Genomic DNA, 71,798 nt, shown 5'->3' with positions numbered 1-71,798 from the left:
GATGCAAACGGAGATCGGCGATCTCCGAGCAGAGCAAACACGTCAAGGCATAGAGCAAACTCGTCAAGGGACTGTTATGGATCAAATGCATGGATGATGCAACGACTGATGTTGCAATTTCCTCCACCGCAGTGAGGTTGCGTGATTCCCCTCTCTATCTTGGATTAAACATTGTGTATAATGTTTGGTTCAAGTGTGGTTTTTTTTATTATTTGTTCTTAGTATTTTCCGCATTTTATTATTTTTGTTTAAGTAATTATTTGTGTGGTATTTTGTGTGTTACAGATAGAGGACATTCCTGTCAGATAAGTGATGAGGCTTGGAGCGATTGGATGAAAGACACACTCTTCTACTTGCTCTTCTGGAAACCCCCCACAATTGATGTTGTTGATCTGAATAATCAGACGCGATTCTCTGTCACTGGACTACACAAGAATTCGTTGTATCCGAAGCAAAGAGGAAGCTACATCACACTGAGAGGTATTTTGGAAACCTGTATGCTATACCAAACATGGTGAGAACTACAAAAAGGCAAAACACTTGTCATCATGAGAGTTTTTCAAGTATGTCTCTGTCTCTCTGAGTTTGCTTAATAGATGTTGGAATTTCATAACACACATGTACACACTGAGGCAAAATTTTTGTTTTAACCCTAAGCCTTTCCAGCCAACCCGCCATTATTACCCTTCGTTCACCCAATTCGAGCCATATTTCCTTTTGTTTGTTGTTCAACCACTGTAAATAACCGTAAGCCCAAACATTGTCGTACCTTGCTTGGATAAGTGTTGTTGACTCCGGATCTGTGGAAAATCCTAAGTTTGGGGTTTCTTCATTTTTGTTGGGACACCGATGAGGACTAGATAAGTGCAGAAAAAAATAGAAAATTATGAAACTTCAAAAGAAAAAAAAAAGAGAAATGAAAAAAATTATGAGAAGTATAATGAAGCACTTATCTAAAAGTATTGAGGTTGGCAAAAAGCGTGCTCAAAAGAGCGCATAAAAAGAAGAGAAAAATAAGAGTCAATGAATCCTAACAAGAACGGTGTCTAAAAGAAAAACCTCTTGATTGAAAGATTGAACACATTTACTAGGGTAGCAACACAGACTCTGAGCCTAAACCTCTAGTTTTTCCCTTTTTATTTTGTTAGTTTTTCCCACCTTGCACCTTAGCCCCATTACAACCTAAAAAACCCTTGAATAGTGTGTGTAGTGTGTTTTTGTTATGAAGGTATCTGTTATTTAAACCTAAGAGTTGATTTTGCATCCTCTATTTTTGAGTGAAAACACTTTGACCCCGAGAGATTTGGTGAGAGTGTGAAAAGCTACAGATCAGAAGGTACGTCAATGTGAAAGTGTAGCGGAACGTCGGAAGTCAGGGAAAATAAAACGGGGAACAAAAAGTGAAGAGGGGATCGCGAAAGATCATAGTAGCATTGTGGATGCAAATTTGAGGGTGATTGTCCTGATGTCTCGAGCATCACTTGAGGACAAGCAATGAGATAAGTTTGGGGTTGTGATCGGTCTCCAATTCTACTTGTTTTCTGACACTCATTCGGCACAATTTTATGAAGTCGGTAACACATTATTCTACCTGTTATGCTATTTTGTTTAGTAAATTAGATGTTTGCATTTCTATTTCAGTTTTTATGATCATCTTTGGTTTGCGTCATTATACTCCTTTTTATGTCTCCTTGTGGTATTTTTACTGGTTTCAGGTGTAAGCAAGAATATCGAAGGACTCACCAAGGGAATCGGACGTTCTGGGCTCATAGGGAAAAGAAATTTGACGGTACAGTAGCCCTGGCACAGCCACCCGTGATGTCCAACACGGCCCGTGTCAGGAGAAGATGAGCCATGGGCAAAAATAGGGAGCTGACACGGGTGCCCGTGTCAGCCACCTTGGAAGGGGCGTGTTGGAGCAGAACCAGCCAAGCCAACACGGTCGATTGTGTTGCCTGATACGGCCAGTGTTGGCTTGGACACCTCATTTTCTAATTTTTGTTGTATTTTGGCACACCTGATCCCGGAGGGTATTTTGGATATTTTCTATATCAAGTATTTGATCAGGAACTATTTGACTTTTACACGAAGACAGATTTGGTACGATTAAGATTGAAGCGATCAAGAGCTGCGAAGAACGGAGGTCCTTCAAGAGCGGATGCGATTGAAGATCAACGGGATTCCCTTATTCTTGTAATATCTAAATTTTATATTGTATCTTATTTGAGTAATATGAGTGGCTAAACCCCCCAATGCCAGGGGGTGTCCCTGAATTGGTCGTGTAATGACTCTGAATTGATAATTTCCTTAATACATGATGTTTGTTTGTCAATTTCACTGTGCAATGTTTGTAATGCTTTCTTTATCAGAAAAATAAGGATTGTTATATGGTTAACAATTTGCGGGATTGCAATTGTTAAGGTTTTTGTACAGTGAAATTATAGTAGATATCACCTGGGGCTAGGGATATCCTATGGTTACCGGTTATATCTTGTTAATTTGTACGGCTTGGTTTCATTATAAATTAGAATGAATGACCAAAGGTTTCCCTCTGAGGTCTTAGGAGGAAACAATTTTAAGATTTGGTAATTGCATATTTTGAACTGTTTAAGGAGATATACATTCAAGGTCATTACAGGAGATATTCATACACCATCTTTGGCATATTATTATAAACTGTGAAAAAGATTTATTCCACTTTATTTTCTCATTCCCTTATACAGTGACTTTTTACAAAACCATAATTACTTGTTTTATTCAATTGAGTCACAATTTAAACTTGTATTGTTGCGCAGTCCTCAAGATCGATCTTTGGGAAACATCCTTATTATTACTACATTGGCAAAATAGTACACTTGCTATTTTCTCGATCAACAAAAAATACACCAATTATCCGATTCACTAATGTGGAGATGCACCAGAGTGACCGGATAAAACTGCAGTTCGACATGCAACAACAGATTCCAGAACCTCCGACGTGTTTGGGAGATTGGCATAAAAAAGAGTCGATGCCCAATGATTATTCCGACTAAAGAGACTTCGCAAAAAAGATGTGTCGTCATTGGAGGAATCGACGACAACACTTCTTAAACGAACCTGTCATACATGGTGATAGACCAACTCAACAATATATGACATGGTTTAGGTCCGTAACAACGCAACAATTTGTGTATGAGCCACAGTATTTGATTGATCCACACCGACTAGCTTCATCATCATACGCATAACAACAAGTCCCTGTCCAACACCAATGTCAAACCACCTAAACCCAACAACCAACCTCACACCATCACCCTACCACATACACCCAACAACCAAACACCAAACTTCGCAACCCACTCATGCCACTCACCCAACAACCAAACACCCAACCTCGCAATCCATTCATGTACTCACCTAACCACAAAACAAAGAATCAAACCCTACCCACCAACAACCATACGCATCAACCACAACCGTATATAACCCAGATGATTCATATGAGTCACTTCATCGTAGCCCCCACCAATGACCACCCAAACATCCAATCACCAAAATACTCAACCATTGTTTAACTATAGTACACCCAATGAACCATTGTTTTGTTTCCAAAATGATTCAATGTCCCAATTCGGGCAACTATACCGTCCACAATTCACCCAACCACATCGATCCAACTACGACAACATGGGCACCGAACTATATTACATAAGCGCCGTTGGCTAGAGCCCCCCGACTAATGGGAACAAATGATGACACATCTATCAAATATCGCTGGAACTTCCACCGGACCTTCACACCAGCCATCATTGTATCAGGTCAGCACACAAAGACCCCAAATACCTCAGAAAAATCGTGGGAGACCTCGAAGACAAACTAACACACCTGGATGTGGAATAGGGGGACGTTTCGATCGGGTCGGTCATTAAACTTTTGTCAATCCCATGTAACTTTTATTATATCATAAATACATTTTTTTATAATATTCTATTTCATTATTTATTAAATAAAAATTAAAAATTAAAAAAGTCTATATTAAGGTGTATGCGTCAGATGAATTGGTGCATCCACAAATGCACATGCATAAGTGCCATGGTTGCTGGCACCTCCATGCATTGCTTTTAAAGCATGCGCTAACACCAGTGACGCCTCCTCTTGGTTTTAAATGGATGCGATAGTTCATCGGTCACATTTGTTTTGAAAGGTGGTTATTCCGGTAGTTTTTTTAAAATATTGATTATTTTAGAAATTATTTAAAAGAAAAATAGTTATTTAAAAAAAAATCTTATTATTATTAAAATATGGCACATTATTATTAAAAGTAGTTCCCGTACACTTTCATTCACCCAACTCATCCATGTTTTTTTAGATGTATATTGTAAAGAATGTGTGGTTTGGGCCTAACTCAATCCTACAAAACCGGCTGGTAGAGTGGGTGACCCGATAGTGGAAACCATAGTAGGTGGTCCACCGGATCTTAAACGAGACTCTGATACCATGTTAAGAATGTGTGGTTTTTGCTTAACTCAATCCTACAAAATCGGTTGGTAGAGCGAGGACTGCCCCCACTTATCAATACATGTTCATGTCATATATTGTCCGATATGAGACTTTTAACCTATATATAGTTTAACTAATCTAGAATTTATAACATTAGTAACAATCTAAGAAATCAGTATATTCTGAGATAAGGGTTTAAAAAAATTATTCATTTCCTCGACTAACATGTCAATTTCATAGCTTGCGCATGTCAATCAAAGCTTTTCTAAATTGAAAGATAAGTGAAGAGTTGTTTACGACAAAAAGTTCTAGACATAACATAGTTATTTTTAAATAATAATTTAGTATTAAAAGAATATAGTTCTTCCCTTTATATGTAATACTTTTAAAATATATAATATTATTTCTTATAAAAAATTAATTTTAAAATATGTATTAATAGAAACATATTTACAAGAAAAAATGGATTCAGATATTCAAAATTGAATATATATATATATATATATATATATATATATATATATATATATATATATATATATATATATATATATATATATATATATATATATATATATATATATATATATATATATATTATATATATATATATATATATATATATATATATATATATATATATATATAATTCTTTATGCTCTAATGAGAGAATCAAGTAAGTAGTGTAAAATATTATTAAGAATTAACATTAATGAATACTAATAATTTTTCAAGTGTATAGAAAAAACAATGATTAAGAAATTATATATAACTAATTATATTTATTTTTTATAAGTTATTATCTATACAAGTGTCATTTTTGTGATGTATATCCCCACATTTAAAAACAAATACAAAACATAATATTTTAGTTGATGAACAATTAATAGATTTTTTAAAAAAAATTCTCAAGTATTTAATGTATTGGAAAAAGTTCAAATAGATGATTATTTTTAATAAGACATAATTATTATACATATTCTATTAAACATTACTTTTAATTTTTATAGGGATTAATTACTATACATGTCAGCATAAAAAGATTTACACGGTCGATTCATCACCATCACCAATTTGTATTATTTTATAGATTTTTAAAATAAAAGTCAAATTTATTTTAATATTCAACATATAGGATTAAGTGACAGTATAAAATTCATTTACATTGTCAGTATATTTTAATTAAATTCATTTTTATATTACTCTATTCATACAGTATTAACCATTTGCATTTTAAAAAATTCATCAAAAATAAAAGATATTTTATGATAGTTAGTTGTTTGCTGTGAACCAATTTTTATTTATTTAAAACAAAAATATTGGTTTTTTTTAAAGATGGATGAAAAAGTGAATTTAACTCTCTTCTCTTACCACACATGAAAGTATTCTAAGCAAAGGAGAATTTGAAAACATAAAATGAAATTAAAATTGAAGCACATGGTCCTCTACTACTATGTTCTGAATGTAGGTAAGAAATCAATTAAAAATATTAAAAATGTATAGAAAAAGCAATGATTAAGAAATGGTTTATAACTAATTATATTCACTGTTTATGAATTATATTTATTTTTTATAAGTTATTGTCTATATAAGTGTCATTTTTGTGGTCTGTATCCCCCAATTTAAAAACAAATACAAAACATAACATGTTAAGATTTAAAGTTTAAGAACAATTAATAGATTTTTAAAAACGTAAATATAATTAAAATAATATGTTTATTTATATATTAATATTTATTTATATAATTAAAGTAATATTGTTAGTTGATATTTATAAAATTAAATTATTGCATAAATATTTTTATAAATAATATTAAAACAAAATTAATATTTATATACGGGAAAATATACGATTGATTCAAATATTCGTATATATGAAAAAATTATATTTATGGTCTAAATATAAATAAAAATGTGTTTTTCTTTTAAAAATAATAAACTTTTTTCGTTAAATAATTTTGTATTTCTATTTTTTTCCTTATTATATTTTAGAATAAAATACGCTTAACACACTAATACCCGTTCAAACGCACATCTATCTAAATAATAATTCGTCGAACGAACGCACTCATTATTACATTTTTTTTATAATTAAACACAATAAAAGTTAATATTTTAAAAATAATATATAAATCCAAACACTGACAAAATATATTTATTTATGTTACTAATACTTATTTTTATAATTAAAATAATATTTACAAATAATGTGTTATTAGTTGATATTTATAAAATTAAATGGCTGCATAAATATTTTTATAAATAATATCAAAATAAAATTAATATTTATATACCAGAAAATATTCTGTTGATCCAAATACTTATATATATATATATATATATATATATATATATATAAAAATTATATTTATGGTCTAAATATAAATAAAAATATGTTATTTTAGAAATAATAAATTTTATTGATTAAATAATTTTATCTTTATATTTTTTCATTCTTATTATGTTTTAGAAACAACGATAAATAACACACCAGTATTTGTGTGAATGCACGAGTATCTAGATTAGAATCCGTGCGAAAGCACGAGTTATTATATTTTTTTGTATAATTTTAAAAAATAAAAATAAATATTTTTAAAATAATGTACGGATCCAAACACAAGCAAAACATATTTATTTATGTTATTAATATTTATTTCTAAATATAATATTGATTTTATCATTTCACTTATACATGTTATTAATATAAATTATTTTTAAATTAACGAGTGAATCTTAAGTTTTTTAAATGGGAACAATTTTTTTTATCCATATATTTTTATAAATAATAACTAAAAAATATAATATTATATACAAAAAAATATAGAGTTCATCCAAATATTTTTTATATGAAAAAATTATACTTTTAGTACGTATATAAATCACAATATGTCTTTTTTTAAAAATATTATAGGAGAGAAAATACTAATGTTATAAACGGGAACAATTTTACTATTGATTTTTATAAATATTGTCAAAACAAAAATAATATTTTAATTTAAATATTTTTATAAATTAGAACAACTTTATTATTGATTAAAATATATTTATAAATAATGTCAAAATAAAAATAATATTTATATACAGGAAAAAACATATTGTTGATTAAAATATTTTTATATACGGAAACAAATACTATTGTTATAAACGAGATCAACTTTACTATTTATTCAAATATTGAATAATATAAATTTATCGACCATTGTATTATCTCTTATAACATAATTATTTTATTTGTTAAAAAGTATTAAATGATTAATTTATCTAATTTATATTGTAAAAGTTTTTTTAATTATATTATTATTGATATTGTTGTTTATCTATCCCGATCCAAAACATTTCATGTGTGTAGGCACGAGTTTATTACTTGTTTGATATAAAAAAAAATCAAGTGGGGATACTCACATGCAATTGATGATATGGAATAATAATTAGTTTCACGTGCAAAATTAATCAAAATTAGCTCAATTTTAAAATAAGATTTAATTGTGTATAAATTTTAATTTAGAAGATACAATAAAATAAAAAATTAGAAAATTTGATTGTATTTAAATATTAAATGACAATGGTTGATACAAATATATTTATATAAGGGAAAAACATATTGGTGATACAAATATTTTTAAAAAAATATATATATTTTTTGATATAAATATTTTTATAAAAAGAAAAAATATATTATTGATACAAATATTTTTATAAATGAGAAAAATGTATTGTTGATACAATTATTTTTATAAACGAAAAAATGTATTATTGATAAAATTATTTTTATAAACGAGAAAGAGTCTACGATTGGTACAACTATTTTATAAACTCAAAAAGTGTATCGTTGATACAAATATTTTTGTAAATGGGAAAAATTATATTGTTGTTACTAATATTCTTTTAAATGAGAAAAAAATATAAACGAAAAAAAATGTATTGTTTGTTACCAATATTTTTATAAACAAGAAAAATATTATTGATACAAATATTTTTATAAACGAAAATAAATGTATTTTTTATACAAATATTTTTATAAAAAAATTATATTGTTAATACAATTGTTTTTATAAAAAAAAATATTGTTGATACAGATTTTTTTTATTAACGAAGAAAAAAAATATATGATTGATACAATTATTTTTATAAATCGTAAAAAATGTATCAACAGGATATTTTTATATGATTGATACAATTATTTTTATAAATCGTAAAATATCCTGTTGATACAATTATTTTTATAAATGAAAATAAATTTATTATTTGTAATAAATATTTTTATAAACGAAAAAAAACTACTGTTAATACAAATATTTTTATAAATAAGAAAAAGTTTATATACATATATTTTTATAAATAAATAAAAAATATTGTTGATCTACATTTTAAATGCGTAATTATGTTGACTTATATTTTTAAGTTTTAAATATGTACATCATTATTTTTCATTATTTTTAATGGTTTATGCATATTTTTTATTTATATTCATGATTGTGTGAATGACTATGATATATAATACAATTTTACGGGATGTTCAGTACATCAATCAAAGGAAACTCTGTGCATAAATTTTAAAAAATATATTGTTGACCAATTAAATATTAAACAAAAATTGTTGATACAAATATATTTATATATGGGAAAAATATATTGTTAATACAAATATTTTTATAAAAAAAATATATATTTTTTATTCAAATATTTGTATTAAAAAAATTGTTGATACAAATATTTTTATAAATGAGAAAATATATTGTTGATACAATTATTTTTATAAATGAAAAAATTGTATTCTTGATAAAATTATTTTTGTAAACGAGAAAGAGTCTACAAATGATACAACTAATTTTATAAACGCCAAAAGTGTATCTTTCATACAAATATTTTATAAACAGGAAAAATTGTATTGTTGTTATTAATATTTTTTTAAATGATTTTTTTTGATACAAATGTTTTTATAAACGAAAAAAGTATATTGTATACAATTATTTTTATAATTTTATCAAATAGAAAAAGTGTATTATCGATACAGTTTTTTTATTAATGAAAAAAAGTCTACGATTGATACAATTATTTTTATAAATTGAAATAAATGTTGTGGTTGTTATTGTTGAATTGTAATTCTTTGTGTCGGAACATGTTGCTCGACATTAATAAGGAAGTGCCGAACCACCTAGTGTGTTAAGTTGTATTAGTGTGTCGAAGTGTCGAAGCATGTTACTTCACACAAGATTTCGACTTACGCCTATTTTAGTAGTGTTGGCTATTTTTGGCTTTTTATAGTTTTGGGTTTTGGCTTGAGGTCTAAGTTAACCTAAATCTATAAATAGAGTGAGTAACCCTTATTTTTTTGTAATGAAGTGAATAGAGTATTCATAACATTGTAATTCATAATATTTTGCAGTTGCAAAGTGAATAAGAAGTCTTCCACAGTTTGTGGGCAGAGAGAAACTCTACAAAAATTTACTATTCTTCTCCTTCATCGTTCTTTACACTTTTTATTTCTCCATTGTTCTTTTCTTTTCATTATTATTGTGTGAGTGATAACAATCTTGTTCGTCAAGATTTATTGAAATTCTCCATAGATTTTGGTGGATTTCCAACATCTGGTATCAAGAGCTCCGGTTAATCGATTTGTGGGAAGAAAATCACCATGGAAATGAATCATCCAAACAGGCATTTTCTAACAAATCTTCTGATTCTCAAGAACAACAATTATGAGAATTGGTGCAAGCAGATAAATGTTGTGTTCTGTTATCAAGATCTTTGAGTTTTTGTGAAGGAAGGAGTAGCAACGCTTGCAGAAGCCGCGACAGATCAAGAAAAGGATGCACATAAAGAATTTAAGAAGATAGATTATAAAGCTCTTTTTATAATCCATCAATGTGTTGATGCGGATAACTTTGAAAAGGCTAGTGATGCAGAGTCAGCGAAAGAAGCATGAGAAATTTTAGAGAAATCGTTTAAAGGCGTGGAGAAGGTGAAAAGGTGAGGTTACAAACTCACAAAAGAACATATGAATTGCTTCAGATGGAAGACAATGAAAGCATAACTGATTTCTTCATCGAGGTTACGAAACTGGTGAGTCAGATGAAGGTATTTGGAGAAGTGTTGACATCAAGATCTGTTGTTAGAAAGATCTTGAGGTCGTTGGCTCAAAGTTTGACCACGTGGTAGTAGCCATAGAAGAGTCGAAAGATTTGTCAAAATTGACAAAAGAAGAGCTTCAATGGACGCTTGAATCTCATGAACAAAGAATGGCTAAAAGAGCCGCAGGAAAGTCGAAGAGTGATATGGCTTTGCAGGCTCAATCAGCAAAAGAAAGAAAAGGCAAAGGAAGCTGGAATGGCAACAAAGGCAAAGGAGGCTACAACAATTTGACTAGTCGAAATCAGCAAGAAGGAAATTGGTTGAATCAGAGAAAACCCTAGAACCAAGGCAACCAAAGAGGTGGTGTTGCAGGTAGAGGAAGAGGTGATGGTCAAAAGCCACACAAGAGTCACATTCAGTGTTACAATTGTCAGAAGTATGGTCATTATTCTAGTGATTATCCAGAAAAGCAGAAGAATCAAGAGACTCGTGTAAAGCTGGTGAACCGTGAAGAAGAAGAAACATTGTTGGTGGTTACAACAAGAGATGGAGAGAGATTCAAGGATCAATACTACTTGGACTCAGGATGCTCATCATGAAGGAGAATGCCATCCAAGGCGCAGCGGAATTTAAAAATTTCTCCATTTAGTGATCATTACGAATGGGCATGATCAGTGATAGAATTTTTACCTCTTGTGGAGATTCAAACCTTTGGTGCAGATCTCTTGTAACGATCAAAACATTGGATATAAATCCACGGAGCGATCACGAACGTTGAACGATGACAATGTCTCTACTCAGTCCACACGAACGGGTTCCTTCAATCTCAGTGCTAGCTGGTACGAATGAAGGCTTTGAGTGAGAGAGAGAGAGAGAGGGAAACGAAATTCCAAGTCTTCACTTGAGTTCACGTTTTTTTTGTAACAATGCTTCTACCCAAGGGTTCTATTTATAGAACCACATGTGTGGGATTCAAGCTAAAAAGCCCACTTGAGTGTATTTTGGCCCATATCTTATAATATGCCCAAAATCACTTAAGCGTGTGGTACCTTACCATATTTCGTATTCCACTTAAGTGCATCGTACCTTACGGTGTTCCTTAGTTACTCTATTTCTCATCAATCTGTCCTTTGTGTGTGACCCTGTAGGTTTTCGCGACGTTGGTAATTATATTAAATCACGCATTTAACATAATAAACAGTGAGCGGTATCTAGCAACACATCACTGCTATCCAAGACACGAAAATGTCATGTGATCTGACAAAACCTCCTGTGATAATAATTATGTGTATAATTACCCCTTTACCCTTATGTATATATTGAACACAAGGTATAGACCGTGTCATCCTTGTCCAGTTCAATATTGAGCCCATAGACATTTATCCTGTTACGCAGGATGGGCAAATTCCATCTAGGTCACTCATGTCCCTCAGCATGTTTCGTGGAGTACCCATCAACTGTCTTTATGGTTATCCAATTACGGACAACGTTGGATCAACAATAAAACACTCGACTCTACATCTAGGATCCATAGTGGTTTCAGGTCGAAGAGTGGTATACACCATTATCACCATGAGAATAACTTATGACACTTTGCATAACTTTCTATATAGTATTCTCATAGCGGGTCAATCCGGTATAAATATCACTCTTAATATTCATACATATGTTTAAGACTTGTAACTCTTTATCCATGATCCATGAGATGTGATCATCAGTCTACAAACATAATAGTCTTAATGCTTTAATGTTATCCCACTTCACAATAAAGCTTGACTACGGATACTTTAAGAATAGTGTCCTTATGTTTAATGTGATCTCATGATTAAGTCATACTTGATACATTAAACGGACTAGTTATTCTAGGGACTTTATTAATCAAACATAATAAAGAAAAAGCCTTTTATTAATTAATAAATAATTCGATACAAGTACCAAAAGTATTGGCCTCTAGGGCTTACACCAACAATCTTCCACTAGCACTAGAGCCAATCAGGCATACCCCTAATGCCCATTGATATAGTATGGCCATCACGCTTCTGCTGCGCAAGAGGCTTTGTCAGTGGGTCAGCAATATTGTCAAGTGTAGATACTCTACATATTTTCACATCTCCTCTATCTATTATCTCTCGAATGAGGTGATAATGCCTAAGTATATGTTTGGATCATTGGTGAGATCTAGGCTCCTTAGCTTGTGCGATAGCACCGTTGTTATCACAATAGAGACCAATGGGATCCACAATGCTAGGGACTATGCCAAGTTCACTAATGAACTTTTTGATCCAAACAACTTCCTTTGTTGCACTTGAGGCAGTAATATACTCGGACTCTGTTGTAGAATCAACAACTGTATCTTGCTTTGAACTTTTCTAGCTCACAGCGCCACCATTTAAGCAAAACACATAACCATTGGAACCATTCATATTAAAGCGTCTCAGCACTTTGTCTATGTACCCTGACTTAGGCCAAGCATTTTGTGATCTATCTCTATAGATTCTGATTCCTAATTTATAGGTTGCTTCACCTAGGTCCTTCATAGAAAAGCTCCCCAACCAAGACTTTACTTGTTGTAGGGTAGGGATATCGTTTCCAATGAGTAATATGTCATCTACATATAATACCAAGAACACGATCATGCTCCCACTAACCTTCTTGTAGACACAAGGCTCATCTTCGTTCTTGATGAATCCATATTGTTTTACTGTTTCATCAAAACGAAGATTCCATGAGTAGGTCACAGGCTCATCTTGATCCATGAGTAATACATCACCTTCATCTGTTATGAGATATCCATATCTCTCAGGTAGGTGACTTATCCTGCTTGACCTACGTTGGTCTTGTTCTACTTGAGCAGGTTGCTCTTTACACAACTATTTGTGTTTCCTGCTCTAATTCCTCCATAGGTGTATCGATGCTTTGTGATTCTTGAATTTCTTCAAGCTCTACTTTCCTCCCACTGGTTCCTTTGGAAATAAAATCCTTTTATAGGAAAACTTCAGTTCGAGCGACAAACACTTTGCCCTCAGAAGGATTGTAGAAATAATACCCTCTTATTTCTTTAGGATACCCCACAAATAAGCATTTGTCAGATTTGGGCTCAAGTTTAGTTGAAATTTGTCGTTTCACATAAACTTCACAACCCCAAATATTCATGTAAGACATATGTGGTTTCTTACCACTCCATATCTCATATGGTGTCTTCTCAACCTTTTTGGGTGGAACACGGTTAAGTGTGTAAGCTGCTGTCAATAGTGCATGTCCCCAAAAGGAGTTTGGAAGATCGGTGTGACTCATCATGGATCGGACCATGTCTAATAGGGTTCGATTTCTTCTCTCAGATACACCATTCCATTGGGGTGTTCCAAGAGGAGTAAGTTGGGATAGGATCCCACACTCTTTCAGATGGTCATCAAACTCTAGGCTTAAATACTCACCACCTCGATCTGATCGAAGAGTTTTAATATTCTTACCTAGTTGGTTTTGTACCTCATTCTTGAATTCCTTGAACTTTTCAAAGGACTCTGATTTGTGTTTCATTAAATACACATAACCATATCTACTGAAATCATCAGTAAATGTGATGAAGTATTGAAAACCTCCTCTGGCTGGTATGTTCAGTGGTCCACATACATCAGTATGTATGAGGGCCAAAAGATCATTCACTCTTTCACCTTTTCCTGTGAATGGAGACTTTGTCATCTTTCCAATTAAAAAAGATCTGCATGTCTCATATGATTCATAATCAAAAGAGTCCAACAGTCCATCTTTATGGAGTTTGAAAATGCGTTTCTCATTTATGTGGCCTAATCGACAATGCCAAAGGTAAGTTGGATTTAACTTATTAGGTTTCATCCTTTTAGTATTAATGTTATAAATAGGCATTTCAAGATCAAGGACATATAGTCCATTGTTCATTTGTGCAGTAGCATAAAATATGTCATTCAAATAAATTGAACAACAATTGTTCTTTATTATAAATGAAAAACCAAACTTGTCCAAACAAGAAACGAAATTAATATTCCTGCTAATTGCAGGTACATAATAACAGTTCTCTAACTGAATTATTAAACCACTAGGTAAAGTCAATACATAAGTTCCTACGGCTAAGGCAGCAACCTTTGCTCCATTGCCAACTCATAGGTCGACTTCACCTTTTGTCAAATCTCTACTCCTTTTTAGTCCCTGCACATTTGTACAAATGTGAGAACCGCATCCAGTATCTAATACCCATGATGCAGAAGTAGATAAATTAATTTCAATAACAAAAATACCTGAAGTTGAAGTCTCTACTCCATTCTTCTTATCTTCCAGGTACTTTGGGCAGTTTCTCTTCCAGTGTCCGGTCTTACCGCAATGGAAGCAAGTGCCTTCTTTTGCTATGCCTCCACTAGGCTTTAAAGCAGCAACGGTGGGTTTGGGTTTGGCAACTTCCTTGCCTTTCCCTTTATCACCCTGCTTAGTGGGCCTTTTGTTCTGTCTTTTTCCATTTCCGATCATCAGAATGGACTTCCCTTTTGACTTCAGATTCTGCTCGGCAGTTCTTAACATGGCGAGCAGTTCAGGAAGCGATTTGTCCATATCATTCATATTGAAATTTAGGACAAATTGACTGAACCCATCTGGCAACGATTGCAAGATCAAATCAGTCGCAAGTTCCTTTCCGAGGGGAAAACCCAATCTCTCAAGGTTTTCCACATACCCAATCATCTTGAGCACATGGGGACCTACGGGGGCTCCCTCAGCTAACTTGCCTTGAAAAAAGGCTTTTGAAACTTCAAACCTCTCACGCCTTGCTTGCTCTTGATAGAGCATCTTCAGGTGTTCGATCATATCGAACGCTGACATGTTCTCATGTTGCTTTTGCAATTTTGAGTTCATGGTAGCTAGCATGAGACAAGCAGTTTCATTGGCATCATCGACATGCTTCTTATAAGCATCTTTTTCTGCCTTAGGTGCAGAACTAGGAGGTTCCTCTTCAGGAACAGGTGTCTCCAAGACATACAACTTTTTATCATGTTTGAGGACAATCCTCAGGTTTCGGTGTCAATCCAGAAAATTTGTCCCAGACAATTTTTCCTTATCAAGGATTGATCGCAGGATGTTGTTAGAGGTGTTTGCTGTCATGGTAATCTACATAAGGATTAATGAAAATATAAGTATCATTGACATATTTAATTAGGCCTTTAATCAAATATGCTCCCATTATTTTACTCAAAACAAATGACCCTCATCATTTGATTCGGAAAATCCCGTTGGAAGATTTTCTAGTGGGTCGAGATCCATATTTCACTTCGTTCTAAGTCCGCGTAGGCGGATTACACAAAACTAGGTTATTTAGGTAGGAACTCCTTCAAATTGTATCTCATACAACTCTCGAAAATTTCAGTTTGGGTGAATAACTCCTTATTCCAATCCATCATATGGATCATTCCCAACCCTTGCTTCTAAACATATATAATATTATTATAATTAAGTTTGACCCATCGTTTTAGCAGTTGGATATTACAATTATCCCATCGCACCTTACCAATATAGAAAATGCACCTCGCGTAGGCGAAACCTACATTGTCCGATACTAGTCTTGATGAGTGCTAAAACTTGGAAAGCAAACATATATATTATTATTATAATTTGTTTAGTTAAGTTTGACCCATTGTTTTAATAGTTGGATATTACAATTATCCCATCGCACCTTACTAATATAGAACATGCACCTCGCGTAGGCGAAACCTACATTATCCGATACTAGTCTTGATGAGTGTTAAAACTTGGAAAGCATAAACTTAATATTTAATTTGAGGGAATTACAATTTTTGTTCTGATCTCACCGACTTATTTATCATATAAATCTCCTCTCACATGCATCAACATACATTCACATGCATCAACATACATACATACATAATGAAACAATTATGGCCCCTAGCGCAATTGTTCTCCCAAGCCTATGAGAGAACCTAAGCTAACCTACAACGATCTAAGCTTCTCCAAGCAAGATCTTCAAGGTTGTCCTCCTTTGGCACTGACTTCTTTGCTTTCTTCATATCATTACATTACATAAAAGAAACTCGTTTTACATACGAGGGAGTGAGATGAGAAAAGAAGTTACATTGAGAGATTAAAAGAGAAGCACGCCACGCAGGTCGTATTTTAAAATCCAAAACAAAATAAAGGAAAACTAAAGCCATAACCGATCATCATAAGACAATAATAAACACATTATTATTATAATCAATTTTAATTAATTAAAACCAAATTAAATTTCGACGATCGATCACACTACGCAAAGTTAGCGGGGGGTCCGCTGCCCGGTCAGCGGACAGTGGTTCCGCTGACCGTTCAACGGACGGGGTTCAAGGGGGCAGCGCCCCTGGCCGAAGTTTTTAATGAACAATTCATTTAAAATCGACGTCGTTTTTCGCATCAACACTTGATACTTTAAAGCACTGCGTTAGCCGAACGGGTGAATTTTGCCTTGCGTTAACCGGTTAACCATATGCGTTAACCGGTTAACACTGTTTGAAATCTGTTCAAAAATTGTTTTCTGCCTTGCGTTAACCGGTTAACCAAATGCGTTAATCGGTTAACACTGTTTGAAAATCTCTTGGAAAGCTGTTTTCCGTCTTGCGTTAACCGGTTAACCAAATGCATTAACCGGTTAACACTGGTTGAAAAACTTAAAAAAAATTATTTCGTATTGCGTTAACCGGTTAACCATATGCGTTAACCGGTTAACATTGTTCCAAAAAGTGTTTAGAAAGCACAACTCTTGTGCAGTCACAACCCCAATCGCATAACTCTCTGATAACACAACCCTTGTGCCATCACTAACCCTGATGCACCAATTTCAGACCGTCAAACACATCTCGATTGTTGATTCAGTATGATTGATCAACACGTCATTGCTTCACCATACTAATGTCAGATCAAGAAGCAAATGACCATCGATCGCTCAAAGGAAAACAACCATTGAGTGTTTGAATGAATGAAACGAGAACACTATATCATATATAATGTATTTTTCATCAGGATTACATATATCATATATATAACTTGATCGATCTCAATTTAATCTTTGATTCATTCTGTCTTTAATCATATTAATACAGAACAAAAATAGTTATCAGATTCATGGTTTCGTAAGTGGCTCTGATACCACTGAAGGAGAATGCCATCCAAGGCGCAGCGGAATTTAAAAATTTCTCCATTTAGTGATCCTTACGAATGGTCATGATCAGTGATAGAATCGTTACCTCTTGTGGCGATTCAAACCTTTGGTGCAGATCTCTTGTAACGATCAAAACATTGGATACAAATCCACAGAGCGATCACGAACGTTGAACAATGACAACGTCTCTACTCAGTCCACACGAACGGGTTCCTTCAATCTCAGTGCTAGCTAGTACGAATGAAGGCTTTGAGTGAGAGAGAAAGGGAAACGAAATTCCAAGTCTTCACTTGAGTTCACGTTTTTTTTGTAACAATGCTTCTACCCAAGGGTTCTATTTATAGAACCACATGTGTGGGCTTCAACCTAAAAAGCCCACTTGAGTGTATTTTGGCCCATATCTTATAATATGCCCAAAATCACTTAAGCGTGTGGTACCTTACCATATTTCGTATTCCACTTAAGTGCACCGTACCTTACGGTGTTCCTTAGTTACTCTATTTCTCATCAATTCGTCCTTTGTGTGTGACCCTGTAGGTTTTCGCGACGTTGGTAATTATATTAAATCACGCATTTAACATAATAAACAGTGAGCGGTATCTATCAACACATCACTGCTACCCAAGACACGAAAATGTCATGTGATCTGACAAAACCTCCTGTGATAATAATTATGTGTATAATTACCCCTTTGCCCTTATGTCTATATTGAACACAAGGTATAGACCGTGTCATCCTTGTCCAGTTCAATATTGGGCCCATAGTCATTTATCCTGTTACGCAGGATGGGCAAATTCCATCTAGGTCACTCATGTCCCTCAACATGCTTCGTGGAGTACCCATCAACTGTCTTTATAGTTATCCAGTTACGGACAACGTTGGATCAGCAATAAAGCACTCGACTCTACATCTAGGATCCATAGTGGTTTCAAGTCGAAGAGTGGTATACACCATTATCACCATGAGAATAACTTATGACACTTTTCATAACTTTCTATATAGTATTCTCATAGCGGGTCAATCCGGTATAAATATTACTCTTAATATTCATACCTATGTTTAAGACTTGATAACTCTTTATCCATGATCCATGAGATGTGATCATCAGTCTACAAACATAATAGTCTTAATGCTTTAATGTTATCCCACTTCACAATAAAGGTCGACTATGGATACTTTAAGAATAATGTCCTTATGTTTAATGTGATCTCATGATTAAGTCATACTTGATACACTAAACGGACTAGCTATTCTAGGGACTTTATTAATCAAACATAATAAAGAAAAAGTCTTTTATTAATTAATAAATAATTCGATACAAGTACCAAAAGTATTGGCCTCTAAGGCTTACACCAACACATCACACATGTCTCGAAGGAAAGATTGGTTTGTCAACATAAAACCCTCAATGAAGAACATGGTGAAATTTGCAAATGACAACACTCTAGCAACTAAAGGTATTGGTGATGTTCTGATTATGAGGAAAGATGGCAAAAGGTTAGTAATTTCTAACGTGTTATATATACCAGGCATGAAGAGTAATTTGCTCAGCATATGACAGTTAGTCGAAAAGAACTACAAAGTGTCGATCGAAGACAAGACTATGAGAGTTCTCGACTCAAATGGAAGGTTGATCTTGAAGGCTCTAATGTCTCAAAATAGAACCTTCAATATTGAAATAAATGTGATCGAGCATAAGTTCATTGCAACAACGACCAGTGGAGATGAATGAATATGGCATTATAGACTTAGCCATCTCAATTTCAAAGACATCGGAGATTTGAAGAGAAGAAATATGGTTTCAGGATTACCAAAAATCGACATTCCAAACGAAGTGTGTGAAGAATGCGTGCAAGCGAAGTAACATAAGAACAATTTTAGTAAGGATGCAGGAAGCAGGTCGAAGGCAATTCTTGAAGTCATATACTCTGATGTATGTGCTTCTCTCCAGGTGGATTTGATTGGAGGTAACATATACTTTGTTACATTCATAGATGATTTCAGTCGAAAACTGTGGTCTTACTTGATCCAGAAGAAAAGTGAAGTGATCGAGATATTTTCCAAGTTTAAATCTATGATCGAAAGACAAAGCGGTCGAAAGATCAAGATTTTGAGAACTGATGGTGGTGGAGAATATGTGTCGAAAGACTTTGATGCATTATGTGTGAAAGAACGGATTATGCATGAGGTGGTTCCACCCTACACTCCACATCATAATGGAGTTGTATAAAGGAAGAATAAAAGCATCATGAATATGGTTAGAAGTATGTTGAAAGGCAAGCATCTACCCAAAGAATTATGGGGAGAAGTTGTGTCGACTGCGACATATATCCTGAACAGATGTCCGACGAAGAAACTAGATAGAATCACGTCAGAAGAATGTTAGTCTGGTGTCAAGCCTAACTTGAGTCATCTGAGGGTGTTTGGATCTATAACACATAAACATGTGCCAGATCAGTTGAGCAAAAAACTTGATGACAAGTCAAGTCAGATGATCCTGATAGGACATTAGTCGATTGGAGGATACAAGTTGTTCGACCCAGTGAATAAGCAAGTGGTGATCAGCAGGGACGTGATCATAAATGAACTTAAGGAGTGGGATTGGACTGAGAATGTCAAGAAAGATTTAGTGAGAATCTTTTATGACGAACTAGCTAGTGAAGTCGAAAGAGAAGTTCGATAGGAAGAAGTCAGTGGTGAAGCAGGCCCAAGCAGACCTTAAAGAACAAGACACATGCCTGCAAGGTTGCAAGAATGTGTGATTACATCAGATGATGTAGTCGATGAAGAAGGTGAGCTGGTATATTATGCTTTCTATGCAGATGTCAAACCTATCAATGCAGTTGAGGCATTGAAAGATTCAAAATGGATGAAAGCAATGGACGAAGAGCTGAAGTCAATCGAAGTCAATAACATCTGGTCACTTGTCGAATTACCCTAAGACAAGAAGGCAATCGATGTGAATTGGGTATACAAGGTGATGCTGAATCCAAAAGGAGAAGTGGCTCGACACAAGACGAGGCTTGTGGCGAAGGATTTCTTCAAAAAGAAGGAATCGACTTGGATGAAGTTTTTGCACCTGTTGCTAGGATCAAAACAATCAGGTTGGTTGTTGGTCTGGCAAACATGAACAATTGGCAGATGTATCAGATGGATGTGAAATATGCATTCCTTAATGGTCCCTTAGAAGAAGAGGTTTATGTTGCACAACCAGTTGGATTTGTGAAACAAGGCAAAGAAAGAAAAGTGTACATACTGCATAAAGCCCTGTACGGACTTAAACAAGCTCAAAGAGCTTGGAACAAGAAGATAGATGGCTTTCTAAGGGAGAAGGAATTTGTGAAGTGCATAAGTGAACATGGAGTATATGTTAGAAGAAGCAAGAGTGAATTGCTTATACTATGTCTATATGTCAATGACTTAGTGATAACAGGTAGCTGCAAGAAGGAGATCGAAGACTTCAAAGGTGATCTCAACAAGGAATTTGAAATGTTAGATCTGGGTGACATTTCATATTTTCTTGGCATCGAATTCTACAAGAGTGGTAGAGGGTTAATGATGCATTAAAGAAGGTATACATGCGAAATACTCAAAAGATTTGAGATGCAAGATTGCAACCCAACTTCGACTCCAACTGAGCCTAGATTACAATTATCGAAAGATTCAAATGAAGATGATGTCGAACTAACCCAATTAGAAGATTTATTGGGTAACTTCGATACCTGTGTCACACAAGACCTGACTTAACATACAATGTAGGTATGGTGAGTAGATTCATGCAGATAAATATTTTTATAAATATAAACAGAAGACTTATAATAAATATTTTTATAAACAAAAAAAAATTATTATTAATATAAATATTTTTATAAATAAGAAAAAATTTATTGTCGATACAAATATTTATATAAACAATTTTTTTTATTGAACTACATTTTAAATATATACATCATTTATAACGTTGAGTTACATTTTAAATATATACATAATTTATTATGTTTGAGCTATATTTCCATTATTTGTAATAATTTATGTATATTTACAATAAAATATCGCGACGAAACTCGATTTTTTTTTCAAAATAACCATTTAAAAAAAATCGAAAATAATCAATTATTCAAAAAAATTACCAAAATAATCGTGTTTTGAAGAGGATGTGCCAGATGAATTGGCGCATCCCCAATGCATGAATAGGAGGTGCCAATAGCATTGACGCATGCATTGGGCTCCTCATGAGGAGGCGCCAATGCTAGTGGCGCCTATGTGTGCTTGGTTGTGTGGGCGCTAATTCATTTGGCGCCTGCTTGCATATCATTGTGGTGCCAATCCCTCAGGCGCCCACATGTTTTGTACAATTGATGTTCCGTCTCTATAAATACCACGCCTTGGATACAATATTTTTCACTCAAACTCATCTCCTAATACCATAATTTATCTCGTTCAACCATCATCAATTTCAATTTTCTCTGTTTCAACAATGTCTGCATACATTCAGAAACGAAATGTTGATGTAATATTTTCCGCCGTTGGGGCTCTGATACAGATTCGACTTTGGAACACAAATACGTTTGAACGTCTTAATCGGACATTGTACAGTTGGTTAGATGGAGAAATTGGAGAGAGTGAACGGATTAGAAGAATACAATGGCCTGTGTCCACGTTCAACCAAAATAGAGAAGTGCGCGAATGAGTGGATATTAAGACCAACCAAGACGCTCGTAGGATGATGCATTACATGTTCAAAATAATTTTGATGGTTGTAATTGCATAGTTCTTGTATTGTATTTGTTATAATTATTTGTATTACTGTTTATGTAATGGTACTTTCGTCACAAATGTCTAATATGAAATAAATTTAATTTCTCATATATTGCAATAGAGGTATATGTAAATTTATTTGGTCGTGCTTGTTCCAACACTAGGACAGTTATTACGATTGTGACCTGGTTGACGGCATGAACTACATAGTCTAACCATTTTGTTCGCAATATCCACTTCGGTTCGAATCTGGGTGCTGTTTGGGCGACCCTTTTTCTTCCTTCGCATAACTTCGTTGTGCCAGACGATGTCCCCTTGATATTCTGGCCAATAATCCTCTTTTGCCAATACGGAAAAACTAATTTTATAAACATTTGAAAGGCTGGTGACTTTGTAAACTTCAGATAGAAAGTAGGATGGATCCCTTCGAACCTTTGAGCATGCCACAATGACATGGGAGCAGGGGGTACGAAAGGCTTGGAACTTTCCGCAATTGCACTAACCTCTATCTAGTTCGACTATGTACTGTCCCATCGGCATGCCCTCATTGTGACCCATAAACTCGACAACACTATACCAACCTTTAGTTCGGTCAAAGACCGTAACCACATGTGTGTTTGCTTTGGCATTTTCATGTCTGGTGAATTTCATTGAAGCATCACTGAACAACTGTCCAAATTGCAACACTGAACTCCATTTTGAGCGTCTGGTTTCAAACAACGCTCCTCTTCCGGTGCGAAGCTGATAACCTAAAAAGGCAGTGCTCATTCGGACAATAAACTTTATACCTCGATGTGTCAGTTCTGTCAACTCTGAAATCAGTTGATAGTTGCATGTAAAATTTCTTAATGGCTTTTACACATTCCTCTTTTGTGCGAAATGTGTCTCCTTGTTTCAAAGATCCTTGCATCTGCACGTAAGGATTGTATCATACATCTGTTGAAGGTTCATCTGAACCCAAATTCAACCTTGTCATGTGTTGGGATGGACAATATACATGACTTACTGGTATTGGCTCCTCTTCCTCTTCAGCGTTCACCATCGAATCAACCATGATCCCAGCTTCTTCTTCTTCGTCATCTGGAACATTCACCTCAGCTTGTTTGTCATCAGTCTCACAAAACACTTGTGACTGATCAATGAACTGAGACACCTGTTCTTGATGTGGTAATATATACAACTCTATATCGTTGTAACCGGATCGTTTGTGATTGACAAACATATGCTGAACATCATCATCATCTCGAATCTTCTTCTGATAAAATTTTACCTGGTTTTCTACAAACCAAACCGGATTTTTAAAGATGATTTGACCCACATTACTGCACTGCAATTTCTTTTCAATTCTTTGTTTCAGATGTGAAAAATTTGATCGTCGATTTATTATAAACCGAGTTACCTTTGTGTTTCGAAAATAAAAACCGAACAACTGATGATCAAATATTTCACCTTCGACATGGGCACTAATCATGTAATGTTGTGTGGAAGCCATTTTGTTCAAATATTAAATATGTAAATAGATTTACTGGAATTGAATGCATTGGTAAGTTGTTCATCTGCACAACATAAATATCGTTGCATTGATAACTTGGTCGTTGCATTGATAACTTGATCATTGTTTGTACAGACTTGACCATGCATGCAGTAAAAAGAATCTAACATGCAGTGAAAAGAGTGACAAGAACACACATGTGGCAGGGAATCAAGGAATCTCTGAACCCTTAGCTTTTAATATTCCCAACAGGCGCCCATTCCCTAGGCACCATAAAGTAACTTGGGCGCCAAGAGGAATGGCGCCCCTTCACAAAATTTGTACATAGGCGCCACTAGGAAAGGTGCCCCTTCCCATTGCCCTACACTAAGGCGCTAAGAGGAAGGGCGCCTCTTCCTTGCATGTGAAGAATCACATGCAGGCGCCAAGAGGAAGGACGCCTCTTCCCTTTGCATGTGGATTCTTCACATGCGCCTAGAAGAAAGATTCTTCACATACTTTCTGAATTTTGTCATTCCCTTGTCTTCTCTTTCCATTGCATGCAACCAATCCCATTATTCTTAGGTTGCAAACCTACTCACTAATTCATCTATAAATAGTCTCTTATATCAACAATATCAAATCATCTTCATCAATACTCAATTATATTCTTCTTTATCACATTGATCCTCTACCACACTCAAGCTTTGCAAAATCAAATTATGTCTTTGTTGACTATGGGCGATGAACACAGAGGCACACTCGAGAATATCTCGACATTTGTATGTTATCTCTCTCTCTTTTTACTTTTTCTGTTTTTAGTCTTATACCTTTGTTATCTATGTTTTTCTTACTTCTTATAGAGCTGTGTTTGTTGATTATGTATTTCTTCTTCTTATTGTATTTTCTTACTTTTTTATTATTAGGATCCGAAGCGGTTTAGATGTCGTGTACATGAATATGTACCTCACGATCCTTTAATAGAACCATATATTAGAGGATGTGGATTTGGAGATCTACTCAACATTGTTTCGTACTCGGTGGACTACAAGTTCATTCTGGCTTTGTTGGAGAGGTGGATACCCACACATTTCACCTTCCGATTGGTGAGTGTACCATCACACTTGAGGACGTGTACATGTTGTTGGGTCTCCGTATAGATGGAAAGGCAATGAATGGTAGAGTTAACCGAGACAATAATATATGTAATGAATTATTGAGTGCCCATTTGTTAGACGACGAAACTGAGGGAGACACATCCGGTCAAGCAAGGGGGCAAGGTATAAATTTAAAATACCTTAAATAATATTATGCCAGTATAGTATTGTCCGAAGATTCAACAGAGTATGAGAAAATAATAAAAGCTCGGTGTTATATTATGATTTTATTTGGTAATTTTTTGTTTCCAGAAAGTACATGTAATTCTGTAAATATAATGTATTTATCTTTATTACCCAACATTAATAAGGTAAACACTTATAGTTGAGGTTCAACTGTGTTGACCCATCTATATAGTGCAATGTGTAAAACTGCAAAAAAGAATACCTGTGTTTTTTTTCATGTGCGTGTTTGCTTCAAGCTTGGGGTTGATCAAGAATGCCGTCGCTCGCCCCGATAAATGAGCGTCCATTCGTGTTCCCGTTTGCAACCAAGTAAGTCTAATATTTTATCATTTGCCATTTAGTTAATTATATTTTATATTATAATTGACAGTAAATAATATTTTTCACTTCTTTTTTTATCTTAGGTGGTCAGTAAGGGGAATGAACTACAACAGGTGTCCGAAACACACTATTGTAGTCTATCACAATTTATTGGACCACATTGGACACGACGATGTAATAATCCTACCCAACTATATTTTAATTTAAAAATACTTCTCAAATTATTTTCCATCTAATCGTTTTGTATTGTTTTACAGTTTGTCTAGAGGCCATATCTGGGTCTGGATCATGATGTGAACCATGACGATGTTGCAGTTTGGACAACAAAGACACCGATTATCCGATTCACTACGGTGGAAATGCACTCCACAATAATTCACCAACCAACACCAATGTGAACCCACCCAAACCCAACAACTAACCACATACACACAACAACCAAATACCCAACATCGCAACCCGTTCATGCCAACCACCCAACAACTAACCATCCAACGTCGCAATCCATTCATACCACCCACCCAAACACAAAACCAAGAATCAAACCCCACAACCACAACCGTCTATAGCCCAGATGATTCATATGGGTCACTTTATCGTAGCCCCCCCAATGGCCACCCAAACATCCCATAAACATAACACCCAACCATTGGTTAACTATAGTACGCCCCAAGAACCATTGCTTCGTTTCCAAAACGACTCAATGACCTAATTTGGACAACTATACCGTCCCCAATTCACTCAACCAAAAACTCCATTACGGAAGCACCGTTGACCAGAGCCCATCCGGATATTGGGAGCAAATGATGACAAATCTGTCAAATACCGGTAGAACTTCCGCCGGACCTTCCAACCAGCCATCGCTCGATCAGGTCAGCACACAAAGACCCCAAACACCTCACTAAAATCGTGGGAGACCTCAGAGACAAACTAACGCACCGGGATGTGGAATAGGGAGACGTTATAATCGGGTCGATCATTAGTTTATTGTCAGTCCAATGTAACCAATTATTATATCATCAATGAATTTTTTTTCATTACTATTTTTTATTTATTAAATAATAAAAATTAATAATTAATAATTAAAAAAATTAAAAAAAAATTAAAAAAAAAAATACACTAGCATTGACGCCTCCTCATGAGGGCCAATGCATGCACCACTAGCATTGACGCCTCCTCATGAGGGATCCAATGCATGCACCAGTGCTATTGACGCCTCCTCTTACTGCATTGGAGATGCGTCAATTCATCTAACACATCCTTTACAAAATCTGATTATTTTGTTAATTTTTTTGAATTATTGATTATTTTTGAATTTTAAAAAAAAATTAGTTATTTAAAAAAAAAATTCACGAAACTCACGTGATAGCACTAATATTTTACTAATAACTATTAAAGTTTTTTAACGAGTCATAACAATTAAAACCCGACCCGCTCTCGCTATCGATGGTTGTTGTAATTCATTCACAGTTCAAAACGATTCCCATTCTTCCACTTTGTCGAAAGCAAAACAACACACCTCATTGCAGTAGCAATCTCCACATCTCCCATCGACGAAAGCAAAACAAAAGAAGGCATCACACCACACCACCACCACCGGCACCGCGATGCCTCAACCTCCCACTTCACAACAATGCATAATCTAAAACCCGCAGCGTCTTTCCTCATAGCTCGTGCTAAGTCTCTTCACCTACGCCACTACAACTATCGCTTTGTCACTTCATCTTCACCGTCACTCTTATTCAACTTTGAACCCTCGCTTTCTTCTTTCTTATCCTGTTCTAAACCGTTTATTTCCACGCGCTGCTTCTCTGGATACTACAATCTCGAACAGTTCTCTGATGATGAATATGACTGTGAATTTGAGAACCACCAGGTTTCCCCCTTTTTTATATAATTATTTTAGTTTTTTTAATATATTTGGATATTAGGTTTTGCTTGAATTAAACTGCGATACTGAATTCACTTGATTGCAATTTGCAACCTAACATGTTATATTGTTTGTTTGGAAATTATGTATCAAATATGGAGTTAAGTTCAAAATTCTATCTGTTTTGTGGTAATTAGTTTCTGATATCTGTAATCTCAATAGTTCTAACCTAGCACCAACGCCTCTGAAAAAGTTTGTCGATGTCGGTTGTGATTAGGTTTAATTTAATCATTTTTTCAAATTACTATCGGTGTCGGCGTGTCGTGTTTATGGTAGCTGTGCTTCATAGTTTCTAAGTAAATGTAATTGTTATTGAAGGCATCATCTACTGTGGCCAATGTGGATGAGTGGAAATGGAAACTTAGTATGCTGTTACGGAATGAAAAGGATCAGGAGATTGTATCTAGAGATAAAAGAGATAGGAGAGACTATGAACAAATTGCTAACCTTGCCAAAAGAATGGGACTTTACAGGTAAAATATACCTATTTTTTTCTTTGTATGCCTTATCATATAGAATAAAACAATGTCTATTTGCATGAAGTAAATTCACTTTGATTTGATCGAATTTTAATGATAACCTCAAACTTTTAATTTAATTCTTGTTCCTTCTTGTTCTCATCAATCATCAATTTTTATTGTCTTTTATCTTAATTCATAGTGAGCTGTTTGGAAAAGTAGTTGTTGCAAGCAAAGTGCCTCTTCCTAACTACCGACCAGATTTGGATGACAAACGTCCACAAAGAGAGGTAATAGCTTGGGTAGCACCACTGGGACAGGACATTTCAACTAATAGTCTAGTATTTAGATTGATGTCATCCTACAAAAATAATCCTTCTCCCTTCCATTGTCATAGGTTGTGATTCCACTAAGCTTGCAAAGGAGGGTGGAGGGTTTAGTGCAGGAGTACCTTGATAGGCTGCAATTAAATTCTGAAAAGACAACTGACTGTTTGGATAGTGTTAATTCCACCAATCAGGTTAAAGATATAGAAATGAATGAAAATGCCAATTCTTTTGTGGACGAGTCTGTTATGGAAAAGGTTCTACAGAAGAGGAGTTTGAGGATGCGTAATATGCAAAGATCTTGGCAGGTTTGTTTTTTCTTGTTTGATTTCTTGATTTTTGTTGTTGGATATTTCGATTTGTATTACATGTTTGAATTCACAAGTTATGATCAGGAGTCTCTGTTTTAAGTAACTTATCTTGAAAATCATTTACGATAAATGATTTTAAAAAAACTACTTTCATTATGGTAAACAAACACAATAACTTATATTTTTAAAATTTTTAAAATCTGTAAAATTAATCCATAAATGATTGAATATTAAATTCACTTATCTGTAAGAAACAACTATATAAGAGTATAAAATTTATTCAAGTTATCAATCATCCTAAAGTTAATAGTGCATAAAGGATGGTGTACATAATGTCTATATTATTGATGCATAAAGAGCTTATATGCCTTGCAAGTAGCAACTTTGATTTTACTTATATGGGTACATTTGATTTGGTTTCTATATGTTCCTTTGTGCAGCCTAAACGTACCTCTACTTTTAAATGTTTTTTTTTTACGTATATGGGTAGGTTTGATTTGGTTTCTATATGTTCTATTGTGCAGCCTAAACGTACCTCTAATTTTAAATGTTTTTTTTTTTTACGTATATGGGTACATTTGATTTGCTTTCTATATGTTCCATTGTGCACAGCCTAAACATACCTCTAATTTTAAATGTTTTTTACAAACTAATATTTTGGAGTGAATTGATGTTCATGGATGTTTTTTAAAACAATACCAACTAATTATTTTCCAAGAGGAACTCCCTCTATAATTCTATTTTATAAAATAGAAAGTTATTGAAGTAATATCCACATTTTTTGGCTTCCATATATATTGTACTTTTATATATAGGAATCTCCTGAAGGCAAGAAGATGCTGGAATTCCGGAAGTCTTTACCTTCATTTAAGGAGAAGGAAGGTTTACTACAAGCTATAGCACGTAATCAGGTATAGTTGCTAGTTTCTTACTTGTATTATCAGTAGATGTCTGCCAAGTTTGCTACCGGTATGTCTGCAGTACTTTGAAATTGAAAACCCAATTACCTCTAACCCCACAACATTTTAGAATTTTGTTACGAGTACTAGACACATGAGAACATGATAATGACATGGAACTTGTTAAGTTTTAAATTGTTTAAAATCTAATATCAAATACAATTCTTGCTCATGACACCAAACTAGTAGAATGGAACACCTGCAACTGAGAAAAAGAAAAAGTTCAGGTGAACTCGACTGTACTAACACTATACTATAATATGTCCTTAGAATTCACACCTTGTTGATAAATTGCAATGACATTCCATGCCAAAACTTGACCATATTTTCAATTTCTGTTTGGTATTTGAGCTTGTATTGTTATCTTCTCATGTTTCAAATATAAAAAAAACAATTTGATTTTAAATTCTTTTTTCCTTACTCATTATTTAATTTGTATTTTTTGACTAAAAATTCATAGATGCTCTTAACATAGTTTTTCCCCATGATAAGAAGCCTTGTGCCGAGCAACAGGTTAATAGTTTCACATTCTTCTTATTAGAATAACATTTCTTTTCATTGAATCTTACAGTCATTTAATTAATTCCAAATCCTCTAGTTTATTTTTATTATTATATTTGGATCCAATAACACATTATCTGTGCGTCTAGATTTCCCGTAGGAATGAGTTGAATGTCATGAACTTTGTTGAGGTTATGCATTCATAACTGATACCTTATCTCTGAATAATATATAGGTAATAGTTATATCTGGAGAGACTGGCTGTGGTAAAACGACTCAACTTCCTCAATATATATTAGAGTCAGAGATAGAGTCCGGCCGTGGGGCATTTTGCAGCATTATTTGCACACAGCCTCGAAGGATATCTGCTATGGCAGTGGCTGAGAGAGTGTCAGCAGAGAGAGGAGAGTCTCTGGGTGAAACAGTAAGTCGCTTTTTCTTCAAATAGACCAAAACACAAACAGATGTTGTTGTACAGAAAAGATGAATACAGATGTATTCATTAAGAAAATAAAATATTCATAAATTATATATTTTGCTTTTCAATGAGATTTTAAAATTGGGAATATCTTTGTTCTTCCTGCTATACCACAACAGAGGTTTTTTGATAGGTTGGTTTCAAAGTTCGGTTAGAAGGAATGAGAGGGAAAAACACCCATCTGTTATTTTGTACCAGCGGTATATTACTCCGAAGGTTGCTGAGTGATCGGAATCTAAGTGGTATAACCCATGTGTTTGTGGATGAAATTCACGAGCGAGGCATGAATGAAGGTATATTCTCTGCTAACACCAATTTATCCATTGTATAATTCTAAGAATTAACCAAGTAGACTTATTCTTTACATAATTGGTTCTTGTTCTTCTTAGACTTCTTACTGATTGTGTTGAAGGATCTTCTTCCACGTCGCCGTGATTTAAGATTGGTATTGATGAGTGCCACTTTGAATGCGGAACTTTTTTCAAATTATTTTGGAGGTGCACCGACATTTCATATCCCGGTAAGGTGCTCCTCTAGTTTTAATTGATTGTTTATTTGTGTTGATAATTGAACTTTACTTATTATAATTGCTAGATGTTAAATGCAATTGTATGTTCATTGATATTGAAATTGTTTTGGGTGTCCCAACTGAAACTAGTGTATGTGTATGAGTTGGTGGTGGGATGGTAGGGTAGTGATTGGGTGGATAACTGTGCACGTGCTATTATATGTCCCATTCCAATTTGTGCTGCTAGGTAGTTATTTTCAATATTCCTTTCTCAATGTAGGGATTAGTGTCTGTTGGCTTAGCTTTCCAAGGTTCCCAACCTCAAACAGTTAACATAGTTGTCAAATTGTGGATCATGTTTGGAATTGTTTGTTCAATTTTTGAAATATGATTCAGAAACACACACATAAAAGGCTTATTATAAATTCATGCTTCAATACCTAAACATTTATAATGTTCCAAAGTCTCAAATAATACCTAAGTTTCACGTATGACGAAGGAGGATCAAGGGTTTCACAATAGTGATGTAGGGCATTGAAGTATTGAACAAGTGACTGCAGGAAAAAAAGGGTTTTCCCCTCCAATTAGGTACTGCAACCTGGCCAGTTTTTTTGTGGTTTGCGAAATTGACGCATTTGATCCATGTGTTTTTCACAAGTTGGCACTTCGGTTTACACGTTCTGTCCATTTCACATTCTCTAGTAGGAATATGACCAAAAAACAAGGGTAAATTTGTAGAATCATATACAGTCTTGTTAAGAAATGTGGTTGAGCCTAACTCAACCCTACAAACCGGTTGGTAGAGTGAGGATTGCCTCCACTTATAAACACATGTTCAAGTCATATATTATCCGATGTGGGACTCTTAACACACCCCCTCACGTTCAGGACTAGACAACTGGAGCGTGAAAATAAATGGTGGGTGGCCTGATAGCGGAAATCATAGTATGTGGCCCACCGGATCTTAAACGAGACTTTGATACTTATCTGATGTGGGACTCTTAACAGGTCTTAAGAACTGGGTCCCGAGTTTAACAACAATGTGTAAAGCTTCTATTACAGAGGATTGAATACATAATTATAGGACATAAAAATGAGTAATATAATGAATGGCTTTCTGAAGCCATGCTTCAGACAAACAAAAATAAAAAATAGATTAAAAAAATAGGATTCATTTCTTACTCTTCATTTATCATTTTAAGCTTTTTTTTTACCTTTCATTTTCTCTGATGTAATTGGTGAAAGATAAGTAAAAAATAGAAAACAAATTGCTAAAACTTGGGATTTGTATCAGTGATACTGATCAATAGTGCACTGGTTCATGCATTTATCACACAATTCATAGTCTTTTGTAATTTATCGTAGGATACTTAACACTCGCTTGCCAAATTTTATTGAATTGTGCAATACATACCATTTTAATATCTCTATCCATTTTAAAATTTAGGAGATTTAGTACACACTTCTAACTCTTCATATTACATCATTGTGATCATATCGGTTTACACCAGCTGCTTTGACTGTATTTGTAATGTTTTTCATGAAACAAGGCATTTTGAATGCATTTATTTGTTGTCCAGGGTTTCACCTATCCTGTAAGAGCTCACTTTTTAGAAGATGTTTTGGAAATGACTGGATATAAATTGTCTTCTTTCAACCAAGTTGATGATTATGGTCAAGATAAATTGTGGAAAACACAAAAGCAGCTTGCACCACGTAAGAGGAAAAACCAGATCACTGCTCTTGTTGAGGTATCTAGCTGGCTTAAAAACTTGGTCTTAATATTTACTTAGAAGTTTATATGATGTTTAAAGATATCTCTTTCTTAATTATTCACAATGTGTTTTTGTGTGGTGTTTGTGCATTTTTGAGAGTTACACATATGTAGTTTGATAATGTAATAAGAATCCACATTGAAAGTGTTGAACAAGAGCCAAAGATGCTTTAATACTGATGTTGTCAATATGATAAACCTCATTGAACCATTACCAAGGTATATTAGAAGAGGGGGATGTTGGATGTTCACAAAGAATGAAAACACTCCTGATAGTCCCATCTCCTTTTAATTTCTACTCATACTTTTTCTTACTATTTCCTCCCCTATATTGTGAGATAGGTAACCTTGTTCCTCTTGGTAGGGCACACTGGTAAATAACCTGGAATTTTTGTCTTGGTAAATACTCCCCTGTTAAACCTGGAGTGCTCTTCCAGGATGAAGTGATCCATTCACTCAATTCTTAAAAGTTATCTGTACTGAAGAAGCAAGATTGAATATTATAAATATTCCAAAGTCTCAATTACACATGGTGCATAAAGGGGATCTATAACTAAACAAAAATCCTTGATACATTTTAATTAGATACACTTGTTGGGCTAAGTGATTTGAACACTATTGATTGACTAATTGCAAAGTATTAACCCTAATATATAGACTATTGTACTCGAATCCTAATAATTGATAGTTAGAAAACATGAAATGAAATATATCCTATACTAATTCACACTATGGTAGTGATGTTTACAAAACTAGAAAATAAAATTATGAAATGTCCTATATCCTAAAATAGTTTAATTCACACTTATTTATAACACTCCCTCAAATTGGTAAGTGAAGTCATTTATTCCCAAATTTTAAGTGAGTTCTTGAATCCTCTTAGTTACAAGCTCCTAGTTAAGCATATCTAGTAGTTGGTGCTCAAAGAAGTTGTTATGAAACCACTATCCAACTTCTATTCCTTAATAAAGCACATGCCTATCTCAATCTATCGTCTTCTCATAACCCAATTAGATTATGAGCAATGCTGATACCCGATTTGTTGGCACAACGCAATTTCACAAGACTCACATTCCTTACTTTTTGGTTACCCAATAAGATCTTTATCAATAATAGCTCACAATATTTGACAAAATGGCAGTCTATTTCAATATGCTTGGTTTTCTCATGAAAAATTATATTTGAGGCAATATGTAATGCAGTTTGATCATCACATATTAGAGTTATTGGTCCTGTCTCTTCAAATTGAAGTTCTTTGTGTAATTGTTTTAACCAAATGAGCACACATGTTCTAGTGAAGGTAATGTAAGGTTGTGTATGTGTGGGGAAGAAAAGTCTCTCAAATCTAGAGCTTTAATGCCAATTGTGAAGAGTCTCAACCCTCAAATTGGATGATAAGGTTTGAACATGTGTTTATAAGTGAGGGTGGTCCATAACAAGACATTGTCCAATCAAAATTCTAATATATCAGAACCTATCCAAGATCCATTGGACCACCTGCTATCAGGTCACCTCTATCTGGTCACACTCAATATGTTCAATTCTATGTGTGAGGGTGTGTTAAGAATCGCATGTTGGATGAGAAAAGGAGGCATACATGTGTTTATAAGCAAGGGTAGTCATCACCTTAAAAGACGGTTTTGTAATGATGAGTTAGACACAATCAAAATTTTAATAATGTGCATGGGAGCAGATTTTCTTATTTAGTATTTACTTTTGTTTACTTTATTGGTTCATTTGCATGCATCAGCTATGGCATAATTTGGTGACAAACAATATTGATTATTCCCTCATTGTTGGCCACTTATATCTTTCCTTCAATTCATTACCGTAGTGGCTATATAGTGTTCAGTTTAGTTAGGTATAAGTTAAATATCTGGTGTACTCTCAAGAGATTTTAGGTTCCACTGTTTTGCCGACGTCATCTTTCTAATGCATGCTGATACCTTGATGTTGTGTATCGCTGCATTGTTATTCTTAAATATTTTAAATAGGGTTGTAAATTCCACTCAAACTTGAATATATAGGCATGCCTTGTTTGCCAGTCCTCCTATCCTTTTTGGTGATCATATTCTATGATAGAAGATGGTATTTTAACACACAAATTTAACAACAAATTTAGACAAGAATTTGGATGGTTAATGCAGTTCAAATATATAGTTAATTATGTTTAGTAGATGATTAATAAATAAAATAATGTACCCACAATAATTAATCATGATTTTAAATGTCATTAACCACAATATTTAGGTTCTCAAATATTCATGATTCCATTAACCATCCAAATTACATTCAAATGTACATGATTGGGATGTATTCAAATATACATGACATGGACCATGATTTGTATACACATGAATGAAAATTGTGGTTGATGACATTTAAAATTGCAGTTAATTGTATTTAATGGATGATTAATGAATTGAGACACCTTGTTCTATTCATCAACTATTGGCTGAAAATAACTATAAAAATTGTTGTAGAAAATTATTGTCCCATTTTGTGTTAGAATAACACAACTTATTATATCATTTTCTGTAATGCTTAAAATCACATGAAGTGTCTTGATATTTTGTGTTTGACCTATAAACTGAAATTGGATTCTTTTAAGTGCATTATGTTGACAAGGAATTTTCCACTTTCCTACTTTTGAATAGGATGCTCTTTCTAAATCAAGCTTCGAGAACTATAGTCCCAAGACACGTGATTCATTATCTTCTTGGACACCGGACTGCATAGGATTTAATCTCATTGAGGCTGTTCTATGCCATATATGTCGGAAGGAAAGACCTGGTGCTGTCTTAGTATTTATGACTGGGTGGGAGGATATAAGCTGTTTAAGAGATCAGCTTAAAGCACATCCTCTTTTAGGAGATCCCAATAGGGTTCTGCTTCAAACATGCCATGGTTCAATGGCAACTTCTGAACAGGTTGGTCATTTTCTTGGTTTATTTTTTATTTATGGGCGTGTAATAACCTTTGTTGTTTATCCTTCATACATATCTTTTTCATCTGATAAGCCTCTCTTATCTTTTTTCTAGCAATAAATTGAAACAAGTCATGTAAATAGGTCAGTTTATGTTTTTGTTTTCTCGTTTTGAAACTTAATTAAATAAAATACGAATGAGTTTGATTTTTATTTAGCAGGCTTTTGGTATATGTAACAATAAATAATCTGTTGGTATAACGTAGGACTTCTATTTATTACCTTTTCTCGTTCTGTGACGAAAAAAATTCCCGTTGCTGCATTTTCTTCCTTTGCTTGGCGTTCTCCATGGAAAATCTAGGGTGCCATTCATTGCAGTCTTGTAAAAATGACATAGGGGATGAATTATTAAAAGATTTTCTTAAAAAAAAATTGTCTGGAAAAGTAGATGTAAAATGCTAAAGAAATGAATGAGTATGTATCCCAGTATCATTTATTTTAGGTTCAAATTAATCTTGTTATAGAGTTTGAGGGATTCCTTAACTTTTACTTTTGTTCAGTTTTTGCTATTAAGAAAAACATTTCTTTCTTTTTTCTTTTATTTGACATAAAAAACAGATTCTTTTTCAGAAGCATTTTTTCATTAATATCTAAAAGTAGTTAATGGTAGACAATACCGAAGTTAAGTTTTTACTTAGACTGGTGCTCTATAATAATGGTAGAACCTTATTATCATGTTCAATTTCTAATAGCACTGATGATTATATCTTTTCTCATGTTACTTAATTTGACTGTATCTTACTGTATTTAGACAAATCATTTACTATCGTTGCTTTATATTCTTTGCAGAAACTCATTTTCGATAGAGCACCTCCAAATGTAAGGAAAATAGTACTTGCTACAAATATGGCAGAGGCAAGTATTACGATCAACGACATAGTTTTTGTTGTCGACTGTGGAAAAGCAAAAGAGACCACTTATGATGCTTTGAATAACACACCATGTCTACTACCTTCTTGGATTTCACAAGCATCTGCACGGCAGGCGAGTATGCATATCCTAATCTTGTACTATATTTACTTTTAACTTTTCTAGTATTCATAATTACATGGCTGCCTCTTCCTCTTCTACAGTTCTTTCAGTTCAAGCCCTCAGAAATGCATGGATTTGTTTACATAATTGATTATTTTTTCTCAAGGAAACAAGCTTTATTTAATTGACTATTTTTTCCTTTCTAAGGAAGATCTCGTCTTCCTAACTCTTTTCAATCGTCTTTTCTTTATCCTGGTAAATTCTACTTCCATCATAAAATAGGTGAGGCATATATGAATATAAAACCCAGCCCATAATAGGAAAATAAATCCGCCATGTCCGGGGCAGAGCATCATGGATTCATTTTCAGGGTACATTTGAGATGGATATTCCATCTGTCTACAGCAAAATGATTGACATAGTTAGTTCCAACATTTGCCTGGTCACATGGACAATGCCTAGCAAAGAGTTGAGGGGTGCTTCGGTTTAAACTGTTAAGATTCCAGAAACGGTGACACCATTTTGATCAAATTTAGAGGATATCAAGGGAATAGATATTTGTGGCAACTTTTATTTGCTTGTGTTTGGAGTCTTGTGCAAATGTTTCCTTTTTGGTCATGTGTTCTCTTTTGGGGGATTTCCTATCCTCTCTTCTTTTTTCCTTTGTAATAACTTATTATCTTTCGGATTTTTGTGGAAATGTTTCCTATTTTGTCTTGTGGTTTATTTTGGATGATTTCTTACCATCCCTTCTCTATTTTCCTCTGAAATTATATTTCTTTTTCTGTCCATTTTCCAAGGAGCCAAAAATGCTCAACTCTTTCCTGTCATATTTGTTTCATGAGTCCTAGAAGTTTATATGCTTGTTCTGATCCATTTCACGCTATATAATGGCCTAGAATAAGCGGTGTATGTTTTTTTCCCTATTAGCATGAAATTGTAGGAGCTAATATTTGCTGGTCGTTTCTCCCTCAATCTTTAATTAAATGTTTACTTCAAAAGTGAGGAAGGTAAAGCTTCAAGGTAGCTAGTGTTGTCCAATACTCTTTTGCATTTTTGGTTTGAAATAAATCTATCAGTTTGATGCTCCACAGTCTAGCTCCTCTAGTGATAGATTGGTCAACCCACTCTTCCCTTTTCAACATCATGAGAGTCTAGCTAATGTTTTTGTTAACATTGATCAAAGTTGATTGTTTGAGAGTATAATTCAAAGGTTTTGAGCTGAAATTTCTTTCTTTTTTCAACATCACGAGTTTGGCTTTTTTCAAGTAGAAACATCTAGTTGGTATCTCTTATGTGTCTTTAGGTTGTTAAGCTTTTACTTAAGCTAGATTTTCCCCATTTGTATGTATTCTCTCTTTTCTGTCATAGTTTTTATTTTGTTTGTATTCTAGGATACTGAAATTATTTGAAAATTTTGGGCTGCCTTCAATAGCTTTTGTTTCTATATTATACTACATGTTCATACAACATTCTTGATTTTATTATACATGTAAATAATTGTCTTTCCCTGTGTTGGCTTCTTTGTTTGCAGAGAAGAGGTAGGGCCGGTCGAGTGCAGCCAGGAGAATCCTACCACCTTTACCCCAAATGTGTTTATGAAGCTTTTTCTGAATATCAACTTCCTGAACTTTTGAGAACACCCCTGAACTCTCTTTGCTTGCAAATAAAAAGTTTGCAGGTTGAGAGCATTGGAGAATTCCTATCATCAGCTTTGCAGGCACCAAAGCCACGTGCTGTAAGTATCGTTGCTCTTCAATTGTATATTTGTGCCAATTATAAGTTCTACCAAAAAGGCAATCTTATGTCACGAAATGTATATATCAAAAGTGTCAAGAACAACTATTTATGCAGTAAAAATTAAATTACAAAAAACAAGTATTTATGCAGTAAAAATTAAATTACAAAAAAAAAAGACTTCCTTGCTAATAATTCACCGTCATTGACTTAACTAAAAGGACTTCTTTGGTAATAAAAAATACTTATGTCAAAATATGTATAATCAAATGTGTCGTTGACTTTATTAACTGCTTGAGTGGTTAGATTTTCAGAAATTGGAAATAATTTCCAACATGTTGTTAAGACATATGGTTGGACCTAATTCAACTCTACAAAACCGGTTGGTAGAGTGAGAATTGTCTTCACTTATAAACACATGTTCAGACCATATATTATCCAATGTGAGACTCTTAACACCCCCCCTCACGCTCAGGACTAGACAACTGGAGCGTGGAAATAAATGGTGGGTGGTCCGATAGCGGAAACCATAGTAGGTGGCCCACCGGATCTTAAACGAGGTTTTGACCATGTTAAGAAATGTGGTTGGGTCTAACTCAACCCTATAAAACCGGTTGGTAGAGTGAGGACTGTCCCCACTTATAAACACATCTTCATGTCATATACTATTCGATGTGAGACTCTTAACGCTCCCCTCACGCTCAGAACTAGACAACTGGAGCGTGGAAATAAATGGTGGGTGACCCGATAGCGGAAACCATAGGAGGTGGTCCACCGGATCTTAAACGAGACTCTGATACCATGTTAAGACATGTGGTTGGGCCTAACTCAACCCTACCAAACCGGTTGGTAGAGTGAGGATTGTCCCCAGTTATAAACACATGTTCAGGTCATATATTATCCGATGTGGGACTCTTAACAAATGTAAATATTCAATGTTTCAATCCTTGTATCTGACTATCTATTACCCGCATATTTTTATGATAGTATCAGTTACCCTAAAAGCATTGCACAGAAGTTTGGATATAGTGATCCACATATGCCTATAAAACTCATTTGAATTGAAAACTTCCTTCCTAGGAATGATAAGACTAAAAGTAGTATTGACCGTAGAAAACTGAGTATTAAGGAAACAGAATTTATTTCGTATTTTTGAGACCTTATAATTGGTTAGGATTTTTATAAATAAACCATATCTTCACAATTTAATGGAACAGGTTCAAAATGCTATTGGTTTTCTCACGATGATTGGAGCGTTAGATGAAAAAGAAAATCTTACCAATCTTGGTGAGTCTGTTTTTCTGTTCTATTCAGTTGGTTGCGTAGGAGTCTGTCATTATTTTCTCGGTTATCGTTGATTCCTTGATTTATTTTCATTTTCTTTCAATCAGGGAAGTTTCTCTCCATACTTCCTGTAGATCCCAAGCTGGGAAAAATGCTGATAATGGGGGCTATATTTCGGTGCTTTGATCCTGTTCTTACAATAGTTGCCGGCCTTAGTGTCAGAGATCCTTTCCTCTTGCCCCAAGACAAGAGAGATGTAAGTCATCATCTTTTTGGTGCCCATTTGAATCCAATCTTTGTTGTATATATTCGGCTATGTAGCAAGGCAGTAAATACAATTGTTCTTCAATAAATTTCTATACTATGTTTTAGATAAATGTTTCGAATGAAATTTTAAATTAGAATGCTCCTAATGTGATTGGAAAACCTTTTAATGGAGAACGACTAATCTCATCTTTAACAGGATGGTAATGATAATAATCACATCATTATATCCTTGAAAGCTTTACTTGGGTAATGTGAGGTTTCAAGATTTCTATTATTAAAAATAAAGAAAAGGAAATGTCTTAATATTATCACTATGGAATGTATAAGAAAGCTTACTTATTACTGCTGTTGAAATAAATGCGGACTTTCAGTTTAGTAACTTTTAATTTGTTTTCTTCTTCCTTTAATTGAGTGTGTATATGCCAATTTGGTTTAGATGTGAAAACTAGTCATACATATAATTTCCATTTCATCCTGGAATCTGATATTGTGCTTCCTGTGTTCTATAATGGTAATAGTCCGGTCTGATAATGCACCATTGATGAGGATCCAGTCTTTGAACTTAATCACCTTTTGTGTTACAGTTAGCAGGGACTGCTAAGTCTAGGTTTTCTGCTAAAGATTACAGTGATCATATGGCTCTTGTTCGAGCATATGAAGGATGGAAAGATGCTGAAAGAGAAGGATCAGCTTATGAATACTGCTGGAGAAATTTTCTCTCAGCCCAAACTCTTCAGGCAATTCATTCTCTTCGGAAGCAATTCAGCTTCATCTTGAAAGAAGCTGGCTTGGTAGATACAGATGCAAGCATTAATAACAAATCGAGTCATAATCAATCTCTTGTACGTGCTGTCATATGTTCTGGACTCTTTCCTGGCATAGCATCAGTGGTGGTGAGCTGTCTCTTTCGTATAATGTTATTTCAGTAGCTACCACACCTATCTTACTAGTTGAGCCTTCGTTATTTATCTATTCATTTATTTCTTCCTATGTACACAGCACAGGGAGACATCCATGTCATTTAAGACAATGGACGATGGCCAGGTTTTATTATATGCAGTAAGTGACAAACCAAATCTTATCTTTCCTATCTTCATAAGATTGCTTTATCTATCTTGTGTTATAATGTAGTCCACATTTAATGAAATATTCTTTTTGCAATTCAGATTTTTGTTGAGCATCTAAATTTTCACTTGGTTGTTGTTGATCCATGTAGCCGACCCCACTTAGTGGGGTAATGCTTGGTTGTTGTTGCTGTTGTTGTTGTATCTAAATATTCATTTGATACTGAATACTGAACTCTACTCAACTTTATTATGTTTCTATCGCATGAAAATCATGCATACACACAGAGTAAAATGGGCAACCCCTTGAGTTAATAGATTATAATTAAATAGGTAATTGGTAATCCTTTCTAATCTATCTGAGGAAACTATGCAACATGTTAGTGAATAAAAGGAATTCATAACAATTAATTATGACCAGCACTGCTTGGGTGCACATTTGTTTGAGGACCAGAACTGCAAAACCATTGGACAATTTTATGTCAGTTACCTGAGATGTTTATATTGTGAGATAGCTCTGTCTGCTTCCCATATAGTTCCTCCTCAAATTTATGTTTTTTTTCTTCTATAATTTTATCCAGAACTCAGTGAATGCACGGTACCAGACTATTCCTTACCCATGGTTGGTTTTTGGTGAGAAAGTAAAGGTCAATGCTGTTTTCATCCGTGATTCCACTGGTGTATCTGATTCAATACTTATCCTATTTGGCGGTACTCTAAGTAATGGGATACAGGTGATTTTATAGTCAATACATATTTTTCTTCCATTAGAAAGATAAGGATCCAAACATTTCAGTACAATAACCTGCTTTTGTTTTTTCCCCTGATCGGTTTAGGCCGGGCATCTGAAAATGTTAGATGGGTATGTTGACTTCTTTTTGGATCCTAATTTAGCTGACTGCTATTTGAAGCTCAAGGAAGAACTTGATAAGCTTATCCAAAAGAAGGTTTGCAGATTATTTTTTGTAACTGTATTCATTGTTTACTTATCGTTACAAGACATTGCTGTATGGTGTTATAGCTTTACCAATGTCTAGTAGGAGTTTTTTGTTTTGTTTTAATTAATGGATTTGTAATAATGCAGCTAGAAGATCCTAACATTGACATTCATAAGGAAGGGAAGTACTTGATGCTAGCTGTTCAGGAATTGGTCTCAGGGGATCAGTGTGAAGGTAGATTTGTGTTTGGCCGTGACAGCCGGAAGCCTAAGGCCTCTAACGACGAGAATAAGTTCACAAAAGATGGAACAAACCCCAAGAGCTTGCTCCAAACACTTTTGATGCGGGCAGGGCATTCCCCTCCAAAATACAAAACAAAACACCTGAAGACAAATGAGTTCAGAGCATTGGTGGAGTTTAAAGGAATGCAATTTGTTGGCAAACCGAAAAGAAACAAGCAGCTTGCAGAAAGGGATGCCGCTATAGAGGCATTGGCTTGGTTAACTCACACCTCTGACAATACTCAGCATGAAGACGATAAATCTCCTCCTGATGTTACTGACAACATGTTAAAACTCCTAGGGAAGCGTAGAAAATCAAAACGGCGTTTTGATTGACTTGTTATCTCTTGATGATTTTGTAGGTTAGTTTATCCCATTCTTTTATCTCCAGGGATGAGTAACTTAGAGCATTGTTATAGGTAAAAGGAAGACACCCATTAGTTCTTCCTAGGCATTATTTTGTGGCACCTAATTTATCTGTGATATTAGAGGTTTCTCTCTATTTTCTCATTTTCTCCCTTTTTTCAAGGGTTGAAAATGGTTCAGGAAACTATAGTTAATTTAAGGCATCCAGTTTTAGCAGTTGGTTTGCCTTTGAAAGATTGATCGAGTAATTTATCAGTCTCATTGAAGCTAAATCTAAAATCTTTTGTAACATTTATGTACACTGATGTTATATATTGTAGGTACATTTACTTATTGTCTCTATGGAGATGTAGATGTGCTTGTTTACTAATCAGCATATAAAATAATTAAATAAAAAACTGTATTGATAAAATATATTAAAATCTACCATGTAACTAAAATCTATTTCTGGGTAATAAACATGGAAAATTAAATAACAAGTCTCTTAAGTCATCACAACAAAATATCATTTGTCAATTTCTTTTTCCACCCGGACCCTTGGTGAAAAGTAAAAAATGTCTTCAATTTTTCGAAGATGTATCTTTGAATGTACTGTTTTCTAATTTTTTCAAAATTTAATTTGGTTTTGTTTTAGAGTTTGTTTGCAAATGTGTTTTTTGAAATAATCCTTAATTTTAAATCTAAAGAAAAATTCAGAGATGCATCTCCGAAAGTGTTTAATGTATTAATTATATATAGGTGTTATGATTATTTCCATGCCAATTGGTAATTTCAGGGACGACCGTAGCTACATGTTTTTTCTTAAGATTACATGCTTCCATAACTAGAGGCTCTGATACGAATTGGGCCGGCCTTTTGTATGTTTAGAACAACTAGACAAAAACATTCCCACTATGGTGGAGGAGATGATTTGGCTAACCAACTAAAGGACAAGGTAAAACAAAGTCATTGGAAAACCCGAAGTTACGTGAATTTGTTGGTTAACCATATATCGACTTTGAACTATTAGAGTGGTGTAAATATAAACATAGAGTACCAGATCAATTATTTGTGTGATGCACTCCATGTTTTTGTTTTCAAGTGCAACAATTATTAGGAATAATTGAATTAGAGTTGTAGCTATGAGTGCTATAGATGGTATATAGAGAGGAATAAAAGTGATTGATACAGGAGCTGCTCTAAGTGTTTCAATCGGCAGAGCAACCCTAGGTCGAATCTTCAACGTGCTTAGAGAGCATATAGGTAATTTGGATCCAGACCATCCCTCTTCTCCTTCTTCATTTTTTGAATTTCTTTTGAGATATCATTGTAGCTCGTTAGCAAATATTCATTTTTCAAGCTTCTTTAAGAATAAACACTACTTCTACTTCAAACATTTCAATTCCAACTATCTCCACTCATTCATTCTCAACACTTTTTTGAGTAAGTTTCTCATTTAACTTATTTTGAATTTTGAATAATGTATTAAGTAAAATAGTTTGATATATTTGCATTACGTAATAGTCAAATTTGTAATAAATAGCTTTTAGAAACATATGTATTATGGTTTTGGTTGTGCTTTTGGTTGTTATGGCAAGACTGGTATCAGAGATGCATCTCCGAATTGCATCCTTACTGGTTTTCACAGATGCATATCCGAAACTGTTCTGGATGCAAATTATGTATTTCTCTCGTATTTTTCAGTAGAAAAGGCTGCAAACGATGATAGACTGAGACTCAGTCGAGAAATGCCATTGTTATATTTGCATTATTCAACACTTTTTTGAGTAAGTTTCTCATATAATTTATTTTGATTTTTAAATAATGTATTAGGTAAGTAAGTTTGTTATATTTGCATTAGGTAGTAGTCAAATTCGTAATAGATAACTTTTAGACACATGCACTATGGATTTAATTGTGTTTTTGGTTGTTATGGAAAAATTGATATAAGTTTCTGCCATTGTTGCGGGCACAAGCTTTTTCGAAGATGCATCTCCGAATCGCATCCTTACTGGTTTTCGTAGATGTATATCCAAAATTGTTCTGGATTCAAATTGATGTATTTTTCTCGTATTGTTTCAGGAGAAATGCCTGCAAAAAACAACGTAAGAATGGGACTCGGGCGTGAAATCCAACACACATGTTTTCTGTTGGGAAAAAACAAACAAAACATAGAGAAAAAAGAGGAACACAATCACAACACAAGAACATAACGTGGAAATTCGACTGGTCGAAATCAACAAGAAGGAAACTGGTCGAATCAGAGAAAATCATGGAACCAAGGCAACCAAAGAGGTGGTGTTGCAGGCAGAGGAAGATGTGGTGGTCAAAAGCCAGACAAAAGTCACATTCAGTGTTACAATTGTCAGAAGTATGATCACTATTCTAGTGATTGTCCAGAAAAGCAGAAGAATCAAGAAACTTATGTAAAGCTGGCGAAACATGAAGAAGAAGAAACTTTGCTGATGATTACAACAAGAGATGAAGAGAGATTCAAGGATCAGTGGTACTTGGACTCAAGATGCTCATCACAGATGTCTGGAAGAAAAGATTGATTTGTCAACATAAAGCCCTCAATGAAGAACATGGTGAAATTTGCAAATGACAACACTCTAGGAACTGAAGGTGTTGGTGATGTTTTGATTATGAGGAAAGATGGCAAGATGTTAGTAATTTCAAATGTGTTGTATATACCAGACATGAAGAGTAATTTGCTTAGCATAGGGCAGTTAGTCGAAAAGAACTACAGAGTGTCGATCGAAGACAACACGATGAGAGTTCTCGACTCAAATGGAAGGTTGATCTTGAAGGCTCTAATGTCTCAGAATGAAACCTTCAAGATTGAACTAAATGTGATGGAGCATAAGTGCCTTGCAACTGCAACTAGTAGAGATGAATGAACATGGCATTATAGACTTAGCCATCTCAATTTCAAAGACATTAGAGATTTGAAGAGAAGAAATATGGTTTAAGGATTACTAGAAATCGACATTCCAAACGAAGTGTGTGAAGAATATGTGCAAGCGAAGCAACATAAGAACAACTTTAGTAAAGATGCATGAAGCAGATCGAAGGCAATTCTTGAAGTCATATACTTTGATGTATGTGGTCCTCTCCAGATGGATTCGATTGGAGGTAACAAATACTTTGTTACGTTCATAGATGACTTCAGTCGAAAACCGTGGTCTTACCTGATCCAGAAGAAAAGTGAAATGATTGAGGTATTTGCCAAGTTTAAATTTATGGTCGAAAGACAGAGCGATCGAAAGATCAAGATTTTGAGAACTGATGGTGGTGAAGAATATGTGTCGAAAGACTTCGATGCATTATGTGTGAAAGACGGGATTATGCATGAGGTGGTGCCACTCTACACTCCACAACCGGATGGAGTCGCAGAAAGGAAGAATAGAAGCATCATGAATATGGTTAGCGTTTTCTTCCTTTGGTTGGTGTTCTCCATGGAAAATCTAGGATGCCATTCATTGCAGTCTTGTAAAAATGACATAGGGGATGAATTATTAAAAGATTTTCTTAAAAAAAAACTGTCTGGAAAAGTAGATGTAAAATGCTAAAGAAATGAATGAGTATGTATCCCAATATCATTTATTTTAGGTTCAAAGTAATCTTGTTATAGATTTTAAAGAAAGTAGATGTAAAATGCTAAAGAAATGAATGAGTATGTATCCCAATATCATTTATTTTATTTTTACTTTTGTTAAGTTTTTGCTCTTAAGAGAAAAACATTTCTTTCTTTTTTCTTTTATTTGACATAAAAAATAGATTCTTTTTCAAAAGCATTTTTTCATTAATATTTAAAGTAGTTAATGGTAGACAATACCGAAGTTAAATTTTTACTTATATTGGTGCTCTATAATAATGGGAAAACCTTATTATCATGTTCAATTTCTAATTACACTGATGATTATATCTTTTCTCATGTTACTTAATTTGACTGTATCTCACTGTATTTAGACAAATCATTTCCTATTGTTGCTTTATATTCTTTGTAGAAACTCATTTTCGATAGAGCACCTCCAAATGTAAGGAAAATAATACTTGCTACAAATATGACAGAGGCAAGTATTACGATCAACGACATAGTTTTTGTTGTCGAATGTGGAAAAGCAAAAGAGACCACTTATGATGCTTTGAATAACACACCATGTCTACTAGCTTCTTGGATTTCACAAGCATCTGCACGGCAGGTGAGTATGCATATCCTAATCTTGTATTATATTTACTTTTAACTTCCAAAAAATCTCCTTTTTGCCAAGAATCTGGTTCAAACCCGTGACCTAACAGAAATCTGCAAGAGACTCAACCATCAGGACAAAGCCTCTCATTCGAAATGTAAATGGAGCCAAAATTTAATATAGAAAAACACGAACTTTGTGCAAACAGAACAAGACAAGTGGCGCGAGCTAATATTTTATTCACTTTGACAGCTACCGGGGATTCCTATCGTTTCGTTCACTGTCTTCCTTCTTCACTCTCTCTAAACCCTAGTAAATGAATTGTGCAGAATAGCTACCGGGGATTCCTATCGTTTCGTTCACTATCTTCGGGGATTCCTATCGTTTCGTTCACTATCTTCGTTTCGTTCACTGTCTTCCTTTTTGCTTACCGGTAACTGTCTGTTTGAATTGTGCAGAATCTAAATTGTTTTTTTTTCTTTTCCTACCGGTAACTACCTGTTGGGTTGACGTTTTTTTTTCTTTTCCTACCGGTAACTACCTGTTGGGTTGACAGAAACGGTATGCAAGAAGCAATTGGTACCGGAATAATGGGTAGGTTAAAAACATGAAATTTGATTGAATTATGTAAATGATGAAAATGTTGTTGTTTAATAAGAAATTGAAATGGAGAATTCCAAAAAATCCCCTTTTTGCTAAGAATCCAGCTCGAACACATGCCCTAACAAAAATCTGCAAGAGACTCAACCATCAGGACAAATGCTCTCATTCGAAATGTAAATGGAGTCAAAATTTAATATAGCAAAACACACACGTTGTCCAAACAGAACAAGACAAGTGGCGCGAGCTATTATTTTATTCACTTTGACAGCTACCGGGGATTTCTATCATTTCGTTCACTGTCTTCCTTCTTCACTCTCTCTAAACCCTAGTAAATGAATTGTGCAGAATAGCTACTGGGGATTCCTATCGTTTCGTTCACTGTCTTCGTTTCGCTCACTGTCTTCCTTCTTCACTACCGGTAACTGCCTGTTTGAACCTAACAGAAATCTGCAAGAGACTCAACCATCAGGACAAAAGCTCTCATTCGAAATGTAAATGGAGCCAAAATTTAATATAGCAAAATGCGCATGTTGTCCAAACAGAACAAGACAAGTGGCGCGAGCTAATATTTTATTCACTTTGACAGCTACCGGGGATTCCTATCGTTTCGTTCACTGTCTTCCTTCTTCACTCAGTTTAAACCCTAGTAAATGAATTGTGCAGAATAATTACCGGGGATTCATATTGTTTCGTTCACTGTCTTCGTTTCGTTCATTGTCTTCCTTTTTCACTACCGGTAACTACCGGGGATTCCTATCGTTTCGTTCACTGTCTTCGTTTCGTTCACTGTCTTCGTTTCGTTCACTGTCTTCCTTCTTCACTACTGATAACAGAAATCTGAAAGAGACTCAACCATCAGGACAAAGGCTCTCATTCGAAATGTAAATGGAGCCAAAATTTAATATTGCAAAATGCGCACGTTGTCCAAACAGAACAAGACAAGTGGCGCGAGCTACAATTTTATTCACTTTGACAGCTACCGGGGATTCCTATCGTTTCGTTCACTATCTTCCTTCTTCACTCTCTCTAAACCCTAGAAATGAATTGTGCAGACTGTGACCTAACAGAAATCTGCAAGAAACAATTGGTACCGGAATAATGCGTGGGTTAAAAACTTTAAATTTGATTGAATTATGTAAATGATGAAAATGTTGCTGTTTAATAAGAAATTGAAATGGAGAATTCCAAAAACTCCCCTTTTTGCCAAGAATCTGGCTCGAACCCGTGACCTAACAAAAATCTGCAAGAGACTCAACCATCAGGCAAAGGCTCTCGTTCGAAATGTAAATGGAGCCAAAATTTAATATAGCAAAACGCGCACGTTGTCCAAACAAAACAAGACAAGTGGCGCGAGCTAAAATTTTATTCACTTAGCTACCGGGGATTCCTATCGTTCACTGTCTTCCTTCTTCAATCTCTCTAAACCCTAGTAAATGAATTGTGCAGACCGTGACCTAAAAAAAATCTGCAAGAGACTCAATCATCAGGACAAAGGCTCTCATTCGAAATGGAAATGGAGCCAAAATTTAATATAGCAAAACGCGCACGTTGTCCAAACAAAACAAGACAAGTGGCGCGAGCTAAAATTTTATCGTTTCGCTCACTCTCTCTAAACCCTAGTAAATGAATTGTGCAGAATAGATACCGGGGATTCCTATCGTTTCGTTCACTGTCTTCCTTCTTCACTCTCTTTAAACCCTAGTAAATGAATTGTGCAGAATAGCTACCGGGGATTCATATTGTTTCGTTCACTGTCTTCGTTTCGTTCATTGTCTTCCTTCTACACTACCGGTAACTGCCTGTTTGAATTGTGCAGAATCTAAATTGTTTTTTTTCTTTTCCTACCGGTAACTGCCTATTGGGTTGACAGAAACGGTATGCAAGAAACAATTGGTACCAGAATAATGGGTGGGTTAAAAACTTTAAATTTGATTGAATTATGTAAATGATGAAAATGTTGCTCTTTAATAAGAAATTGAAATGGAGAATTCCAAAAAATCCCCCTTTTGCCAAGAATCTGGCTCGAACCCGTGACCTAACAAAAATCTGCAAGAGACTCAACCATCAGGACAAGGGCTCTCGTTAGAAATGTAAATGGAGCCAAAATTTAATATAGCAAAACGCGCACGTTGTCCAAACAAAACAAGACAAGTAGCGCGAGCTAAAATTTTATTCACTTAGCTACCGGGGATTCCTATCGTTCACTGTCTTCCTTCTTCACTCTCTCTAAACCCTAGTAAATGAATTGTGCAGACCGTGACCTAACAAAAATCTGCAAGAGACTCAACCATCAGGACAAAGGCTCTCATTCGAAATGGAAATGGAGCCAAAATTTAATATAGCAAAACGCGCACGTTGTCCAAACAGAATAAGACAAGTGGCGCGAGGTAATATTTTATTCACTTTAACAGCTACCGGGGATTCCTATCGTTTCGTTCACTGTCTTCCTTCTTCACTCTCTTTAAACCCTAGTAAATGAATTGTGCAGAATAGCTACCGGGGATTCATTTTGTTTCGTTCACTGTCTTCGTTTCGTTCATTGTCTTCCTTTTTCACTACCGGTAACTGCCTGTTTGAGTTGTGCAGAATCTAAATTGTTTTTTTTCCTTTCCTACCGGTAACTGCCTGTTGGGTTGACAGAAACGGTATGCAAGAAACAATTGGTACCGGAATAATGGGTGGGTTAAAAACTTTAAATTTGATTGAATTATGTAAATGATGAAAATGTTGCTGTTTAATAAGAAATTGAAATGGAGAATTCCATAAGAAATTGAAATGTAGAATTCCAAAAAATCCCCTTTTTGCCAAAAACCTGGCTCGAACCTGTGACCTAACAGAAATCTGCAAGAGACTCAACCATCAGGACAAAGGCTCTCGTTCGAAATGTAAATGGAGCCAAAATTTAATATAGCAAAACGCGCACGTTGTCCAAACAAAACAAGACAAGTGGCGCGAGCTAAAATTTTATCGTTTCGTTCACTCTCTCTAAACCCTAGTAAATGAATTGTGCAGAATAGATACCGGGGATTCCTATCGTTTCGTTCACTGTCTTCCTTCTTCACTCTCTTTAAACCCTAGTTAATGAATTGTGCAAAATAGCTACCGGGGATTCATATTGTTTCGTTCACTGTCTTCGTTTCGTTCATTGTCTTCCTTCTACACTACCGGTAACTGCCTGTTTGAATTGTGCAGAATCTAAATTGTTTTTTTTCTTTTCCTACCGGTAACTGCCTATTGGGTTGACAGAAACGGTATGCAAGAAACAATTGGTACCAGAATAATGGGTGGGTTAAAAACTTTAAATTTGATTGAATTATGTAAATGATGAAAATGTTGCTCTTTAATAAGAAATTGAAATGGAGAATTCCAAAAAACCCCCCTTTTGCCAAGAATCTGGCTCGAACCCGTGACCTAACAAAAATCTGCAAGAGACTCAACCATCAGGACAAGGGCTCTCGTTAGAAATGTAAATGGAGCCAAAATTTAATATAGCAAAACGCGCACGTTGTCCAAACAAAACAAGACAAGTGGCGCGAGCTAAAATTTTATTCACTTAGCTACCGGGGATTCCTATCGTTCACTGTCTTCCTTCTTCACTCTCTCTAAACCCTAGTAAATGAATTGTGCAGACCGTGACCTAACAAAAATCTGCAAGAGACTCAACCATCAGGACAAAGGCTCTCATTCGAAATGGAAATGGAGCCAAAATTTAATATAGCAAAACGCGCACGTTGTCCAAACAGAATAAGACAAGTGGCACGAGGTAATATTTTATTCACTTTAACAGCTACCGGGGATTCCTATCGTTTCGTTCACTGTCTTCCTTCTTCACTCTCTTTAAACCCTAGTAAATGAATTGTGCAGAATAGCTACCGGGGATTCATATTGTTTCGTTCACTGTCTTCGTTTCGTTCATTGTCTTCCTTCTTCACTACCGGTAACTGCCTGTTTGAGTTGTGCAGAATCTAAATTGTTTTTTTTCCTTTCCTACCAGTAACTGCCTGTTGGGTTGACAGAAATGGTATGCAAGAAACAATTGGTACCGGAATAATGGGTGGGTTAAAAACTTTAAATTTGATTGAATTATGTAAATGATGAAAATGTTGCTGTTTAATAAGAAATTGAAATGGAGAATTCTAAAAAATCCCCTTTTTGCCAAAAACCTGGCTCGAACCTGTGACCTAACAGAAATCTGCAAGAGACTCAACCATCAGGACAAAGGCTCTCGTTCGAAATGTAAATGGAGCCAAAATTTAATATAGCAAAACGCGCACGTTGTCCAAACAAAACAAGACAAGTGGCGCGAGCTAAAATTTTATCGTTTCGTTCACTCTCTCTAAACCCTAGTAAATGAATTGTGCAGAATAGATACCGGGGATTCCTATCGTTTCGTTCACTGTCTTCCTTCTTCACTCTCTTTAAACCCTAGTTAATGAATTGTGCAAAATAGCTACCGGGGATTCATATTGTTTCGTTCACTGTCTTCGTTTCGTTCATTGTCTTCCTTCTACACTACCGGTAACTGCCTGTTTGAATTGTGCAGAATCTAAATTGTTTTTTTTCTTTTCCTACCGGTAACTGCCTATTGGGTTGACAGAAACGGTATGCAAGAAACAATTGGTACCAGAATAATGGGTGGGTTAAAAACTTTAAATTTGATTGAATTATGTAAATGATGAAAATGTTGCTCTTTAATAAGAAATTGAAATGGAGAATTCCAAAAAATCCCCCTTTTGCCAAGAATCTGGCTCGAACCCGTGACCTAACAAAAATCTGCAAGAGACTCAACCATCAGGACAAGGGCTCTCGTTAGAAATGTAAATGGAGCCAAAATTTAATATAGCAAAACGCGCACGTTGTCCAAACAAAACAAGACAAGTGGCGCGAGCTAAAATTTTATTCACTTAGCTACCGGGGATTCCTATCGTTCACTGTCTTCCTTCTTCACTCTCTCTAAACCCTAGTAAATGAATTGTGCAGACCGTGACCTAACAAAAATCTGCAAGAGACTCAACCATCAGGACAAAGGCTCTCATTCGAAATGGAAATGGAGCCAAAATTTAATATAGCAAAACGCGCACGTTGTCCAAACAGAATAAGACAAGTGGCACGAGGTAATATTTTATTCACTTTAACAGCTACCGGGGATTCCTATCGTTTCGTTCACTGTCTTCCTTCTTCACTCTCTTTAAACCCTAGTAAATGAATTGTGCAGAATAGCTACCGGGGATTCATATTGTTTCGTTCACTGTCTTCGTTTCGTTCATTGTCTTCCTTCTTCACTACCGGTAACTGCCTGTTTGAGTTGTGCAGAATCTAAATTGTTTTTTTTCCTTTCCTACCAGTAACTGCCTGTTGGGTTGACAGAAATGGTATGCAAGAAACAATTGGTACCGGAATAATGGGTGGGTTAAAAACTTTAAATTTGATTGAATTATGTAAATGATGAAAATGTTGCTGTTTAATAAGAAATTGAAATGGAGAATTCTAAAAAATCCCCTTTTTGCCAAAAACCTGGCTCGAACCTGTGACCTAACAGAAATCTGCAAGAGACTCAACCATCAGGACAAAGGCTCTCGTTCGAAATGTAAATGGAGCCAAAATTTAATATAGCAAAACGCGCACGTTGTCCAAACAAAACAAGACAAGTGGCGCGAGCTAAAATTTTATCGTTTCGTTCACTCTCTCTAAACCCTAGTAAATGAATTGTGCAGAATAGATACCGGGGATTCCTATCGTTTCGTTCACTGTCTTCCTTCTTCACTCTCTTTAAACCCTAGTAAATGAATTGTGCAAAATAGCTACCGGGGATTCATATTGTTTCGTTCACTGTCTTCGTTTCGTTCATTGTCTTCCTTCTACACTACCGGTGACTGCCTGTTTGAATTGTGCAGAATCTAAATTGTTTTTTTTCTTTTCCTACCGGTAACTGCCTATTGGGTTGACAGAAACGGTATGCAAGAAACAATTGGTACCGGAATAATGGGTGGGTTAAAAACGTTAAATTTGATTGAATTATGTAAATGATGAAAATGTTGCTCTTTAATAAGAAATTGAAATGGAGAATTCCAAAAAATCCCCCTTTTGACAAGAATCTGGCTCGAACCCGTGACCTAACAGAAATCTGCAAGAGACTCAACCATCAGGACAAGGGCTCTCGTTAGAAATGTAAATGGAGCCAAAATTTAATATAGTAAAACGCGCACGTTGTCCAAACAAAACAAGACAAGTGGCGCGAGCTAAAATTTTATTCACTTAGCTACCGGGGATTCCTAACGTTCACTATCTTCCTTCTTCACTCTCTCTAAACCCTAGTAAATGAATTGTGCAGACCGTGACCTAACAAAAATCTCCAAGAGACTCAACCATCAGGACAAAGGCTCTCATTCGAAATGGAAATGAAGCCAAAATTTAATATAGCAAAACGCGCACGTTGTCCAAACAGAATAAGACAACTGGCGCGAGGTAATATTTTATTCACTTTAACAGCTACCGGGGATTCCTATCGTTTCGTTCACTATCTTCCTTCTTCACTCTCTTTAAACCCTAGTAAATGAATTGTGCAGAATAGCTACCGGGGATTCATATTGTTTCGTTCACTGTCTTCGTTTCGTTCATTGTCTTCCTTCTTCACTACCGGTAACTGCCCGTTTGAGTTGTGCAGAGTCTAAATTGTTTTTTTTCTTTTCCTACCGGTAACTGCCTGTTGGGTTGACAGAAACGGTATGCAAGAAACAATTGGTACCGGAATAATGGGTGGGTTAAAAACTTTAAATTTGATTGAATTATGTAAATGATGAAAATGTTGCTGTTTAATAAGAAATTGAAATGGAGAATTCCAAAAAATCCCCTTTTTGCCAAAAACCTGGCTCGAACCTGTGACCTAACAGAAATCTGCAAGAGACTCAACCATCAGGACAAAGGCTCTCGTTCGAAATGTAAATGGAGCCAAAATTTAATATAGCAAAACGCGCACGTTGTCCAAACAAAACAAGACAACTGGCGCGAGCTAAAATTTTATCGTTTCGTTCACTCTCTCTAAACCCTAGTAAATGAATTGTGCAGAATAGATACCGGGGATTCCTATCGTTTCGTTCACTGTCTTCCTTCTTCACTCTCTTTAAACCCTAGTAAATGAATTGTGCAGAATAGCTACCGGGGATTAATATTGTTTCGTTCACTGTCTTCGTTTCGTTCATTGTCTTCCTTCTACACTACCGGTAACTGCCTGTTTGAATTGTGCAGAATCTAAATTGTTTTTTTTCTTTTCCTACCGGTAACTGCCTGTTGGGTTGACAGAAACGGTATGCAAGAAACAATTGGTACCGGAATAATGGGTGACTCGAACCCGTGACCTAACAGAAATCTGCAAGAGACTCAACCATCAGGACAAAGGCTCTCGTTCGAAATGTAAATAGAGCCAAAATTTAATATAGCAAAACGCGCACGTTGTCCAAACAGAACAAGACAAGTGGCGCAAGCTAATATTTTATTCACTTTGATAGCTACCGGGGATTCCTATCGTTTCGTTCATTGTCTTCCTTCTTCACTCTCTCTAAACCCTAGTAAATGAATTGTGCAGAATGGATACGGGGGATTCCTATCGTTTCGTTCATTGTCTTTGTTAAGTTCATTGTCTTCCTTCTCCACTACCGGTAATTTCCTGTTTGAATTGTGGAGAATATAAATTGTTTTTTTTCTTTTCCTACCGGTAACTGCATGTTGGTTTTTCCAAGAATCTAGCTCGAATCCGTGACCTAACAGAAATCTGCAAGAGACTCAACCATCAGGACAAAGGCTCTCATTCGAAATGTAAATGGAGCCAAAATTTAATATAGCAAAACGCGCACGTCGTCCAAACAAAATAAGACAAGTGGCGCGAGCTAAAATTTTATTCACTTTGACAGCTACCGGGGATTCCTATCGTTTCGTTCACTGTCTTCCTTCTTCTCTCTCTCTAAACCCTAGAAATGAATTGCGCAGACCGTGACCTAACAGAAATCTGCAAGAGACTCAACCATCAGGACAAAGGCTCTCATTCGAAATGTAAATGGAGCCAAAATTTAATATAGCAAAACACGCACGTTGTCCAAACAGAACAAGACAAGTGGCAAGAGGTAATATTTTATTCACTTTGACAGCTACCGGGGATTCCTATTGTTTCGTTCACTGTCTTCCTTCTTCACTCTCTTTAAACCCTAGTAAATGAATTGTGCAGAATAGCTACCGGGGATTCATATTGTTTCGTTCACTGTCTTTGTTTTATTCATTGTCTTCCTTCTTCACTACCGGTAACTGCCTGTTTCAATTGTGCAGAATCTAAATTGTTTTTTTTTCTTTTCCTACCGGTAACTGCCTGTTGGGTTGACAGAAACGGTATGCAAGAAGCAATTGGTTTCGGAATAATGGGTGGATTAAAAACATGAAATTTGATAGAATTATGTAAATGATGAAAATGTTGTTGTTTAATAAGAAATTGAAATGGAGAATTCCAAAAAATCCCCTTTTTGCTAAGAATCTGGCTCGAACACATGCCCTAATAAAAATCTGCAAGAGACTCAACCATCAGGACAAAGGCTCTCATTCGAAATGTAAATGGAGCCAAAATTTAACATAGCAAAACACGCACGTTGTCCAAACAGAACAAGACAAATGGCGCGAGCTAATATTTTATTCACTTTGACAGCTACCGGGAATTCCTATCGTTTCATTCACTGTCTTCCTTCTTCACTCTCTATAAACCCTAGTAAATGAATTGTGCAGAATAGCTACCGGGGATTCCTATCGTTTCGTTCACTGTCTTCGTTTCGTTCACTGTCTTCCTTCTTCACTACCGATAACAGAAATCTGCAAGAGACTCAACCATCAGGACAAAGGCTCTCATTCGAAATGTAAATGGAGCCAAAATTTAATATAGAAAAATCCGCACGTTGTCCTAACAGAACTGTAAAGACAAAGAGTCAGACAACATACGATCGCAAGTTTCGATGATGACAAAAGACCATCATGCACGTCTACAAACAAATGCAACACATTACCCATCATATCCTTTTCTACGCTTGTCTAAACCTATTATAATGTTTAAGAACATATGTGGACAATATGTGATCATGACGAAATGCATGAAAATCACAAAACACAGATCTATGCAAATTTGAAGGCCTTGAGTCGACCATAAGGGTCAGCTCAAAGCTCACGGGTCAGCGCAAAACTCAGCCAAACTGGAGACTGTTCAGCGCATGCGTCTTTGAGTCGACCACAAGGGTCGGCGCATAACTCACGGGTTAGCGCATAAAACCCTTGAGTCGACCAGAGGTCGGCGCATGGCATAATGATGCTATCCATGGGTCAGCGCATGAAACGTTGGGTCGACCATAGGGGTCGGCGCATTTCCCACGGCTTAGTGCACGCCGACCTATGGTCGACCGCTCGTGCGTAAACTCAGTTTTCTGAGTACTTTCCACTGTTTGAAAAGCTGTTATTTTTGGTTGGTTTGCCAGTTACTATATATATAGAAGTCAAAACACTTTTATTAACCAACATTTGTCAATTTGAGTTCAAGTGTTCAAGGAAACAAGAAATAGTGAAAAAGGTGTCCAAGATTCATCATCTTCATCTTCAACATTTCACAACACATCAACTGCACACAATTACTTTTGATGTGGTTCGTGATCGATTAAAGGTGATAAGGTTCGAAGCCGTGATCGAAGAATCCGGTTCGGGTTGAAGCTTATGGCAGGTTCTTTCTTGAATAAAACCGTTAGGGTTTTGTCCTCCAATACCGGTTTGTGTTTGGGGGTTTTTGGACGAATTGCTTCATCAATATTCAGCCGAGCGAAGGTGATTGAGAAGAGGAAGTCTTCATCAGTCTAGTAGCGGATTCGGTGATATTGAAGTGAAGGATTCGGGTTCGATTCGTTGTGCTTGAGATCAGCCGGGCCGAGGGTTTGAAGAACGGAAGATTCTTCAACAAAGGGGATGGAATCGGAGGTCTAGCAACAACGATCGAAGGTCTTGATTCATCTTGAATCAAGGAGCAAGGATAGGAAGCATCATTCAACACATTGGAAGTTCTGTTATTTACTTGCTTTGCAATCCTTGTATAAACGGTTAAATTTCACAGGTGATATCTAATTAATCATCTCAATTCTAATTTTAGAATTGAGGGCAGACGTACCCCGAAGCGAGGACGGCGGGGGAACTGCCTCATCAAGTCTGCGTCTTCTTTAATTTTCTGCATAAGCGTTTTTCAGCTTAAAAATTAAGTGATTTTAGTTTAAGCAATTTTACCAAACGTTGATATAAGTTGAGTAAGAGATTAAAACTGCTGTTTGAATACAAAGTACAATAGTATATTGTACTAGATAAATTTGAATTACTTACTCAACTCAAATATCTCTTGGAGTGTATGCACACCAAGTGTTTGTTAATTTGCATAAGCCAAAGTTGTCTTAAGTTTGCATCCAGTTTAATTTGGTATTTTGGATCATTGGAACTAGGCTTGCTAGTTAGTGAAATATATCATTGAGTGTGCAAATAGTGTAGTGATTTGTATTTCACTTTATCTCTAATCCATTAGCTTAACGCATATCCGGTTTTCCAATAACGGTTCGTTTTTGACTAAAATTTTCCTCGGCCGCTTCCGCTCATAAAACAAATTTTCAAAACCAATTTTTCTTTTAAATTGGCAGCGCCGACTCAAGTTTTTAATTGGGATCTATTCAACCCCCCCTTCTAGATCCGTGCCATAGTCTAACAAGTGGTATCAGGAGCTCCGGTTCACTCCGTGCTTCAAAATACAACTTTGATAGAAAATGGCTAACGAACCTAAAGGGGCTTATAATAGAGCTCCCGTTTTCAATGGTGAAAACTATAGTTATTGGAAAGACTGTATGCGGGTGCACATAAATTCCATAGATAGAAAAATATGGAATGTTATTCTCAATGGTCCAATTCAAATAACCATGACCAATGAGAACAACGAAGTGGTGCCTAAGCCCGAAGCACAATGGACCGATGATGATGAAAAGAAATACAATTATGATTGGAAAGCCAAAAATATCCTAATCTCCTCATTAGGTGTAGATGAATACTATCGTGTATCCCATTGTCCTACTGCTAAGGCTATGTGGGATTCACTACAAATTGCCCATGAGGGGACAAATGATGTTAAATTGGCTAGAATCAATACACTAACACAAGAGTTTGATCTCTTTTTCATGGAGCAAGGGGAAACCATTGCTGACATGCAAAAGAGATTCACTCATCTCATCAATCGATTACATTCACTTGGTAGGCCTGTTTCCAATGATATTGCTACTAATAAGATCTTAAGATGTCTTAACAGGGAATGGCAGCCGAAAGTGACCGCCATCAAAGAGGCAAATGATCTTACCACATTGGACTTGACAACATTGTTTGGTAAACTGCAAGAGCACGAACAAGTTCTCTTGAGCCTGGAACAACACGAAAAGAAAGATAAGAAAGACAAAGCAAATGTGAGTGAAAAGAAATCAATAGCTCTAAAGACTTCCTCCTCAAAGTCTCAAGCAAAAGAGCAAAGTGATTATTCATCGAGCGACGAAGAAGAAGAGGACAAGAGTGAAGATATGGGGCTGTTTGTTAAACGCTACAACCGTTACGTGAGAAAGAACGGCATCCAACATTCCGAGAAGAACTTGGTAAACTTCCGGAAGCAATCTAGGTACTCTAAAAATGATGACTTAAAAGGAAAAACAACTAGAGGGTCGTGCTATAAGTGTGGAAAGCCGGGTCACTACAAACCGGACTGTCCGATGAACAAGAAGACAAAAGAAAAAGATTCATACAAATCACACAAGAAACCATCAAAGCCAAGGAAAGCATACATAGCTTGGGAAAGCGATAGCGACTCCTCCGATGATGAAAGTTCTAGTGATGAAGATGAAAATGCAAATCTATGTCTCTCTGCTCATCAAAAGAACAAAAAGAAACAGGTACGACATGCTAAATATGAAAAATCCTCTAGTATGTCTCATCATGAATTGCAAACTGCTTTTGATACTTTACACTATGAAGCGAAAGAGGCCTTTAAAAGGCTTGCCTCAAATAAGAATTTTTTTTCTCATTTGGAACATAAAATTCAAGAATCCGAACGGAAACTTGAGGCACTTAAAGCTTCTATAGTGGAAAGCACAAAAACAAGTTATGAGGACCTTAGAAGTAAAATGATGAACTTTGGGTGTGATACTTGTTACATTTGGCAAGGTGAAGTAAGAAATCTAAAGGCCAAACTTGACAAGTCTCTTGAGCCCAAGATTACTTTTGCTATCGACAAATCAAACTTTCGAAAAAGTATGGTTAATCCATATCAAAGATATAAATATGTTATAAAGGATGAAGATAGCAAAAGCAATCCAAATGTAAATTTCTCTTGTCTCTATTGTTGCAAGAAAGGCCATTCCATTGCTAAATGTAGATTTAGGAGGTTTTTAGTTCCTAAAGGCATTTATCAATGGATGCCCAAATGCAACCATTTCGTTCCTCACCACTCAGGACCCAATAAGCAATTGGGTACCTTCTCTTGTTAATTATCTTGTCACAGGTACAATGCCTCGAGACTACCGAGAGAAGATGGGTTCTCGATAGTGGATGCTCAAGGCACATGTCAAGTGACATATCTCTCTTCATTGACTTTGTGGCTAAGAAGAAGGGATATGTAACTTATGGTGACAATAACCGTGGAGCAATACTTGGTAAAGGTAGTGTAGGTAACCCTTCTTCCACTACTATTTCTGATGTATTGCTTGTCGAAGGTCTTAAACACAATCTACTTAGCATCAGTCAATTATGTGACAAAGGATACAATGTATCGTTTTCAAAAGATTGTTGCAAAATTGTACATAATGATGATAAGAAGAGTATGTTTAATGGCCTACGTGTGAACAATGTCTATATGCTTGACTTAAATGAAGTATCGTTAACAAGTGACAAATGCCTTGTAACAATGAGTGAAGATTCATGGTTATGGCATAGGCGTTTAGCACATGTTAATTTTGACTTACTTAACAAAGTAGTCTCAAAAGATCTAGTCCTAGGTCTCCCCAAAATTAAGTTCACCAAGGATGACCTTTGTGATGCTTGTCAAAAGGGGAAGCAAACGAGGATCTCATTTAAATCCAAAAATATCGTTTCAACAACGAGACCTCTCGAGCTTCTCCATATGGATTTATTTGGGCCATCTAGGATTAAAAGTCTAGGAGGAAACTATTACAGTTTCGTAATAGTGGACGACTTTTCTCGATTTTGTTGGATTATTTTCTTAGTAAGTAAGAGCGACACATTCGCCGCCTTTGAACGATTTGCTAAGCTTTCCCAAAATAAACTAAATAAAAACATTGTTGCAATTAGAAGCGATCATGGAGGTGAGTTTGAAAATCACTTATTTGAAGAATATTGCGGCAACCATGGTATTGATCATAACTTCTCCGCTCCACGTACTCCTCAACAAAATGGGGTTGTGGAGCGTAAAAACCGAATTTTGGAAGAATTGGGAAGAACAATGATCAATGAAAGTGGCTTACCGAAATATTTTTGGGCTGACGCCATTAGTACGGCTTGTTATGTTCTGAATAGGGTGCTCATTCGCCCCATTCTAAACAAAACACCGTATGAACTATTAAAAGGGCGAAAGCCAAATGTTTCTCACTTACATGTCTTTGGTTGCAAATGTTTTGTATTGAACAATGGAAAGGAAAACTTAGGGAAATTCGATTCCAAGGCCGACGAAGGTATCTTCCTCGGATACTCTCAATCTAGCAAAGCATATAGAATATACAACAAACGATTACTTACTGTAGAAGAGTCTGTACATGTCACTTTTGATGAATCCAATCCGAGAAACGTCGGAAAGGGTAGTGTTTTTCATGGTGCAGGTACATCTACCGAAGACATACTCAAAGGTGGCGAGCCGGGGATTGATCAACCCGACATAGTCAAAATTGAGGAGGACAAAGATGTACACCATGAGGAAACCGAGGTAGTTCATCCGCCTTCAAACGATGATCTCCCTCAAGCTTGGAAGTCTTCCAAAGACCATCCAATCGACAACATTCTCGGAGATATCTCAAAGGGTGTAACAACTCGATCTAAGCTAAGTAATTTCTGTTATCACTTCGCTTTCGTTTCGCAGATGGAACCTAAAAACCCTAAAGAAGCCCTACTCGATGAACACTGGTTTTTATCAATGCAGGAGGAACTTAATCAGTTCACCAGAAATGAGGTTTGGGACCTTGTCCCTCCTCCGCGAGATCATCGAGTAATCGGCACCCGATGGGTGTTTAGGAACAAACTGGACGAAAACGGGGTCATAACCCGTAATAAGGCGCGTTTAGTCGCGCAAGGGTATAACCAAGAGGAAGGCATCGACTATGAGGAAACTTATGCGCCGGTTGCCCGACTCGAGGCTATACGCCTTCTCCTTGCTTTCGCCTGTGCGAAAGACTTTAAGCTATTCCAAATGGATGTCAAGAGTGTGTTCCTTAACGGTCACATAAATGAAGAGGTTTATGTCGCACAACCTCCGGGTTTCGAATCCCATGAGTATCCTGATCATGTTTATAAACTAAAAAGAGCTTTGTATGGCCTCAAACAAGCTCCTAGAGCTTGGTATGAGAGACTAAGCAAATTCTTACTCGATCAAAAATACTCAAGAGGAAAGGTTGACACAACCCTCTTCATTAAACGTCAAGGAAAGCACTTGATATTAGTGCAAATTTATGTAGATGATATCATATTTGGATCTACTAACATGAATCTCGTGAGAGAGTTTTCTGACCTTATGCAGGGCGAATTCGAGATGAGTATGATGGGGGAGCTCACATACTTTCTCGGTCTGCAAATTAAACAGCTCAAAGAAGGAACTTTCGTGAGCCAGACAAAGTACTGTTTGGACCTTATCAAGAGATTTGACATGGCAAAAGCTAAGGCCATAGACACTCCCATGCCTACGTGTACTAACTTGAACAAAGATGAAGACGGTAAGGAAGTAGGTGTAAAACGGTATAGAGGTATGATTGGTTCACTCCTTTATCTTACTGCTTCTCGTCCCGATATTATGTTTAGCGTATGCATGTGCGCAAGATATCAATCATGTCCCAAGGAATCCCATTTAAAAGCCGTTAAACGAATACTTCGATACCTATCCGGTACTCCGAAGTATAGACTATGGTATTCCAAAGGTAATGATTGTTCATTGGTAGGTTTCTCCGATTCCGACTTTGCCGATTGCAAATCGGATAGGAAAAGCACCAGTGGCACTTGTCACTTATTTTCAAACTCTTTGGTCAGTTGGCATAGCAAGAAACAAGTTTCAGTTGCTTTGTCAACCGCCGAAGCGGAATACGTTGTCGCCGGTAGCTGTTGTGCTCAAATCCTATGGATTAAGCAACAACTATTGGACTTTAACCTCAAACTTGAACGTATTCCCATTTTTTGTGACAATACAAGTGCCATTAACCTCACCAAGAACCCTGTGCTACATTCACGTACGAAACATATCGAAATTCGACACCACTTTCTTCGGGATCATGTAGAGAAAGGTGACATTGTGTTTGAACATGTTAATACTGAAAATCAACTAGCGGACATTTTCACAAAGCCGCTAACAACTGAACCTTTCTTTCATATCCGCCGAGAACTTGGCATTCTCGATATTTCGGAACGGGCACTATAATCTGCTGTTTTACCCTATTCCATATAAGACTTTAATCTTGTACTTCTAACAAATTTATGTTGTTGCAAGCACAAGTTTACCGTTCACCAAGTCACTCCGGCATCGAGGTGATATTGTTCCTCTCTTTCTCTCTCTGCAAAGTCTCATGATTAAAATAGTTATACCTCAAAATGATGTTGTTTATATATACATGATATCTCTCTTTGGATGTTTATTGCTGTATGAATTGTTAATTATGCATCAAACCTGTCATCGCATGTGTTAAATAGTGAAAAATTGAAATTTGGACTGTATGAGTCGACCGCAGCAGGGCTATGGTCGACGCATCGCTCGAAAATTTCGTTTTTCTGCAGAAAAATTTAAATCGTTTTTCATGCATTCCCATTCAAAAATCATCATTAAGTGTGCATTTACATTCCATCACCTTTCAAACTACCCACTACTTTGTAACTTGCATCTACCTAGTGGCTATTGTTCCTTGATCTTCCATCTTCCCAAAACCCTAACCTTTCCTCTATAAATAGGGAGAAACCTCTCTCTAGCAGAATCTCTCTCAAAACCCTTCACAAACCTTCACTTTATACCCAAACACTTAGTTTCAAACCTGCTCAAATGGCTTCCACATCACGCAGACCTTCCGGCAAGAGATCCCGAGAATCATCCGCGCATCTCTCCCCATATCTGCTGTATCACTCGTTCCACCCGCTCGCGTCGAAGCCTTCAACAGAGATATCGGCAAAAGAGGAGTTGTGCAACAACATGCGTTCTACAAACTTACCGCTGAACGCATGCACCTCCCTGAAATCATGGCTCTGCTGCAGCATCAAGGCTTTATCAACTTCTTGGAATGCAATACTAAATACAGTGAAGACCTTGTTCGAGTGTTCTACGCCGGCCTTTATGACAACTTTCGCGGGCACAAGTTTCACTCCAGAATTGGCCCGACAAAGGTACCGCTTAAATCAAATATCTGGAACCAATATTTTGATATGTCTGTGGATGATGCTGAAAACCCTCTACCTGAGGTAACTGACTCTCACCACATAGATGGCTACGAGTTTAAGAGTGCATTGAATGACATGCTGAGACAACCCTATCCTGATCAGTTTGTGAACAGTGACGCGTTCCCACGAACTGTCACTGCCGGCAAGCTGAAAGCCGGAGAAAGGATTCTTCAGTGGATTGTCTCACGAATCCTGCGACCAAAGAAGGGCGGTCTCTCCAGAGTCGAACAGGCCGAGGTTCATCTATTTACATTCTGAAAAATAAGAAGAAAATCAACTGGCCGTACTACATTGCCAGTAGAATGTTTAGTCTATGTGATTCCGGACGAGGAACGGCTCTTGCCTACGGATCCTTCATTCAAGAGGTCCTGACTGCAGCCAATGTTAATCATCCGTCTTTCCCGTACACTTCCATCTCATCTGACAAAGAGTTCAGCACAAAAACTATGTCTATGATGGGATATCTTTGGTGCAATGAGCGGAGAATGTATAAGTTTATTCGAAGAGGAAATGTTCCTGCAGATGATGACAGTGATGAAAGCGAAGAACAAGAAGATGAAGAGGAAAATGAAGAAGAAGAAGCCAGGCACGCTTTTGATCACAATGGTGGAGATGATAGTCCTCCACCCGTTGAAAATCACGACTACTCGGACTCCGCTTGGCCTCAGCAGTCGCATTCAACTGAAGAAGATGTTCCACGCTGGGGTGGCTGGGGTGAATGGCAACATACGGGCTGGTCAACTCAACATCAATTCTACCGGCCGTATCACCAAGAGGATGAAGAATCTCCTCCGTCCCCTCCTTGTTATCTTGAATAATCACTTTGTCTCTCTTTTTGATGTTGTCAAAGGGGGAGAAAAGTGTACAAAGCAGGCAGCCAAAAATGCCCACAACTAACAGTCGCTTTCTGCAGATAGCCTTAGATTACAAAAGAAAGGGGGAGTGTGCAAAATGTGTCAATACCGCATGCTGTTTGTCACGTTGATTTATACAGGTTGTCATCATCAAAAAGGGGGAGTATGTAAAGACAAAGAGTCAGACAACATACGATCGCAAGTTTCGATGATGACAAAAGGCCATCATGCACGTCTACAAACAAATGCAACACATTACCCATCATATCCTTTTCTACGCTTGTCTAAACCTATTATAATGTTTAAGAACATATGTGGACAAAGTGTGATCATGACGACATGCATGAAAATCACAAAACACAGATCTATGCAAATTTGAAGGCCTTGAGTCGACCATAAGGGTCAGCTCAAAGCTCACGGGTCAACGCAAAACTCAGCCAAACTGGAGACTGGTCAGCGCATGCGTCTTTGAGTCGACCATAAGGGTCGGCGCATAACTCACGAGTTAGCGCATAAAACCCTTGAGTCGACCAGAGGTCGGCGCATGGCATAATGATGCTATCCATGGGTCAGAGCATGAAACGTTGGGTCGACCATAGGGGTCGGCGCATTTCCCACGGCTCAGCGCACGCCGACCTATGGTCGACCGCTCGTGCGTAAACTCAGTTTTCTGAGTACTTTCCACTGTTTAAAAAGCTGTTATTTTTGGTTGGTTTGCCAGTTACTATATATATAGAAGTCAAAACACTTTTATTAACCAACATTTGTCAATTTGAGTTCAAGTGTTCAAGGAAACAAGAAAGAGTGAAAAAGGTGTCCAAGATTCATCATCTTCATCTTCAACATTTCACAACACATCAACTGCACACAATTACTTTTGATGTGGTTCATGATCGATTAAAGGTGATAAGGTTCGAAGCCGTGATCGAAGAATCCGGTTCGGGTTGAAGCTTGTGGCAGGTTCTTTCTTGAATAAAACCGTTAGGGTTTTGTCCTCCGATACCGGTTTGTGTTTGGGGGTTTTTGGACGAATTGCTTCATCAATATTCAGCCGAGCGAAGGTGATTGAGAAGAGGAAGTCTTCATCAGTCTAGTAGCGGATTCGGTGATATTGAAGTGAAGGATTCGGGTTCGATTCGTTGTGCTTGAGATCAGCCGGGCCGAGGGTTTGAAGAACAGAAGATTCTTCAACAAAGGGGATGGAATCGGAGGTCTAGCAACAACGATCGAAGGTCTTGATTCATCTTGAATCAAGGAGCAAGGATAGGAAGCATCATTCAACACATTGGAAGTTCTGTTATTTACTTGCTTTGCAATCCTTGTATAAACGGTTAAATTTCACAGGTGATATCTAATTAATCATCTCAATTCTAATTTTAGAATTGAGGGCAGACGTACCCCGAAGCGAGGACGGCGGGGGAACTGCCTCATCAAGTCTGCGTCTTCTTTAATTTTCTGCATAAGCGTTTTTCAGCTTAAAAATTAAGTGATTTTAGTTTAAGCAATTTTACCAAACGTTGATATAAGTTGAGTAAGAGATTAAAACTGCTGTTTGAATACAAAGTACAGTAGTATATTGTACTAGATAAATTTGAATTACTTACTCAACTCAAATATCTCTTGGAGTGTATGCACACCAAGTGTTTGTTAATTTGCATAAGCCAAAGTTGTCTTAAGTTTGCATCCAGTTTAATTTGGTATTTTGGATCATTGGAACTAGGCTTGCTAGTTAGTGAAATATATCATTGAGTGTGCAAATAGTGTAGTGATTTGTATTTCACTTTATCTCTAATACATTAGCTTAACGCATATCCGGTTTTCCAATAACGGTTCGTTTTAGACTAAAATTTTCCTCGGCCGCTTCCGCTCATAAAACAAATTTTCAAAACCAATTTTTCTTTTAAATTGGCAGCGCCGACTCAAGTTTTTAATTGGGATCTATTCAACCCCCCCTTCTAGATCCGTGCCATAGTCTAACAAGAACAAGACAAGTGGCGCGAGCTAATATTTTATTCACTTTGATAGCTACCGGGGATTCCTATCGTTTCGTTCACTGTCTTCCTTCTTCACTCTCTATAAACCCTAGTAAATGAATTATGCAGAATAGCTACTAGGGATTCCTATCGTTTCGTTCACTGTCTTCGTTTCGTTCACTGTCTTCCTTCTTCACTACCGATAACAGAAATCTGCAAGAGACTCAACCATCAGAACAAAGGCTCTCATTCGAAATGTAAATGGAGCCAAAATTTAATATAGCAAAATGCGCACGTTGTCCAAACAGAACAAGACAAGTGGCGTGAGCTAAAATTTTATTCACTTTGACAGCTACCGGGGATTCCTATCGTTTTGTTCACTGTCTTCCTTCTTCACTCTCTCTAAACCCTAGAAATGAATAGTGCATACTGTGACCTAACAGAAATCTGCAAGAGACTCAACCATCAGGACAAGGGCTCTCATTCGAAATGTAAATGGAGCCAAAATTTAATATAGCAAAATGCGCACGTTGTCCAAACAGAACAAGACAAGTGGCGCGAGGTAATATTTTATTCACTTTGACAGCTACCGGGGATTCCTATCGTTTCGTTCATTGTCTTCCTTCTTCACTCTCTTTAAACCCTAGTAAATGAATTGTGCAGAATAGCTACCGGGGATTCATATTGTTTCGTTCACTGTCTTCATTTCGTTCATTGTCTTCCTTCTTCACTACCGGTAACTGCCTGTTTGAATTGTGCAAAATCTAAACTGTTTTTTTTCTTTTCCTACCGGTAACTGCCTGTTGGGTTGACAGAAACGGTATGCAAGAAACAATTGGTACCGGAATAATGGGTGGGTTAAAAACTTTAAATTTGATTGAATTATGTAAATGATGAAAATGTTGCTGTTTAATAAGAAATTGAAATGGAGAATTCCAAAAAATCCCCTTTTTGCCAAGAATCTGACTTGAACCCGTGACCTAACAGAAATCTTCAAGAGACTCAACCATCAGGACAAAGGCTCTCGTTCGAAATGTAAATGGAGCCAAAATTTAATATAGCAAAACGCGCACGTTGTACAAACAGAACAAGACAAGTGGCGCGAGCTAATATTTTATTCACTTTGACAGCTACCGGGGATTCCTATCGTTTCGTTCACTGTCTTCCTTCTTCACTCATTCTAAACCCTAGTAAATGAATTGTGCAGAATAGCTACTGGGGATTCCTATCGTTTCGTTCATTGTCTTCCTTCTTCACTACCGGTTTCGTTCACTGTCTTCTTTTCGTTCATTGTCTTCCTTCTTCACTACCGGTAACTGCCTGTTTGAATTGTGCAAAATCTAAATTGTTCTTTTTCTTTTGGTACCGGTAACTGCCTGTTGGTTTTGCCAAGAATCTAGCTCGAACCCGTGACCTAACAGAAATCTGCAAGAGACTCAACCATCAGGACAAAGGCTCTCATTCGAAATGTAACTGGAGCCAAAATTTAATATAGCAAAACGCGCACGTTGTCTAAACAAAACAAGACAAGTGGCGCGAGCTAAATTTTATTCACTTTGACAGCTACCCGGGATTCCTATCGTTTCGTTCATTGTCTTCCTTCTTCACTCTCTCTAAACCCTAGAAATGAATTGTGACAAGTGGCGCGAGCTAATATTTTGTTCACTTTGACAGCTACCGTGGATTCCTATCGTTTCGTTCACTGTCTTCCTTCTCCACTCTCTCTATACCCCAGTAAATTAATTGTGCAGAATAGCTACCGTGGATTCCTATCGTTTCATTCACTGTCTTCCTTCTTCACTCTCTCTATACCCCAGTAAATGAATTGTGCAGAATAGCTACCGGGGATTCCTATCGTTTCGTTCACTATCTTCCTTCTTCGCTCTCTCTAAACCCTAGTAAATGAATTGTGCATAATAGCTACCGGGGATTCTTATCGTTTCGTTCACTTCTTCCTTCTTCACTACCGGTAACTACCTGTTTGAATTGTGCAGAATCTAAATTGTTTTTTTTTCTTTTCCTACCGGTAAGTGCCTGTTGGTTTTGCCAAGAATCTGGCTCGAACCCGTGACCTAACAGAAATCTGCAAGAGACTCAACCATCAGGACAAAGGCTCTCATTCGAAATGTAAATGGAGCCAAAATTTAATATACCAAATAGCGCACATTGTCCAAACAGAACAAGACAAGTGGCGCGAGCTAAAATTTTATTCACTTTGACAGCTACCGGGGATTCCTATCGTTTCGTTCACTGTCTTCCTTCTTCACTCTCTCTAAACCCTAGAAATGAATAAAGAAGGCCATGACCTAACAGAAATCTGCAAGACACTCAACCATCAGGACAAAGGCTCTCATTCAAAATGTAAATGGAGCCAAAATTTAATATAGCAAAACGCGCACGTTGTCCAAACACAACAAGACAAGTGGCGCGAGCTAATATTTTATTCACTTTGACAGCTACCGGGGATTCCTATAGTTTCGTTCACTGTCTTCCTTCTTCACTCTCTCTAAACCCTAGTAAATGAATTGTGCAGAATAGTTACCGGGGATTCCTATCATTTTGTTCACTGTCTTCTTGTTTCACTACCGGTAACTGCCTATTGTAATTGTGCAGAATCTAAATTGTTTTTTTTTCTTTTCCTACCGGTAACTGCTTGTTGGGTTGACAAAAACGGTATGCAAGAAGCAATTGGTACCGAAATAATGGGTGGGTTAAAAACATGAAATTTGATTGAATTATGTAAATGATGAAAACGTTGTTGTTTAATAAGACAGCTACCGGGGATTCCTATAGTTTCGTTCACTGTCTTACTTCTTCACTCTCTCTAAACCCTAGTAAATGAATTGTGCAGAATAGCTACCGGGGATTCCTATCGTTTCGTTCACTGTCTTCTTGCTTCACTACCGGTAACTGCCTATTGTAATTGTGCAGAATCTAAATTGTTTTTTTTTCTTTTCCTACCGGTAACTGCTTGTTGGGTTGACAAAAACGGTATGCAAGAAGCAATTGGTACCGAAATAATGGGTGGGTTAAAAACATGAAATTTGATTGAATTATGTAAATGATGAAAATGTTGTTGTTTAATAAGACAACTACCGGGGATTCCTATAGTTTCGTTCACTGTCTTCGTTTCGTTCACTGTCTTCCTTCTTCACCACCGGTAACTGCCTTTTTTAATTGTGCAGAATCTAAATTGTTTTTTTTTCTTTTCCTACCGGTAAGTGCATGTTGGTTTTGCCAAGAATCTGGCTCGAACCCGTGACCTAACAGAAATCTGCAAGAGACTCAACCATCAAGACAAAGGCTCTCATTCGAAATGTAAATGGAGCCAAAATTTAATATAGAAAAACGCGCACGTTGTCAAAACAGAACAAGACAAGTGGCGCGAGCTAAAGTTTTATTCACTTTGACAGCTACCGGGGATTCCTATCGTTTCGTTCACTGTCTTCCTTCTTCACTCTCTCTAAACCCTAGAAATGAATTGTGCAGGCCGTGACCTAACAGAAATCTGCAAGACACTCAACCATGAGGACAAAGGCTCTCATTCAAAATGTAAATGGAGCCAAAATTTAATATAGCAAAACGCGCACGTTGTCCAAACAGAACAAGACAAGTGGCGCGAGCTAATATTTTATTCACTTTGACAGCTACCGGGGATTCCTAGCGTTTCGTTCACTGTCTTCCTTCTTCACTCTCTCTAAACCCTAGTAAATGAATTGTGCAGAATAGCTACTGGAGATTCCTATCGTTTCGTTCACTGTCTTCTTTCTTCACTACCGGTAACTGCCTATTGTAATTGTGCAGAATCTAAATTGTTTTTTTTTCTTTTCCTACCGTAACTGCTTGTTGGGTTAACAAAAACGGTATGCAAGAAGCAATTGGTACCGAAATAATGGGTGGGTTAAAAACATGAAATTTGATTGAATTATGTAAATAATGAAAATGTTGCTGTTTAATAAAAAATTGAAATGGAGAATTCCAAAAAATCCCCTTTTTGCCAAAATTTAATATAGCAAAACGCGCACATTGTCCAAACAGAACAAGAAAAGTGGCGCGAGCTAATATTTTATTCACTTTGACAGTTACCGGGGATACCTATAGTTTCGTTCACTGTCTTCCTTCTTCACTCTCTCTAAACCCTAATAAATGAATTGTGCAGAATAGCTACCGGGGATTCCTATCGTTTCGTTCACTGTCTTCCTTCTTCACTCTCTCTAAACCCTATGTAAATGATGAAAATGTTGTTGTTTAATAAGAAATTGAAATGGAGAATTCCAAAAAATCCCATTTTTGCCAAGAATCTAGCTCGAACCCGTGACCTAATAGAAATCTGCAAGAGACCCAACCATCAGGACAAAGACTCTCATTCAAAATCTAAATGGAGCCAAAATTTAATATAGCAAAACGCGCACGTTGTCCAAACAGAACAAGACAAGTGGCGCGAGCTAATATTTTATTCACTTTGACAGCTACTGGGGATTCCGATTCCTATCGTTTAATTCACTGTCTTTGTTTCGTTAAAAATCCCCTTTTTGCCAAGAATTTGGCTCGAACCCGTGACCTAACAGAAATCTGCAAGAGACTCAACCATCAGGACAAAAACTCTCATTCGAAATGTAAATAGAGCCAAACTTTAATATAGCAAAACGCGCACGTTGTCCAAACAGAACAAAACAAGTGGCGCGAGCTAGTATTTTATTCACTTTGACAGCCGGGGATTCCTATCGT

At 36.1% G+C, this 71,798-nt stretch overlaps 1 protein-coding gene across 1 annotated transcript; it reads left to right on the top strand.

Moving 5' to 3' along the window:
* The first annotated feature begins 27,061 nt into the window (after positions 1–27,061).
* LOC127075556 (DExH-box ATP-dependent RNA helicase DExH3) lies at positions 27,062–43,092 on the top strand. The gene is made up of 19 exons (XM_051017020.1): positions 27,062–27,488; positions 27,861–28,015; positions 28,203–28,290; positions 28,398–28,634; positions 29,453–29,548; positions 30,333–30,521; positions 30,709–30,868; positions 30,965–31,095; positions 32,664–32,834; positions 35,515–35,787; positions 36,633–36,827; positions 38,350–38,553; positions 39,770–39,839; positions 39,944–40,092; positions 40,688–40,996; positions 41,103–41,162; positions 41,749–41,901; positions 42,004–42,114; positions 42,252–43,092. Exons 1-19 carry the CDS (start codon positions 27,246–27,248, stop codon positions 42,720–42,722), a joined length of 3,465 nt encoding a protein of 1,154 aa, XP_050872977.1. The 5' UTR covers positions 27,062–27,245; the 3' UTR covers positions 42,723–43,092.
* The last annotated feature ends 28,706 nt before the right edge of the window (positions 43,093–71,798 follow it).

The sequence above is a fragment of the Lathyrus oleraceus genome, chromosome 4 (assembly GCF_024323335.1).
Source record: "Lathyrus oleraceus cultivar Zhongwan6 chromosome 4, CAAS_Psat_ZW6_1.0, whole genome shotgun sequence".
In the NCBI taxonomy this organism is placed as follows: Eukaryota; Viridiplantae; Streptophyta; class Magnoliopsida; order Fabales; family Fabaceae; genus Lathyrus; species Lathyrus oleraceus.
This window is presented reverse-complemented; position numbering and strand designations above follow the sequence as displayed.

Coding starts and splice junctions, on each gene's coding strand:
- LOC127075556 (XM_051017020.1), top strand. CDS start 27,246: ATGCATAATCTAAAACCCGCAGCGTCTTTCCTCATAGCTCGTGCTAAG. Junction 28,635..29,452: donor ATATGCAAAGATCTTGGCAG/GTTTGTTTTTTC, acceptor TTTTATATATAG/GAATCTCCTGAAGGCAAGAA. Junction 35,788..36,632: donor CAATGGCAACTTCTGAACAG/GTTGGTCATTTT, acceptor TATTCTTTGCAG/AAACTCATTTTCGATAGAGC.